The following is a 72,089-nucleotide window of genomic DNA, read 5'->3' on the forward strand; positions in this document are numbered from 1 at the left end:
TTATTATTTGCAACATACTGTGAAAATTGTGTCCTGGCTCAATCCCCAAGTTTCACTGTAGTTGTGTCTGTTTGTAGGATTTAGCCTTTCATTGAAAAAATCAAAGTACTGGATTATTTAACAAGGTCTAGCTGTGGCCTTTGATACATAAAGATCCTACAGATTAAAACTGTTCTGTTTTCCTTAGCAAGGAATTAGGGGATGAAAAGAAGAGTGTCAGTAAAGTAAACGTTCATGGACAAAGGGACCTGATATTTTAGTGCTGGTGCTAGGCAAAACTGCTGATGGTAAGCAGAGAAGTAAAGAACAGACTAAGCAGAACCTTGCCTGCCTCACTGTTGCTTTTAGCAATCTCTGTATTTCTAGCAATATGCCCCTCACTCAGCAAAATACACCAAAGCATGAATAATTGCTTTACTGAAATGAAGCTATAGACAAGCCATTAGAGGATATGAATATAAAATAAATACTTCTGAAAGAAGTTGCTTTTGGTTTTTCCTTGAGATTTAGGCGATTATGCTCTTGGTCATTTGTATCCTTCTGGTTCCAACTATAACTACTTGGATAGCCAAGAAGTACAAGTGATAAATAAAGCCCATACCTTCTGATGAGCTTCCCAGCAGGAGAGGATGGGACAACTCTGGGGCTTATGTTTGTACATCTGCTTAAGTGCTTTTACAGTTTCAATATAAGGTATGAAGTACTTTTACAGGAGTCAATGTGAAATAGGGAAGCAATAGGCAAGTGACAGGCTGATGAAAGCAACAGGAGGAAATGTGCTGAAATGAAGTTATCTTGCAGTACAAGAATACGTTTGTGGGGGCATTCCATTTAGGTATGTGTGAAAGAAGTCACTCAAAGACAAATACATATCACTAGTACAGATAAAAAATGAGATATCTGGCTTTATAGAAAATAAATTCTGATCTTGGGTTAAAAAGCAAAGCCTTTGCTTCTGCTCTTAGCAGCCTGATTCAACTCATCCACTTGACGGAAGTTTCAGCCATCCATTGAGATTTGAGGAACCAAAATTACTACCCACCCTTTTGTACTGAAATTATTCTACTCAAATAATTGGCCCTGTGATCCAGGATACAAAAGACACTGTACCCAATAGCCAGTTGATGTAGGTCCATTGAGATTTCTGACTGCATTTTTCCTTAGGTCAGTATTTCCTTAAAGTGATTTTCTTAATTTATTAATTAACATATTTTTTATTATTTTCCTCCTTGTGATCTTTATCCTATTGCCGTGTATGCATGTGTTGGTGTATATACTGTGTTTGGTAGCAGTTTTGCTCTCTGCTGGGACACACACTTGTTACTTGGCAGATGAATGCTGGCATGCAGAATGATTTCCCTGAACTTTTCAGGAGTCCAATTAGCATACAACAGTGCTACAGGGGGTTCCACTCTAGCGAACCCTCTGAGCTACTCTTCACCAATGTGCAAATGTGCAGACAGATTGGCATAATTACAGTTTTGTATAAATATTTTTTGTTTGTGGAGGATTAATGCAGGAGATGCTATTATTGTATGCAAAGGGTTGCCTTTCCAATGGAAAAATATAAATGTTTATGAAGGTGTGTTGTATGGGTTTGGTAAATATTTGCCAGGAGATTAATATGCATAATTCCCAGTGCGCAGTGCAGCGAATATTCTGAGATACTAATCAATCATGGTGACAGTAGGGGAGTAATGACACTTCACTTGCTATTGTAAAGCAAGTTGTAAAGGCAAGCCCTATTCACAGAAAGATCAGCAGATCCTTCTAAAAATACTGAAAACATAGAAATTATAGCATATAGAAATACACTGAAAATATAGAAATTTGTAATAATCATGAGCAAGATTGTGGTATAAAGTGGCACAGCTCTATTAGATGATTGCATCTCACCTTCCATTTTAATCTGCATGATTTAGAGAATAGTCCTTTATTCTTGCATTTTAGTTACATAATTTGTGTTGTAATACATGGTCAGATGATCTGTGAAATTCTTAGTGAGATCTGGTTTTCTCTTGTACTATCTTTAAATCAGAAACGGAAATCAATGCACTGTAGTCTGGCTGTGTTTTGTGCTGATGGCAGTATAAAAAACGTTTTTTGTGATGGCAATTGCGCTCCAATGAGCTAAGTATTGCAGTAATTTCACAACTATAAGGTGCACTGGATTATAAGGCGCACCATTTTTTGCAGCAAGCATCCACACACAACAAAGTAACCAATAAGAAATGGAATCGCGCAAGCCCCGTTGAGCCGTGCAGCACCACCCCCAGCCCCGCTGAGCCACGTGGCCCCACTCCGGCCCCCCCAGCCCCGCTGAGCTGCGTGGCCCTGCCCCGGCTGAGTTGCATGCCATGGCCCTGCCCCGACCCCCTGAGCCACACGGCCCCCTCCCTGCCCCTCCCCCAGCCCCATTGAACCACGCGGCCCTGCCCTGATCCTGCCAAGCCAAGCAGCCCCGCCCCGGACGAGCCACACAGCCCCGTGTAGCTCAGCTCGCTGCTTGCACTTCTGGGTTGGCAAATTTCCAGACATTGTCCATATATAAGGCGCACCAGATTATAAGGCGCAATTCCAGGTTCAGACCAAAATTTTAGGCTTTAAGGTGCGCCTTATAGTCGTAAAATTAATATTTGTCTTGTTCTCTGTATCCTGTTTGTTCATCTTGGTGGTTTATCTTTCCAGTACCTAAAGCTGGCCCACTAGAAGTCTGAAGAAGGACTTTTTACAAGGGTATGTGGTGACAGGACTAGGGTGAATGGTTTTAAACTGAAAGGTTTAGATAAGATATTAGGAAGAAATTCTTCACCCAGAGGGTGTGAGATACTGGAACAGGTTTCACAAAGAAGTTGTGAATGCTCCATCTCGTTGTACAAGGTGAGGTTGAATGAGGACCTCGCTATGGTGGGAGGAGTTGGATTTAGATAATCTTTAAGGTCTCTTCCAACCCAAAACTTTCTTTGAGTCTATGATCAAGTCTCTGTCAATTACTTCATTCAGCCTCTGCACTATTTTTTTCCGCCTAGGGAAACAAAGTTCAAGATATTCCATAGAAGAAATGCGTTTCTACATTTGTTTGTAAATCTCTTTCAGCCTCACACTGTTAAATCTGAAACCACCTAGTCCATGTTGATTCAGTTTGACATAGGGCTGTCAGTCCCAGAGTACAGTTTGCTTATTTCTCTCACAATAACGAATGTAGAGGAAGAGAGCTTCCTCTTGCTTACTGTAAGACAAAAGCTTGAGTATGACCTCAGCCTTTATTGGAAAACAAAGAATCAATGCAGGAGTGAGAAAAAAAACAGTTAATACTTCAACTGTCAGATAAATCATACAATCATATATTCATAGTAGGTCTTGAGTTGGAAGGGACATTAAGGATCACCCAGTTCCAACCCAGACTCAGACTGAAAATTTAGTCATCAGGACTAAACCCAACAAGCCATCAGAGTTTAAATTTCCTTATCATGGACAAAAATAGAATTTCTTTAACACCATTGAATAAATGTTCAAGATCTCATGATCTTCAAAGCCGAGTTTGTGACTTGCATTAAAACAGCCTGTGTCTGGATAGAAGGAACAGGTAGTGAGTTAAAAAATATGATTCAACATAAATTTGCCTGGTACCTTCTGTGATTAAATTGAGGAATTTAATTTCCAGAATCTACTGGTTCATATCTTAACAGAACTAAAACAATATAAAATTGTTCAGCAAAATTAAGGAAGAAAAGCAAATACAGTAGTTTAGATTAACTGACATAAAATTACTTTTGTTGAATAATGTTCATGGTTTTCATTGCCTTTATTACACCTCAATAAATGTACAGTAATTTCACAACCATAAGGTGCACCGGACTATAAGGTGCACTTATTTTTTGAAGCGAGGCTCCGCCCCCAGCTCACCCCACACAGTTGCTGGCCAAGGACCCGCCTCAACCCGACAGCCATTGGCCCCTGGGCCCGCCTCCACCCGGCAGGGGCGGTGCCGCAAGCCACCGGGCCCCCCTGGACCCGGCAGCCATGGGCCCCCGGGACTGCCTGGACCCAGCAAGGGGGGTGCCGCAGGCCCCCTAGCCCGCCTTCATCTGGCAGCCATGGGCTCCCGGGACTGCCTGGACCTGGGAAGGCGGGTGCTGCGAGCCCCCTGGGCGGCATTCACCCAGCAGCCATGGGCCCCTGGGACTGCCTGGACCCGACAGGGGCGGTGCCGCGGGCCCTCTGGCCCACCTCCACCAGGCAGGGGCGGTGCTGCGGGCCTCCAGGCCCGCCCCCGGCCGGCTGCTGTGGCACTTCCGGCTTCCCCCACGGCTCACAGCTCACACTTCTGGTTTGGCAAATTTCACAACTTTGTACATCAGATAAGGCACACCGGACTATAAGGCGCACTTCCGGGTTCGAGGGAAAATTTTAGTCAAAAGGGTGCGCCTTATAGTCATGAAATTACTGTAGATAAAGTAGGTACTTATGCTAAATAACTCAAATAAAGTCTATTCAGTTTCAGCTCAAAGATAAATTACAAGAACTGTAGAGATGGTCTATCAATTTAAAAAAAAAAAACAAAAATACAACAAAGACATACACATAGATCCTTTCTTTGGAAGCTTCATATCTTTTCTTTATGGAAAATATATGTCATCAGCAGAAGAGTGAAGGGGTTGGATTTTTTATTTTGGAGAGACCATAAAGAAGAAAACTCTTTCTTTGTTCAAGACAATCACTATATCTCCTAGGTTTACCAAAGACAAAATCCTTAAGCTCTTAAAGTCAATGGGCTTTGCTCTCATGACTAACCAAATCTGACAGCTAACTGACTCTGACACAGCAAATTTATTGTTAGGTTTAAAGATCCAATAGCAACTTCTCCTGTCCCACAGTAAGCAAAACTAATGCATCAGAGGTTCAACATCTGCTGTGTGGAACTAATGGCATCCATCATGGTAACACGTAAAACTTCACATTTTGCCTGATTATGACCCCAAAAGACAGCACAATTTCAAAGAAGCAGTATGCCACATCCTTACAATGGGTAAAATTATATCTTTCCTCAAAAGTGCATGGGGCTACACTGGATTGGATAATCTGAGAGAAATGAACTTTGACTTTAAACACAGTTCCCAGAGACTACTTTCTTAGGGATATTTTTTTGGTTGTTACTGCATTCTGAGGCATTTTGTTTCTATGTTTGGGTTTTTCCCCATGGTGGAGTTAGGCCATTCATCTGATTAGAATTTTAGTCTCTAGTCTTCAATTTCATACTGAAGAGCCTACAAAGAGCTATCAGATCATTGTATATTCTGTTTATATTTCAGTTGGCTAGAGAAATGACAATGAAAAAGGAAGCTCATCGGATTTGTTGTAGGGGTTTTTCACATTGTTTTTTATTTCACTGCATTCCTGTAACATTGATGCTCATTAGCACTGCAATCCTATGCGTGCACAGAGATCATACATAATTCATCAGCACTATGAAAGACCACAGGTTGGGTGCCTTGCTTCAAAACCTTTAATGGTCATTTCAGAGTACTATATTAATCTACAACTGATGACCTGATATTCTTTTTGACTTTTCAATAACTGCTTAAAACATAGTCCAAGTCAAAAGACAATGATGTCTTCAGCTATTTATCATAATTTGTGAACCTCTAACCAATATACCATGAACAAGGTTCTCTCTAATGAACAGGTGCTAATTAATTAGCTCCTGATATCTTTATTCCTTTCTATATAATTTCGGTCAATTCTAGGAGAAAGAGCAAAACACTTTGGGTAAAGAGTCCCAGTATGGTAAGCTCAGTCCAGATGCAAGCTTTGCAGATCAAACTAAAATGTGTATCAAGAAGACTGGTGTAGTAATCATTAATTAAGATTATGATGGGGGCAGAGACACAAGAGAAGGTCTGATTTTAAGCACACAAGATTTTTTTCCCAAAGCACCCAATTTTAAAGTTTTCAGAAGTTGCAAGATCTTCAGAATTGTTGAGTTTCTACAGATCCTGTAAAATTCAGCTTGAGACCTTTAGAACTTGGCCTTAAATACAATATAAAGTCCTCTTAACACTTGAAGCTAAAATAATTTGCATATTACACAACTACAAATCTCTTTCCCCCAACCTTTTAGGATATATTTCCTTCTGCTACTTAAGTTTTCTAGTACAGCAAAAACTTCTGTGAAAATTGGAATTTCTTGTTTCATGACCACATCCCCAAAAATCTAAATTAAGTGATTATGCAGCAATCCCTAATCTGAACAGCACCATTCAATGACGACAATTAATTCCTTGTAATCTCTGAATTATAAACTTTCAATTTCTTAAAATTTTTGCATCATTACAATTATTCACACAATATTGCTCTCAGTAGTCACTTTAGACTCAAGTTTTTCAAAGCAATTAAAAAAAAACAGAGTTCTAAAGCCACAAGTTGGGGGAAAAAATAAAGAAAAGCAATGTGTCACACAAAAGAGTACTAAACCAGTTCATTACCAAGGTAGGAATAAAACTGAGGTAGAGGTCCCACATGCTCAAATATTAGATTATCCCTCTCTCTTCCATATATATATGGCAGAAAAACAGCTTTTTAAAAGTCTTGAGTGTCCTGTTATCTAATTATGTAAGTCCCTGCTTTGCTGCCATTGACACCAGGAATAATCCTATTAGAAAGAAGAGAGTTTATCGAGCAGTTGTGAGGGCATACGAAATCCTTGTGAAGGGCATTGGTAAACCTGTTCTGTCATCCTCTTTTAACCCTGGTTCTCCAAAAGAGAAAGAGATCATTTCATGTTTAGAAGAGGAATCATGAAACCAGCAAAAAGACTTCTTTACTTGATATAGGTACTTGTTGTTTAGTACTGAAAAGGTCCTTCAAGATTGATAGAATGGTTTTCTTGCTTGGCAATGTAGGAAATAAGTAGCAAGCAACAAAATTGGCAATCCTCATAATGGCTTTATTTTTAAAAAAAGTAAAGGAAGGAAGGGAGGGAGGAAGGAAGGGAGGGAGGGAGGAAGGAAGGAAGGAAGGAAGGAAGGAAGGAAGGAAGGAAGGAAGGAAGGAAGGAAGGAAGGAAGGAAGGAAGGAAGGAAGGAAGGAAGGAAGGAAGGAAGGAAAAGAAAGAAAGAAAAAGAAAGAAAGAAAGGAAAGAAAGAAAGAAAGAAAGAAAGAAAGAAAGAAAGAAAGAAAGAAAGAAAGAAAGAAAGAAAGAAAGAAAGAAAGAAAGAAAGAAAGAAAGAAAGAAAGAAAAAGAAAGAAAGAAAGAAAGAAAGAAAGTATAATAAGTCAGTGCAAATATGGATCAATTTCAGCAAAATATATGGACTGGCATAAATGTGACCCTGGTAAGAGGTCAATATACAAGTAAAAAGCTTTTGATTCAGGACTAGTTTTAGCTGGAACAATAGAAAGAAATGCTTAAAATGGAACATTTTCCAAAATGGAGGACATTCTTTTACAGGGAAGTAATTCACCTTCCTCTTAAATACCAAGTCTCAGGTTAAGACAGAATGCCTGATCTAAATAGAGATAGATTAGTGTCAAACATGTCCTCAGATTCTTACAAGTGTAAAGTACTTTAAATTAAAAACCTCATTTGCTGCTATGAGCAAAGAAGTTTCATTCGCATTTTCTTCTTTCATTTTCAGCTCAAATAAGCTGTTGAGGTCTCAGGAAGTGAGAAAATGAAAGAGGTGTTAAATCCATTAAAATTAACTCAGCTAATGCATGTTGGACAGCCTCAGATTATTAAGAAGCATTACTGTATTGCCTGTTCCCTCTTAACTGAAGAGAATTCATAAAACCTAGGTTAAGAGCATTCTCCATCTTTCCCCTTTCTTCTGTTTGAATGTCACTCTATAAACACCATAAATGCAATAAGACAGCATGCAGAAAAATTGGGTGAGGTCAAAATAAACAGAAAAGGCAGGTAACATGAGTCTTTTCTATATCCTTATAGGAAAATAATAAGTCAGTCCTTTTTAAAGTACATTTTTGTACATTGAATCTGTTTTGTCCTTTACTGAAGATGCAAAATGTGGAAAAAAAAATTATGCTTCTTTCATTTTCGGTCTCTTTGATATAGGTTGCTGCATCTAGATGATCTATCAGTGACAAGTATGAGCTTATGTTGATGTGCTTTGCACTTGGAAAAACTGTAAAGAAGGGAGTTATTGTGAATAATAAGAGCAGATACATGGACACATCTGCTCAAAGTGAAGAAGTGAAAAATGAAACAAATAATAAAGAAAGAGAGGAGGAAACAGTAGAGAATAAAGTGTAATCAAACATCTTGGGTAACAGGGCCCTGGTCATGTCACCTTTAAAATGTGTGGAATGGAATGGAATGGAATGGAATGGAATGGAATGGAATGGAATGGAATGGAATGGAATGGAATGGAATGGAATGGAATGGAATAGAGATAAAAGAAGTACTAAAATGACTAGAAGTATTAGAATTTACATATATAAAATTTCATGTGATTTGACCAAACTCCCTTAAAATTGCTTAGTGCTTTTGTGCAACCAGTAAAGAAATTGGAGAAAAGACTACATAATTAAAAACTGAAGTTTTCCTGTATGATGTTCCCTTACTCCTGAAGTGAAAGACTTTCCCATATGCCCAAGTCAATAGACCATATTTCATTTCTGGGTTGCTGGATGTTCTCCATCCTTTCGACCCTCCAGTCTACCTTTAAGAGGAGTCCACTGAAGTCAAAGTGCAATGTACTCTTTGCTTTCCTTCCATTGTCCATTTGTCTGCTGAAATAGAAAGGGACAATGGTCTTCCAAATTCCAAAAAAGTCAGTCAGTTGAAAAGGACACAAGCAGGTTATAACTAGTCTTTTAGTCCCCTTTATCAACACACAGCTCTAGCTAAAGTAAATCCCAAAAGCCATTCTGCAAATGGTATGTTTTTGGTAAAATTTCTTTCTCTTCCTCTTCAGGTTCACTAGCACAAGTGTGTTCAAAATGTCTTATTTTGTATTTCTTATTCTTTTCTCATCATATTCTCTGATCACTTCCTCTAAGCCTTGAGCAATAGATCTGCAGCGTACAGGCAGGCACATCTGAATATACAGGCCTTTGTAGAGTGAATACACATACTACTTTCTGAGTTTTCCCAGTTACTTCTTTCAAGAAAAAAAATAAAGGAAAGCACATGATATCACAATCTATAAGTCACATCTTTTTAGTCACAATTATTACAAGGTCTTTGATAGCACTTTGACATTTATGTGGTGTGTTATACACAACAATCAGAGTCTCTGTGCCTCTCTCTTTGGAATACATTGTGAAGCATAGAATAATCCTTAGCTTGGCCTTTTTTAAAATACTTTTTTATTTCTTTCTCAAAACTCTAGATATCATCACAGAAAAACAGTTCTGCCTTAGACAAAGTCACTCCCTTCTTTGCCAACCTCTATTTTCACTGCAAAATTTATAAAAATGTATGGTTGATTAATGATTAAATAAAGGTTTCATGTTTTGCACAGTGTCCTCAGTGTTAACTTGGTTTATCACAATGCTTTTCATTCCACTGGAAAAAAAGACCAACCTATGTGAGTAGACTTTCTAAACTGTTAACCCTGCAGTCCATCATACCTTATGGAACAATAATCCCAAAAAAATGGCAAATGATGAAATGCAGACAATTATTTTTATTGTTCATTTTGACAGTATAGACTTGTCCCTGCAGCACTAACTTCGTACTTTTAAAATATACTGACAGTCATAGTCTTGGCCTGATATTCATTAATTATCCAAAAATTATCAGGACTACTAAGAGTATCTTTGAAAAATCCCTGACTTTTCCTTAAAGTGCTGAGGAAGCTTCTTCTGGGAGGAAGATAACTGTGTAAGTAGTCTTTTGTAGCAAGAAAATCTTGGAAAGATTGCCCAGAACATATTTTGTCTCTTTATTTTTATACAGTATAGCTTTAAGGAGATTTCTTCAAGACCCATCTCTACCAGTGACTCTTTGTGGTGTCTGGTAAAGCTGTTTTATCTTTATTGTTTCTTAATGAGTAAAGCTAGTCAGCATATGAAGGTTTTTTTTTTTTTTCACTCACAGAAGTTGTGATAAGAGTGATCACTTACTATTATTTCTGTTTTGGCCAAAACTTTTAGGCAGCTATTTTAACTTTCTTTCAAAATTAAGTATTTTTCAGATTAAAAATTCTAAGCAAAGGCATTTTAAATTGGAAAATAAATTATGGGTTTTCACTTGCATGTGAAAGGCTTTTATTTATAAGCCATGTCATTACTTCCTGCAGTGATATTCATTCAGTTGTAAGACTCCTTCACTTCAAGGAGAAAAAAAAAAAAAAAAAAACTTTTGAGGTTATCTCATTCTACTTCTCCATTTGAGACTAAGTTCTCTGCAGTACAGGTTTTTCTCTACCTTTTGGTATTGCTGCACTAAACACATTAACATTAAAATCCGGTTTTGAAATTCCTGGTACATTGCTAACAAAAATAACTCTTACAGTGTCCACTACGAAGCTAGAAAACTGCAAGGACATCTGAACTGGAATCACTAGCTAAGCACTCAAAGCATATTAAGCCTGATTTGAAGCCTTAGCACGCCATTTTTAAAAATCATGTAACTAGAGTATGAATGGCATCCTTCCTAAATGCCTGTGAGGTTTTGATTTTGTAGTCTTTGTTTCATTTTAAATAAAAAAACCCAAAATGTAATGATCATTAGAGAACTCAAAAGCAAGTGTGACATGCAGAATGAACATGTTCACTTATGTATTAGGAATTATAAGCTTTTTTTTACCTTTTTTTTTCTCTTGTGGCTACATTTTGCTGTATTTTGTCTTTAACAAATGTGATTACGAAAATCCTTTCCAGAATGACTTAAAGGTCATACACATGGTATAGAGACAATGAACGGGGCAAGCCAGGCAGTTTGCCCATCAGGGCCAAGGACAAGCCGAAGATGAGCTCTTTGTCTAGGGTGTTGCACTCCTCCCACCCCAAATAGGGTCCATGTGGGGCTCATTGTGGGCCAATTACTAAGCCACTCATCGCTTTTAATGACAGAGACAACAGCTCCAGTACCAAGAAGCCCTTTAAATTTTTTGCCATCTATAATGAATGCTGAGCTGCTGTAATAGAGCATCTCCAGAAAACCTGTGACTGACATGCGCTACTAAAGTTATTTGTGTCACGTTTACCCTTGCCACTAGGGGTTTTGTTGGCAAAGGGAATAAGTTGTGATATACATTGACCTGCAGGTATAAAGCAGGGTGGCACAGAAGTCCATAGCATAATTTGTATTTTGCCCTCATAATCCAAATCAATAACACCAAGTAGTACAAAACATCCCAATTTAGTGGCAGAGGAATGCCTATTAGCAAAGCATGGATGTTATTACCAAGGGATCCCCACACTCCAGTAGGAACTAAATCTTGGCTCTAACAGTGATCTAAATATTGTCAAATATCCTTATCCAGAGATGATAATTACTTATGAATTAAGTTTTATTTTTCTAGAATTTTTTTCTTCACAACCTAGAGTAAGATTCATCATACATTTAAAGAATATTTTACTTTTTTATCAGGTCACTTCTGAATTTTTAAAACTGTAGAAAAGAACAACTTTGTATATTTAAATGAATTATTATTGAAAAATAATTTTACAAGTGTAGCTAGTTCTCATGGTTTGAGCCAAAGGCAGAATAATAGGGAAAGCAAACAATGCACATGCAAGCAAAGCAAGAAAAGGAATTAATTCACTGCTCCCCAGGGGCAGGTAGGTGTCCAGCCACCTCCAGGACAGCAGGACCTGGTCATGTGTAACAGTGATGTGGGAAGAGAAATGCCATTACTCCAAACACCCCATCCTTCTTTCTTTCTTTCTTTCCCGGCATGATTTCATTCGGTATGAAATATCCCTTTGGTAACCATTTGGTAACCCTAACCCTAGGCAGAGCAGGAAAAGGTGCATGGGGATGAGGCTGGTGCCAAGGAGAAAAGTGTGGAGGGAGCAACGTTGCGGCAGCACTGAACTCCCTTGGATCACCCATCCCAGCTGTGTTTCCTCCTCATCTCTTAGGCACACCATTTCCTCACCACCATGGCACTACAAAAAGCAAAAAACCTTGGCTCTCTGTAACACCTGTTCAGCAGTTAAGAAACCCCTCCATATTACCAACACTCTTTCCAGTTCACATCCAAAACACGACCCCATACCAGTCTCTGTGAAGAAAATTACCACAACCAAAAGAAGTACACCCAAAAATCCAGTCCATATCCTATAGATAGTACATACTTTTGACTCTACTGTAGAGGAAGTTCCAAATTAAGACAGCTTGACACAGGATAACGACCAGATAACCATGCTACTGTTTAGATGGGAAAGATCTTTAATCTCCCTTGCTGGCCACAAAATTTAACATAAACATTTTAACATTTGACAACAGAATGAAGACCTATAGGCAATAAACAAAACACAGCTGCAAGGAGCATCAGCTGCCAAAAAGAATCTGTGCAGGGCAGATGAAGAGGACTTCACTGGAAACCATTTATCATATTTTTAATTTATATTTAATCACTTCTCCCCCACATTAAGGTAATTTTTATATTTTTAAAAGCAGCAGAATATTGTGTTTTACATGATAGTCAGGAAAAATAAAATTTGTCCTGCCCATATTATTGGCTAATTCCAGTCATTTAATAATTTCATCCTTGTCAGAGTAAGTGTACAAAATTCACTTTACCACTTACAAGCAACCATTAACACATTATGAAACTTGGCTTGAAACCTAAATAAATAAAAAAACCTGCTGTTTTTATAGAGAAAGGGATGTTACTATTAGTCAATCAAATGAATGATACCAATGCACACTGGTAGGCAATAAAATCCAGAGTATTCTACTGTTGGATCATTTCTCACATATTACTGCCCAACTCACATGCTCAAGAGTCTGACAATGATGAGAAAGGTTGTGAGATAAACTCAATTTCTTTTGTTAAGGCTCAGCATGAAGACGATTTTTTAAAATTCTAATTCACTTGGAGGTGCTTCTAAAGAAACTTGACTGTAGTTAAAATCCAAAGTGAAAATTATACCAATGGCTTATAGACTTACAGTCTGTGACAAAATTACTTGGGAATAGAAATGGATTTCTATACCCTGAGAATTATTTTCCCATTCTTCCTCATAATTAACCTGAAGTGGATCAATTCCTAGTGAAAAAGCAGACAAAAACCCTGTTCCAGTTACTACTCTGACAGGCCCTGACATACTGTAGAGGAGCTCCAATTCCTCAGATATCAGCTTCTTAATGACAAAAATGTTTCTTAATCAACTGCCTTTGCAATTGAACTGAAGGGGACAATAAAATCTTTTCGGAACATTTCCATCTATTTGTATCTGAAACTGTCATGTGGTTGTCTTCAAACTTCCACCCTTAGATTGCTGAACTGTGCCCTATATACAACCAGATTTTATCTGGACTCATTCAAAAGGAATTTACTTTAAAAACTAGCCTGGGCAGCTGACTAGAAAATCAGATCCAGGCTGAAAAATAATACAAACAAACTAAGGTTTTGGGAAACTTCACTAAGATTCTACCAAAAGATAGAAAACATTTTCTTCCAATTCTGACTAAATTTGACCTGATCAGAGGTTCAGAGGTCAGTCAGTTCAGTCCAGGTCAAAGTATTAGTAATATTAAAAAAAAAAAATTTAAGAATATATTAATGAAGGGGAAAAATCCCTAGAATCAGGAAAATCAAACAAAAAACCAAACAGAATTGTTGCATCTCAAGTAGATACACAAATATGTTGGCCTCTTCTCAGCAAGGATTTAAAGGAACCTGCTGCTTTTACATTATGAAAATATGAGCTCACTGTTTAAATTACCTCTGGTGATCTCAGCCAACAGTGAATAAAATGTGGTAATTATATCATATTGATATGCACACTCCAAGAGAAAGAGTTATTTTCAAAGGTTAATTATTTACCTAACCCCTCTCTCTTCATCTTTCCTATTCACACAGCTCAGTCTCTGCGAGAACCACATGGAATAAAGCTTATTTTCTTTATTAGTAAAGTCACACCATCAAAGAATACATTCTGCATTCTATAAAAAGTTACTAAAGATGACTATTGAACATGGAATGTATTCAAAATAATGCAGGTGGGAACAGTATTTGAATTTGCACATAGCCTGGTAGTATTAGATATTTAAACAGACTACTAACACAAGGTATTGAAATTATCTAAGCTTTTAACCTATTAGATACTGCATCTGTGAATGCATGCACTTTTCTGAAACTAGTCTGAAAGAGTATTTACAAAAGTGATGATAGGAAAGCTGCTTTCTAGGAAACTGGAATTCAGAATTTAAGACAACTATCAGAATTTTGTTTCCACAAATGAAGGTTTAGTATTCACTACTTTTAGTCAAGGGTTTTGACCCAGTACTCAGTACTTGGTCTTATGAATCAACGCTCTTGTGAGGGTTTTTTTTCTTGGCATTTTAGATGATAAGATCATAGAATAGTTTGGGTTGGAAAAAACCTTTAAAGGTCATCTAGTCTAACAACCCTAGCATGAGCAGAGATGTATTTCACTAGACCAAGTTGCTTGCAGCACTATCCAACCTGACCTTAGATTTAAGACTAATCTAGAGCTTCACATGAAGTGGAGCTGGAAAGGTGCTGAGAGAAACCTACAAGCTAGGGTTTCTGCTTGACTTCACTGAGGACTTGCTGCGGGTTTGCTGTACTGTTTGTACACTGGTTTCCAGACCAAGATGGGTGTTCCATCCTTGCCCACTGCTGTACTGTGGGTCTGGGCTCCAGTTGGCAATGCTACTATCCCTGCCTGCCTTGTCACACTTAGCTTGTCTCCCTTTAACTTATCTACTGCTTAGTGCAGCTCCATTAATGTTTTGAGGTTTATCCCAAGGCCAAGGATAGACCTCAAGTAATGTTTTCAGATACTTTTTGTAGCACTCTTCATGGATCTCATTCCCTCCTTTGGAAGATCTTTTGTGCCACCACTCTGTTTAGAGCAGGCAGCTTTTCTTCAGTCTCTCAAGATTGCCCTCAGGTAGGCAGCTACAGCATGAGGTTTCAATAACAGCTGCTGGACCATACTGGGATACAAAAAGATAGTTGGGACATATTGATCCACTTCCTGGATCATTAGGGCATACTAACCACGGCTGAAAATGTTGGCTTTCTGCAAAGAGGTACAGACCAGAAAGAAACCAACCACTGGGCCTTCTCAAAGCCTGCTGAAGTTGACAGACTCACTGAAGGAAGACAAAATCTCCTTTGTCCTTTGTTTCTCCTGGTTTCTCATTAAGTCCTAAAAAAGTAGAACAGTAATAGAAGGGTCACATAGGGTACTCAGCTGAGCTTAAACAAGGAATCAAGAGAAATCCAGAGGGGATTTGTGCTTTGTGATTTGTGAGTTTCCCTGAGGTGTCCAGTGACAGATGGAAGGTTTACAGTTATCAGGGTAGGGCAGACCTTGTGTCCTGAATATCGATCCCCATCGCTTGAGAATTAAGTGTGCTATAAATCTACAGCTTCTCTGCCTACTTGCATGCTCAGCAAAAGTACACATTGAGGAGAGGAAGCATGAGCAGGAAAGATGGAACTTAGAAAGGAATTAAAAGATCTCTGAAAACAATTTCAAGCAGGTTCCCTATCCTCCCCTCTAAACATTTTAAGTGTATTAATACAGTAATTAACAGTAGAGAAAGAGAAGAATATTCCCCAGGCATATATGACAAACCATTCACATTACTGAAGAGGAAGAAAAGGTTCTGTAGCATGCATTTAAACATCCTTCCTTTTGCTGCTCTCTGTTCACTCACAATTTAATTCTTTACTTTGTTTTTTTCTTTCCCCAGCCTCCAACCTATCTAAATAAGGTGCCCTTCAGAATTATATTTATTTTACTGAGAAGCATTTATAGATGTTAGTATTAGATTCCATTTGCAAATGGTTTCAGTCAGAAGTTTTATTTCAGTGTGGGGAACTCCTGTGTATTTCTTTTTCTGAAGGAAGTATTTGGTAAGAGGCAAGATGCGTGTGAAATTAATAGACTTGAGTTGTCTATGATGTGTTGCAATCTATGCTACAGTATGCATCCTTTGCATTTGCTCTGAGCTCTTCCAATCAAATAACTGTGTGAGAATATCGTGATAGCTGTGTCCACAGGAAAATAATCCACATTTAAGGCCTACTGGGAGATTTTTGTTACTGAATAAGCAAAATGCTTAATCTTGGTATTCACACCAAAGTAGAAATTCATTTAGCAATGTAATTTTGTTACAAAAAAATGAGAAATTTGCTTTGAAAAGTGAATTTTACTAAAGAAATTTCTCAGAAAACTCAGGTTTTAAAAAGGGAAATATAACTAAAGTCTGTGACAGAAATTACCAGACACCTGATGCAATGATTTGACTTGACTATATGCCAGGTGTCCACTGAAGCCATTCAGTCACTAACCTGCACAGCAGGATGAGGTAGGCAAACTATCAAATGAAAACTCATGGGTTGAGATGAGGGCAGGGAGAGATCACTCACCAATTACTGTCACAGGCTAAACAGATTTGACTTCTTGAAATAAATGATATTAATTTCCAAACAAATTAGAATAGAATAATGAGAAATAAATCCCAATCTTAAAAATACTTTTCCCCCTGCCCTTTTCCTTCTCAGACTCAACTTCACTCCTGTTTGTCTGCCTCCTCCCCATCAGCAGTGTTAGGGGTACAGGGTATGGGGTTATGCTCAGTTCATTGCACGTTGTATCTGCCCCTGCTTCTTTCTCATGGAGAAAACTACTTTCTTAGCTTAAACATGAGGTTCTTCCCATGGGAACAGGCTTCTGTCAACTTCTTCAGCATTAGTCCTTCTCATGGACGGCAGTTCTTCACGAGCTGCTACACTATGGGCCCCTTCTATATCATGCAGTCCTTCAGGAACATATTTCCCCAGTGTTCCCCCATATTTCCCTTGGGTTCCCCAAGGGGTCACATGTCCTGCCAGAAATTCTGCTCCACTGTGGGCTTCCCACAGAGTCACAGGTTCCTTTGGGCACACCTGCCAGCTCCACTGTGGACCCCATGGGCTGCAAGGGCACAGCTGCCTCACCACGGTCTTCACCACAGGCTGAAGAGAGATCCCTGCTCTGGGAACTGAAGTGTCTCCTCCCCTTCCTTCTTCACCAGCCTTGTCCCTCAAGATGTTTCAGATGAACAGCTGGTGGAAGCGCTCCTTACTCTGCCCCCCGAGTCCCAAAGTGCTGGGTTGACACAGGCTATTATCATTCAGGCTAAACACTACTGCAGGTTAGGGTCCATTCACAAGATTTTCTCCTACAATGCAACACCACGTTTTTGCAGGGGCACACATGTACATCAGGAAAGCAATGCTGGCACAGTTAAAAAGTGTTCTAGGGACAGCAACTTTTTACAGTTTCTTGTGTTATTCTTTTACAAAGAAAAAGTTCAGCCTTAGGCTTAATTGTAATTTGTAATAATTTTAATAGTTGTAATAATAGCTGTTATTTCACCTACTGAATCTGTATCACAGCTTCTTTCCATTATTAAATTTTACTGGAAATCTCAGCCAGTAAGATAAAATTCACAAGCCAGAGGGACAAAAACAAACAGTGTCTCTCACCTCTCTCTTACTTCCTTTCAAACACAGACTTCTTTTTAGAGATGTAAAAGTATTTTCTCATAATTTTTAAGTGGTTGAATTCCTGGCAATACTAAAGCTATTTACTAAAGCAAACATTTAATCTGCATGATTCTTTAAAATTATTATTTCATTAAAAATACTAAAAATGTAAGTCAGATTTTCTTTTCTAAACTGTTCAAAACAATCCAAAATCCAAAAAGATTTCTGTGGGGCAGAGGGTAGGGGAATAAAAGAAAGGAACACTCATTTTGATTAGCAAATAGAAAGAGCTGTTATGCATTTAATAAGCATGACAAGTAGGACAAGGAAAGATACTCCAAAATTTTATAATATAACATCATATGATATAATTAAATATTAAGATACTGATAAATTTAATATTGAAGAAAATTGAGATGTCCAGTTACTACAGTCTCCCACTCATGGAGTAAAATTTTATCACCTTCTATAGAAACTTGAAGAGTACACAGATCTGATTCTGCTTTGCAAAACACCCCATATTTAATGGGTAAAATACTAGGAAAATGCTTTGTATTCTTTCAAAATACAGAGTGGTCTTTTTTTGACATAAAAACCATGCTGTTTTCCAGATTATTTCCAAGATCCCATTTCTGTTTTATTCAAATGGTTCTTCCTATAATCAGAATCAAAGCTTAATCATTGCTTTTCTAATGCAGTAAGAGTTTTTCCAGGACAATATTTGGAGAGAAAATAAAAATAAAAATGCAGTTATTTTTATTTTTAGGACAAGAGAGACTGAATTAAAATATTCATTATTTTATTTATTTATGTATTTATTTACTATGACAGCGCTTAATATATTCATTGGTTGGTTGTCTGAAAATCCTCCCAGACTATTTACTTTTAAAAGGCATTTCTTCTTACTGATTTCCTTCAGTCAGGTATAAGACAGATTTTATGATTCCTAATAATATACACACTAAGGAAATTTGGGCAATAAAAGGGTTTATTATCTTATACTATGAGGAATGAGACTAAAAGGATCTCAATTCAATCATAAGGGTATTCCCAATACAACACCCACGGTAAATCCAGAGAAGAAATAAAAGATTAATTCTTAGAGAAAAACGGCAGTTTGGCAGCAGCATGTTACTGTCAGATTGTTATTTTTGCAATAACATTTTTTGTTATGCTTCTGCACACAGGCTTGCATTTGCACAAAGTTGCTGCATTGCAAATGGATTCCCTGATCTTCTTACTCTATACTTACCAAAAGTTTCCTCTCATACAAGATTAATACCAGCAATAACAAAACAGCAACAATAATAATAATAACAATAATTCATTAAATTTCTCTTACCTCTTTCATATAGAAAGTTCCCAAGATACCTTTCAACACCAGTGTGGAATGATTTAGAAAATGAATATATATTTCTGCACAGAAACACAGAATAATTTAGCTTGGAAGGGGCCTCTGGAGATCACTTAGTCCAAGTTCCTTCCCACAACAGATCTAGAAAATCAAGTCCTTGTCCAACCAAATCTTAAAGATCTCCAAAGTCAGAGACTATACAACATTTCTGCGAAAAATTTCCTTAGCCTTCTAGCTTTCCTCACCACAGCAGCTGCTTTGCTCCCTAGACACTTGTAAGTCTAAGGGGCTGGATAGGATTCACCCAAGTGTTACTGAAGATGCTGGTGGAAGAGTTCACCAAGCCACGCTCCATGCTCACAAGGGGAAGGGAAGGGGCAGGTACTGATCTTGTCGTTCTCATTGCCAGTGACGGACCTTGAGCAAACAGCATGAAGCTGAGCTGGAGGAGGTTTTGGTTGGATATCAAGAAGTGGTTTTTCATCCAGAAGGTGGTTGAGCACAGAAACAGGCTGCCCAGTGAAGTGGTCACAGCACCAAGCCTGAGAGAGTTCAAGTGTTTGGGCAATGCTCTTCAGCACATGGTGTGATTCTTGGGGTATCCTGTGCAGGACCAGGAGTTGGACTCAGTGATCCTTAAGGGTCCCTTCCAACTCAGTATATTCTATGATTTCTCATCAATCCAGAGAGGTCCCAGACATGTGCAGGTTAGCCAATGTGATGTGCATCTACAAGAAGAGTTGGAAGGAGGATATAGAATGTCACAGGCCTGACAGCATGCCCTTGGTGCCAGAGAAGGTTATGGAACAGAATATCTTGAGTGTACATGGATGTACAGGACATCCAGGGGATCAGGCCCAGCCAGCATGGGTTTTGGAAAGGCAGGTGCTTAACCAAACTGATTTCCTTTTATGAACAGGTTACCTGACTAGTGGATGAAGGGAAGGCTGTGGACGTTTCCACCAGGACTTCAGCAAAGCCTTTGACACTGTCTCCCATAGCATACTCCTGGAGAAGTTGGCAGCCCAAAGCTTGGACAAATGCACTCTTCACTGGGTTAAAAACTGTCTGGGTGGTCAGGTCCAGGGAGTGGTGGTGAATGGAGTTACAGTAGTTTCACGAATACAAGCCGCACGGATTATAAGCCGCACCCCCGGTGCCTCGACAATGTTGCTGTCTTTGTCAATAGATAAGCCGCACCCCGAATATTAGCCGCACTTTCGTTCGTCGCGAGAATCCGTGCGCAGCTTTCACAAATTGGCCAATTAGTAAGAGGATCGCGGCATAGCGGGCTTTACTGGCTCGGGGCGGGGCCAGGCAGGCTCGGCCCGCTCATGGTTGCCGACGGGGCCGGGTGGCCCAGCTCAGCGCCACGGCTCGGCGGGGCTGGCCGGGTGGTGCTACCGCCGCCGCCGGGCTCGCTGGCCCCCCTCTCCCGTCAGCACCGCCCCGCTGCCGCGTTCGCTCGCCCGGCTGGCAGGGCTGCCGCCGCCGGGCTCGCCGTCCGCCCCGCTGCCGCTTTCGCTCGCCCCGCGCCGCGCCTCGCGAGCGCCGCGCCCGCCCCGCGGCGCTTTCGCGGCTCGCGGCGGCGCTTTCGCGGCTCGCGGTTCGCGGCTCGCGGTTCGCGGCTCGCGGCTCGCGGCTCGCGGCTCGCGGCTCGCGGTTCGCGGCGGCGCTTTTGCGGCTCGCGGCTCACGGCTCGCGGCTCGCGGCTCGCGGTTCGCGGCTCGCGGCTCGCGGCTCGCGGCTCGCGGCTCGCGGCTCGCGGCTCGCGGTTCGCGGCTCGCGGCTCGCGGCTCGCGGCTCGCGGCTCGCGGCTCGCGGCGGCGCTTTCGCGGTTCGCGGCTCGCGGCGGCGCTTTCGCGGCTCGCGGTTTGCGGCTCGCGGCGGCGCTTTCGCGAGCGCTGCTTTCGCTCGCCCCGCCGGCAGGGCTGCCGCCGCCGCCACCAGGCTCGCCGGCCGCCCCCTCCCGTCTGCACCGCCGCCGTGTTTCCTCGCCCTGGCCGGCACTGCAGGCCCCCGCACCGCCGGGCTCCCCCACGCTGCTGGCCCCGATTATGCTGGGCGTCCCCCGCTGCCAGGCAGCCCCACCCGCCGGCCTTCCTGCTTCTGCCATGCTCCCCTGCGCTGCTAGCCCCAGTTCTCCCGGGCTCCCCCGCCCTGCTGGCTCAGGCTCTGCCGCCCGCCCCCGACACTGCTGGCCCCGCCTCTGCCAGGCTTTCCCACCTCTGCCGGGGCCGGCCGGGCTCCAGCTTGGCTTGGGGCTGCCGCGGGCTCTCACTTCCGTGTTGGCAGCTTTTAGAATTTTGTTAATAGATTAGCCGCCCCGGAATATTAGCCGCACTTCCGGGTTTCCACCAAAATTTTGGTCAAATTGGTGCGGCTTGTATTCGTGAAATTACTGTACATCCAGCTGGTAGTGTCACAGGAGAGGCTCCCCAGGGCTCAGTGTTAGAGTCAGTCTTGTTTTTTGTACCAGGTCAAGTAAGTCAGGAACACATAAACCATTAGGTAGGTGGCAAGGAACAGTAAATATGAGAGTGTACTCCTGATCTTTATTCCCCCCACAACTCACTTCCATTCCTATTTCTTATCCAGCTCAATTACACCATTTTCCAAGTAGCTGAAGTGAGTTTCCAAACAGTAGAAATCAATAGTGAAAATGAAAATAAGGCAAGAGTCATCCAAACTACCCCATGCATTTGGATGCAGGAAGGCAAGAGAACTGCACAGAGCTCTCAGTCTTGTCAATAATCCATTTGTCACCATCAGAATATGGAAAAATTGAAGACGAGAAATTGGGAACAAAATTAATCATCAGAGTTAATGTGAACACCTCCTTCTTTGACATGGAGGGGAAAGCAGTGGCTCCTCTATTTTCATGCCTTCTACCATTACATAGATAGAGGAGGAAGTGCAAGATCATAGGTGAAGGACAGCAGGGATGGACGAAGCAAGAAAACACCTTCCAACATACATACATTCACAGAAGAAATAGACAGTATGGATAGAAAGAGGAGTGGAGCAAAGACACAGATGAACACTGCCATTGATGGGGCAGCATCTGGCAGAGTGAAGATACAACCAGGAATATCACTCTGGTTCTGGAACAAGAGCAGGGAGAGAGAATAGCAGAAAAGCAAAAAAGTACTGCTTTCCTTTTCACACACAGCTGTGGAGAGCTACCAGAGGATGTTAAGAACCAAAAGAAGGGCTGCTCCTGTGACCCGTGTTGTCATGAGTGGAGAATTAGCATTGGAGAGTTACACACAGTAAAATACATGCCAGTAATCATCTGCATGCTGTAGTCTTTGTCAAGACATCATTGCACAGAGAAAATTACACATTCTGAGCTAAGAAGTCCCACATCTAGCGTCTTTTTTTCCCCCCACTATTCCATCAGGAGAAGAGTCAGAAAACTGTCCTTGGTCTAATGCAAGGCTTCCGCTTCAACATACTTGAGAGAAATGCCGCTGACTTTCTGGTCTCAATGTTTCTTCAGTATTGCAAAGTTTTGGGGCTTTTTTATATAGAAGGCACAAATGATTCATCCTGTCTATAGCTTAGAGGTACCTCTTTGCTTATTGCTAGAATTGCTAAGTCAGCAAGAGGACTTACTGTGGGATAGGCCTGTGAAATAAAACAAGACAGATAGACCTCAGTCACAAAATGTACTTCACTCTAAGTGGCCCGGCAAACCTCCAGGAGTCTTAGTCTACATTGGGGAATATGTAAATCTGATAAATAGCTAGAGGTAAAAGCATAATTAAAAGATTCAAAGCTAAAGGTCACAGATATTCAGCCATTGAATTCCTGCTGGTTTGGGAGATTACTGACATCATATATAACATTTCAGAAGTGTTTCTGTGGTAGAAGATTAGTGGAGGAACTATTTTTCTTTTTTTGAAATTATTTAGTTGCACAAAAAGTGCAATTTTGTTTCTTTAGGTGGTACTGCAGCTGCCACTCTCAGGAGCACTATATTCCAGAGTAGCAGTAGCTAGCTTAGGTTCTCAATAAGGAATATATTTGATCTTTAATGACATTTTTCTTTCCTCATCAAGACTCTGATCTTGATTCAACAGTTCTTTTAAGGCTTCTCACTTCCTGGAACAAACAGAGTGGGGCTGTGTACAAAAGCCTTCAGTTCAGCTTGCAGCTTTTTCTTACAGTGTCTGCAGATCTGACAAAGGTGACAATTCAGTAAATAAAAATTTAATTTTACTTTACACTCATAACTCGGTGTACTGGATTTTGATGTGTTTGCTGCAACAAAAATTTCTGCATCATTTGAGTTTTAAACTACATTTAAGGATATGTAAGACATATTTTAGGAAGACAGTGGGAGCTGAAACAAATTATTTCTGGGCATTATAGACCTCCTTAGATTTACTTTTTTTTACATTATATATTTAAAAGCACATACCATCATGCTATAGATGCAGCTGTACTGTCCATTATATATATATGTCCTTTGATGATGCTCAAGTTGTCTTTGGTAAGCAGTACCCATTGCTGAGATAATCTTTTCAGGAACATAGAGATTTCATTTTTTGTCCACTGCTCATTGACAGACAAAACTGGTCACAATAAGATATAGGTTTAAGCTTGAGACAGCCTTTAAAGAAGGCATTATTAATGGTAATATGCTCACCAACACCACTCGTACAATGTAAGGAAACAAATTTTTAATGCATTTCCTGTAAAAAGAATCCTGTATCGTTAGTACTTTGTCATGGAGAATAGGAAGGATAATATTGTTGAAAGGGACCAGTATGAATTGTCACTTATGTGATTGATACCCAAGGGATTACTGGATAACTGGATAACTGGATAACTGGCAATGTAAGGACAATCTTTAGCTGTCTTGAGGGCCTCAACATTTCAGCACATTCTAAGGATGGATGGGTAGTCCTTTTACCATTCCATGGGCATCTCTGCGATTTCAAAATTTCAAGATATCTTGTATATCTGTGATAATTAAATGTTCAACTTGTGTTTTGTTGCACTACTCACCTGGGAAAATATGATTTGCCTGGATCAGGTGTAGGTTGACAAGTGCATTGCTTTCAAATCAGACAGGATCAAGGGATTTTATTCTGATTTTGCAATGGCTACAGGAAGCCAGATGACACATTATTTAGGTTGACTTTTATCTGGCACTATGAAGGTTAAAAAATGGATTTATTACAGTCTAGGTTTCCTAGGAAAAAAATTCTTAACTGAGGAAGTCATGTTGCAGAATTGCTTTTAGTGATTGTACAATTTAGCAAATTCTAGCTTTCTTTTGCCTTGTGTTGAACAGGATTTGATCCTCGTTTCCACACAAAGAAGCTGAATAAATTACCTTCAAATACATTTGTTATTATGCAATAGTTTCTTTTCAATCCTCTCTGCTAGAGTAGCTATGTTTTACATGAATATTAATTAACTGAGCCCAAGAGAGTAAGAAAAGAAGGGTGCAAAATTGCCTATATATACTAGTGATTACAATACCAAGAATTATGGTTCAAGACTTTGTTTCAGATTAAATTTAGTTATTCAATGTGAAGTGAAAACTTTTCAGTACTCTCTGGAAATTTCCAACCAGTTCTCACTTAGTTTAGTATTTCTGCTCTCTATATTATAATGGTATGCTGTAAGATTAAAAAGCATACATTGTTTTTTTTAAAAAAAATTTAAAAAAACCTTGTCTACATTGTTTTTGTGGACATCACGAATTGTTAAAAAGTTATTTTTCTCTCATGCTACTATTGTGTATACAGCAGAAGTCTCTACGCTCACTTAGGCTGTGTACAGATGCATCATCATAAAACCCAGTCAAAGGAGGGCATCATGGAAACTATTCCAGTTTAGTCAGAAGGAAATACTTAAATGTGTGTCAATTCCTACTTCTCTAGGTGGTTTTAAGGACTATGAGATAAAAATCATAACCTTCTTCAACTGAATTAAGTTTCTACAATAAATCTTTAATATGAAAATACTTTCCCTCTTCAGCATTCATATATCCACTCCCTGAAGAAAGTTTAAGTGATGAGGAAGAGAAGAAAGGTTGAAAGTATCTTAATCCACTAAACCACCACACCATGATTTGCTACTCACAGGATACCATCAGCCTGTGGCATTTGCCTGCTTTCAAACTTCCAGCTAAGGTAATCCACAACTCCCTCCTGAGCTGTCCTCTCTTTCTGCCTTAGAACCTATGGGCTTTTTCCTAATCTGAAATTAATTCTCCAGATTGCAACCTCTGACACTCTAGAACTGGATTTTCTTCCCACAGCAAAACAAAAATAAGTGTAAAAACATGTTATGACAAAGAGCTAGGAGGTTTGCTCACATATATTACCTCTCTCTGCTGCTAGATGAAATCAGCTCCTGCTGCCTCAGAAACCCCTACACAACACGCTCCCTGCTGGAGTGCATGGACGGATACTTCATTTGCTCAGTGCACTGCTGTAAACCCAAGACTTCTGCCTGGTTTTTAGTAAGCCTTCTAGCAGGTAATTCAGAACTGCAGAAATCATTGTAATAATTTAATTTGCACAGGAGCCTGATAATTATGGAAGCAACTCCTTCCCCCAACACTGTGTCCTGAAGATAATAAATGCAGGCCTGCTCTATTCAAAGCTCCTTGAGCTAGATCAGTTTTGGACTTCTACAGCAACAGAATTCCAAGTTTGTAACACTTCAGATAGTGCACGTAAGTTTGTGGTTCCTGATTTCGGTGACAAATAAGCACAGAAGTTGGATCACAATTCTAGATATTGTTGCTTAACTATTAGCAACTCTATTGTATTTAAGTTCTCAAACTCTGTGTTTCAGGCTAACTTCAATAAAGATATAAAAATAAAATGTAATTGGAACACAATAATGTTCTGGTATTCAACTATTGTGGAGGTCACAGTAGACTGAAATTGAACACTTTCTGAATGAAAAAGAAAAAGAAAAATACATCAAATAATGGCATTACCTGCTCCACTATAGTGCTCATTTGAGGAAAAAATAAAAGAGGATCTGTGGAAAAAAGCAACACAGAGAAAGAGATAGATATGCATAAAGCCATACAGCAAAGCAGACTCCAATTTCCTGAATGCTTGGCCATGATCACAGTGTTGTTAAACATCAGAGATATCACAGGTCAAGTGTGGACTAACATACTGCACCAGGGTATACACACCCTGTGACAGAAGATTCTGGGGAGGGAGCTGTTATTCCACTGTCCATGCACCTGGAATTGTGTGCTGTATTAGGCAGTGTTAACTGTGAGGTAAGTGCAGCAAGCCCTATTGTGGTAAATACCCAAGACATCCTGGGCCAAACACTCTAACTAGATATCCAATACCATTTCCCAGCAACCAGATTAAGGTTATAATGTATTTGTGACCTGCAAATGCTTTGAGACCTTTCTGTTGCTTATTTTTAAAAGATAAAATTGTTGTACTTTTGTTGGGATTTATGTGACAGGGCAACATTTGAAGGTAGTGTGAGGTCTCTAAAAATGTGTTTATACAACACACACATCTCAGGCTATAATTGCTCTTTCCTCTGAAATCATTACTTTTAATCCCTCAGCTTTGAATCCATTGTTGGTTTCCTTCCAGGATTGCATTCTTCCATTATAGAGTGGTAATAATAAAGCTTGGTATTTATAGAGCACTTTATATTCTCAAATGCCTGTGCAAGCATTCATTATTTCATCACTATAGATTTAAAATAATTCAGTCCTATTTTAGAAGAGCCAAATGGAAGGCATTGAAACACTGGGGACTTCAATCTCAAAACAAGTAGTGACAGAAATGGCAAAAATCAGAGACCTCTGACTTCTGGGATCATGGTACCTACTAATACATAGCACTTATCAAAATAGTTACTAAAATTAATCAAAAGGAAAAAACCAAAGCAGTAAGCAACTTAGAAACGTCAACTTGTGTCATAGATTAAACCATCCCTTTATTACTGAGAGCTCAGTGCAATAATGGAGTTGGAAATTTTGTGAAATTTATTTTAAAAGGATAAAAATGAAAATACAAGTTGCAATTCTGAAAACCACTCATACAATGCTGGTTTGAGGCACATTTTTGAGAAATTATTTCATGAAATAGTTTCATTGTTTTTTTCCCCAGGATTAGGACATTTAAAATTAATCCATTTATTTTGTCACTTTGTCTTCCACTCTTTTTTTCCCCTTTTAAATGAAACATGCCTTTACATTGGATCAAACCACTAGACTGATTTTTATCCAGTGAGTAACATGAAGTTGTAATAGTCAATGCATGAAGAATTGGAAAAATATAAAATACATCCAGCTAATTTTGCAATGTTTTCCAAGAAAGATGTACTTCTTCAGAGGTTATTTCCAATAGCAGATTTTAATGAAATAAAACCAATCTGTTGACATTTCTTTGTCTTGGGTAATTGAACTGTTGAATTGCACAACACTCAGAAAATTAGGCAGTTAATATTCAAAGTTAAATACTCCTCCATTTGTCCGTTCCTCCTCATTAGAAGACAAGGAGACACTAGAAGGTGGTTAACCCTCTAAAAGCCAAAAATCTTTACAAAAGCTGCCAACAATTATAAACAACCAACTTACCATGTCATAACAAATTACCTTTTCTCTGCTGACTCTTCCTAATTGATTCCTCACACACCCCCTACTCTTCTGCAATTGCCAAGTAATTTCACATTTGCAGTGAGCTGGAAGCAGATAGATAAAATGATCTAGCTGAAGTGCTGAATCCTTCAGAACAGCAGCATGTTTTCATGTAAACAACTGTGCTAGAAGGACCCTGAGCAAATCCTTTCCCATCATGGGGTTTTGTGTGCTGAGCTCAGAGCCAATTTTGGCACAGTGGGAGAAGTTCCCTGACTGTTCCAGTGGAAGGCTCACAAGGGCTGACTCATGGGAGCTGATTTCAGGCAGAAGCTCTTGAACTTGGTCCCTGCCTGAGTTACTGCTCCCACCATAGCCAAGCCTATTTCTGACCTTGGATTCTCTGGTCTGGGTCCCCAACCATCCAGGCTTTTCAACTGGATGTCATTTGTGATCAGAAACTTGCCTGATGCCCTGCTCTGGAACATCCTTTCTGTTTGTAAAGTAACTAGTACTCACTCTACCTCTCAATTTTTGGGTACAGAACGTTATGAAGTTTAAAAACACATAGAGCAAAGTGTGATCCAGAAGGAGTTCCAACTGATTTAACAATGTGATCCATATAGTCAGCAGCTTTGATTTTTCATTTTATCCCTGGAAACATATTTAATAAAATGGCAGATAGTACAATTCACCATATCACTGCCAAAAATATTTTGATTTCAACATGTTTATGTTCAATTAATCTTTAGCATTCCCTATACTTTATACACCTAAGACAGGTGGGTTTATTCCTATCCTCTATTAGATGATTAAAGTAATAAAATGGAACATAATAAACATTCATGTTTATTGCTGAACATGGAATCGTTACTTTCCATACACTAGAATGAACAAATATCCACTTGATGAATATTTCTAATGGTTATCAGAAAGCAGTTGTGCATATAGGTGACTTGAATAGCAGTTCAGACTGGAAAACAGGTTTGAGGGAACTGTGTTTGAGAGCTTTGTACCCCCCCACCCCACCCTGCCCATCTGAAAATAAACTCAAGTTTCAGAACATCTGCTGTGAAATCTGTGAAGGAAATCCTTCAGTGGCAAGATGTATTATTAGAAGCATCTGGAATTTTCATGTTAATGTTTGAGGAATCCATTCAGTGCAGGTAGCTCAGTTTGCAGCTGCAGTGTGAGCTGCAGGATGAGCTCTGAGCAGCAGGAGCCCGAGGCAAGGGGCCAGGAACTGCTGAGCCTTTGATAACCACGGGGACCCGTGGCACAGCCAGGTGAGGGGCACACTCAGGCACAGCAGGAGCCAGTAACCACAGACTCTTGTGGGCTTCAACTACGAGAGTGTAAAAGCCCAGGGATTCCTTTGTTCAGAGTCCTTTCTGAGACACCTGGCTCGAGCTGTTACCCTGGTGTCACACCAAGATTAAATTATTCTAAGGATCCAGAGGTACTCTGTTATGAGAAACAGAGTTGAGCTGGTGAGGAAACCCTGACTGTGTGAGTGTGGGGTTTGTAGGAGGTCAACTGGGGCACATGTCAGGTCCCTGGAGCCACACACTGTGCAGGGGTTTCAGTCCCAGCAATGAAAGTCTCTGATTGTGGAAGCATGACTGACAGAGGGGCTCATGGATGGTAAGACCAGAAAGTTTCCTGAACACAGTTCTGCATTTACAACATTCACGGAAACATCTGATTCTCTTTCTCTGGTTATTTTAACTTTGAAGATAATTCCAAGCAAAATGAGCATTCTAATAAGAGGGAATGTGGACAGCTTCAAAGTTAAAGCCTCCATCTTCTGGTTTGAAAGCCTCTATGGGGTTCCAACTCACAGACCTTGTTCGGATGTTAGTCTGAGCTTAGCTTCTGATGGAGGGCAGTGGACTGCGCAGCTTCTATGCTATTTGACGTGCATCTGGGATTTTCTGCAAGAATAAAGGGATTGAAAACTGAAATTAGTTTTCTACCCCGGAGAAATTTGTTGGTAAAGAAAATAGCTGTCTCCATGTCTGTGCCCCTGAGTTTCTCAAAAGATTCCTGCATGACTTGTCATTGGCATAAAGACTTTCTGAGAACTCAGTACACTGTGATCTCTTGCATATGTAGCTGAATTTTCAGGCTTGAAATTATCTAATGTGGAGACAATGCGAGGGTCAAGCAGGCTTTTTTTAGGCAATAACTGATTGATTACCTCTATAGAAACTAGTACCACATACAAATACTATGGTTACTGGGCTTGAGGAGCTTTCGTTGCTGCAGTCTGCTCCCCTACAGCTGAGACTAGTGCTTGTCATGACAGAGGACAAATCAGTATCTGTCTATGTAAATACTCCTTGTCAATCATCCTTCATTTCTGGTTCTTCTGGAGCCAATGAGTTCACAAAAATATCTGGTCAGACACTCACCTCAGCAGGGATAGCAGTGCATTTAGCGCTAGCATTATCAGCTATATATTAATGCCTAGCTATTGAGCCTCAATTGGAAGTCAGTGTATAATAGCTGTAGAGGTGGATTGAGATCTGCTGAACTCACTCTCAGCCGTAAATGGCTTGAAGAGCACTTCCTGTATGTCACACTTGCAAGCCATTACCAGCTCTACCATTTTGGCTTTGAATTGAATCATACTGGGAATGTTCACACGGCTGATAGCTACCACAAGAGGGATGATTCCTCAGGCCTGGCCAAAAGCTGAAGCCTTGATCCTGTCCCTTTGCATTCATATATCTTAAAAAACAAGTTCAGTTTCATGATGTGAGCTCTTGCCCAACGCTATACACTGCCTAAATGTGTTTTATTTTGATTCAAGTAAGTTTGAAAATATGTGAACACCAGATTTCTTGGCTGCTAACACTATCTCAGAATCTGAATAAGTTGTCTGTTTAGATAAATTCTTGGAGAGAGCATTGAGACCAAGTTGTTTTCAACCCATGAGATTTTCAATAAACTGAATAGCTTTGTGTGGCATATCATGACGTAGCTTTCAGTGTTTGTGGCTTTTCCAAGTGGGAGATTATTCTGGAGGGTGTGTTTCTTCTCCTGGGAAAAGAGAAGGAATTCTTCTAGCTATGGGATGGGAAATGTCATATTGTCTTCCAGTAAAACATGGAAGCCTTCTGCTCTTAAGTAAGTGTTTGCCAGGGGATTCTGAAGACTACAATCGCCTATAAGTAAATTGTTATATAGGTCACATTACAAACTACTCTAGACTATCCTAGAAAAATCTATTATGCTCACAAATCCTTAAATAAATATGTCCAAGGAAGAACAACTCAAATAATTTACACTTTGTTTTTAACTAAATTTGCTATTGTTTACACAAAACAAGACCCCAAATTATTATTAACATGTTCACTCTCAAAATTTTTTTTCATGGACACAATTCTAATGCTCTTTCTTAATCACAAAAAAACTCCACACCAGGATCCTTTGTTGATGTTGTCCAGAACTTACTGTTTCAAGTAAGACTCTTAAAAAATTATTTTATATTTAGGCTTTAATATCTATTCACCATATCAGGATGAGCACTAACCATGCATGTGAACATTTGAAAGGCACTAAGGACATAATTTTGACCCGTACACTTAAATCAAACACACTAACAGAGTACACACAATCTATTTTGTGATGTCCTCTCTAATTATGCATTTTCTTCACTGAGGTACAAGTAAGAGAAAATAGCTGAAATAATCCTGCAGAATTCATAGGCCTGCAGATTAAGGCCTTAAATAGTTATATAATTCCATAAGTTTCTTGTAATCTAACTTTTTTCCTCATGTTTACCTCTGCCAAGGAAGTGCCAAAGAACATAAAAAATATTGAAATCAAACTTAGTTCTATGCCCTTTGTACTAAAATGTGATTTTCTACTGAACAAGCAAGAATAAAGGAATCAAATTCTTAGGAAAAGCTTCTTTCATTTCTCCATCTGGAAAGAAAGAAGACAATATCCCATAATGTATGTCTTCCTAAGTGGTTTCTAAGGCAAGTCAGTTTATTGAAAATACTTGAGTAGTTATAGCATAGTTCTATCATTTTTGAGGAAAGATTTTATACTGGCCCATGTAACATAAATGAAGGCCTAAGAGAAGTTTTATACTGATTTCTGTTTGAGGTTCTCATTGGACATCATTTAATTAAACAGATCCCAGTCTACAAAAACCTGATTTTACTTTACTGGTCCAAATGATGCGAAATTATCTATAGAAGTTGGAAAGCTTCTTAAACTGAGCTCTGAGGATTTCCTAAATAAATAAACAGAGACAATACTTTTAAACCATGCAGAGTTATTGATGTTCAAAGCCTTGCTGTATTATACCTTTACTGGTATTTATTAGTGATTCAATTTTCATTCCCTGTAATCTGAAATGTAAATGGCAAACTGTCATCTCTGCAAACATCAGTGACAGACTCCAAAGTCCCTGTCCCCAAATTATTCAGACTATACTTAGGTTTTGCTTTGTGTAAATTGAGTTCAGAGATGGAACAAAATGAAGCAACAGCTACAGTGTGTTCCCTCATATTGTGGTAAAGATTATGCTACTCAGTATTTGCAATTAGATAGCGGCCTTCAGCTTTAATAACTCTCCTTCCTTCTTAATTATTTTTGATCAGCATGATCTTCCCAGTCATGTATGAGGCAATTTTTTTGATATGAGAAAGGTGTTCTCTGGCATCAGCAACTCTATGACTGATGCAAATGCTAATAAAATAAAATAAAATAAAGGCAAGCCTGCTAATTGTGAATGATTTGCTTTCTCATCCCAACTGATGTAGGAATAATTTTGATGAAGGATTCAAAGTCAGGAAACGTCAAGTGAGTTCACTCCAGATTAATTTCCCTTTCCAAAAGCAAAGAGTTGCTGTTGGATATGGAGCTGAATTTTATCTGCCCCATTCATAGTGGGACAAGTAGGCCATATATTTGTCAGACACTTAATTTAATCAATGCAATTAAATTATGTTTCCATGCAAAACCACCTGTGACCTTCCATCTGCTAACAAAATTCACCCATCACTGCACATATGCACGTAGTCCTAAATAAATAAATAAATAAATAAAAGTATTGTAATTCTGGAGGTATAAAGGAAATAAGGTTTCTGACTATTGCAACTGGACGCATCTGCTCATACTGTCTTTCCAGAGAGCTGGTAAACAGGAACTTGCTGCCTGGGTTGCCTTTAAAGAAAGACTTGAGAAGCATCCGTTCAGAGAAAATTCAAACTGCCTAGGTGAGCTGGTGGAAGCCAAAGTGATGGAAGCCAAGTGATGAAAGTGATGTATTTCAGTTTGTGCTGTGCAGGAGAAGAAAGATATTAAATGTGGCTTCAGGAATATAACTCTCCTTTTTATCCAGTGAAACTTTACAAAATACTAAGCAAAACAAAATCTTATATTGTCTCTCTTCAGGAAAAAATGTTGAATGTAATCAGAGTGATGGTTTCTGTGCCATCCCTACCTGCCAACAGAGACCAGGAGAATAATTTCTTGTTAAACCAAAGGATACACTAATTGATACCAGTCTGTACCAGATAGGCGAAGTAGGGGACTGACAGTCTGATCTCTCTTTAGCTCAGAGTGAAACTGGATTCTCAAGAGTCTTCTCAGATTTCTCTTTCACTCTGAAAAGCTGTCCTTACTAATAATTAAAAATTTAAAATTTAAGGCCATTAAAAAGACAGAACTTAATCTCTGAAAAAAAAAAAAATCAAGATTTCAGAGACATTTCCTGTTCCAGTCAAATGAAAGTGAAAATAGGAAGAATTTGGATGGACTACAAAGTGATGCATATTTCATACTGACAATCGTCAAAGCAAAATATTGCTATTTGTAATGTCAGCAAAAGATAGGGCAGTTTTAGTAGACATTTCTGATCAGTCAGCTAAATTATAATGCTCTCTACTATTAGTGTTTTCCTATATAAAATTTTGATTTAATTAAAAATATTCCCTAATTTACTTACCTGCTTATATTAACATCATTCTTCCAAGAATCTCAAGGTAATATAATAATTTGGTAAGTACTCTGTTGTGAGGGGTTTTGTGTTTGTTTTGGGATTTTTTTTTTGAAGATTGCAATGTAAGAAAGTAACTAAAATCTCATAGAAAAGTCTGTGACCAAGATTAGGAGAAAATCTGAGTTCCCTGTAAGCCAGTCCTGGTAGACTCAGCCAGTGATTATAATTCAGAAACAGAAAATAAAATGAGTACTGGATCTCAAACAAAATTCTTTTCCTCAGTATTAAATACAAGGATCCTCTGGGTGCAGACAGAATGGGCTTTTTACTACTGAAAGAGAATTATGCTAGACTAGTTTCTTTCCAAGAAGGTGCATGCAGAATTCTGCCAGTTAAAGTCTTTTCTCATTTCCAAGTTGATGTCATAGTTTCTATTTTTTCTTCAACAAATAAGTAAGATGCTCCATTTTCACTTCCTATTGTATATGTCCTCAGGCATATGATTGCCTCTTTCAGACGGAGAACGTGGAAGTTCTTTCAAAAGTACATGTAACTCACAAGCTGAAATAAAAAGGTAAAAAGAAATCTCCACACATTGCAACACAGAATTTTAAAAACATCCGCTTCTCGTGATAAAAGAAATGGAGCTTTAAAATGGAATGAGGCACTGAAACTGAGTGTTCTCTCTCTCTCTCTCTCTCTCTCTCTCTCATCCCTCCCCCTTTTTGTTGTTTGGTTGTTTGGGGGTTTCTTGGGTGTTTTTTTGTTGCTGGGGGTTTTTTTTTCTGAGGTTTTTTTCCATACTTAGAAAGATCCCATTAATAAAAAATAGAGAAGAAAAAGAGATTATCTTGATGAATGAGAAAAGATAAAATAACAATGTTTAAAACACATTTTTAGTGACAAATAGCAAGATGAAGTATTGCATCAACTTTTTGATTTTTTCAATACTTTCTATTTCTAGGTTTTTTGTTGGATAAAAAAATAGCTTTCATTTGTGAGATAAAAAGGAAAAATTAATCTTGAGCTGTATTCCCCTGCAGCTTATATATTTTCATACACTGGTGTAATTTGGAACTACAGTCTAATCATAATTCAGTTCCTGTCTTTAGTAAAAGCATGTGCCTCTAATTTGCAATCAATTTCTGTGCTTGACACATGAAAATAATGAATGTCCTCATGTACAGCTGGAGACAAAGGGAGAAAGGAGTGTGCAGCACTTTGTAGGCTGGAATGTCTGGATATTTCTTTCTCCTAGGCTTTGGAGCCTGGGCATCCAAATCATGCTAATATTGCGCTATAATTATTGTGTGAATAAAGATTCTCTGATAAAAGTTTTCCTTTATCTCCTTTGAACAGACATCTTGAATAATTGCATAAACATGAATGAGACTTTAATGGCACCAGTTGATCATGTGGGGTCAGACATTGTGTAAGGAATGAAATGTCATGCAGTTTGCAAAAGCAGGTATCTGTGGACATATTAATCTCTACACGTGAGTCATAGCTGCTATTGTTTTTCTCATTCTTGTCTTTTACTGAACAAAATCTTGTAAAAGAAACAATATCTGGAAACAATCATTATCAAAAATAAATATGTTGTTTTATATCACATTCTTTTCCAGATGTCTCATGCCTGATTTTCATAGCTGTAAAACTCATTTCCCAGTATATAGAGATTTTGCTGAAGGTTTTCTGTGCTAAGCCACTGAATTGAAAATGACTATGTTACAGTGCATCATAGAGTAGTCATCTTAAGTTTGTGCTCCACTCCTTTATTTTAATGGAATGGGATGTGCTTATGTATTTACTATGGTTTTTTAATATTTATTTTATTGTGGTAATGGCTGTGATCTCCAGACATGACCAGGATCCCCTTTCTGCTAAACAAATTATAAACAGAATCATGAGCCTTCCCTTAAAAAGGTTTTAGACAAGTATATCAAGTTAGAAGGAAACAGATGAACAGAGCTCAATGCAATTGAAACAATCCTCTACTAGAAATGTCTACCAACAGAATACCCTCTGTAGTTCTAGGAAGAGAGGATCTGCTTTCTCACTAGCAGCTGTGAAGGCCTAAACACCTGTTGAAGAGGGGGAAGGCGAAGATGGTATTTCTTGATCATTTTACCTGTCACTAATGAAATCACTCCTAAGTTGGAACATGGAACCTGATTGACAGGAGCACCAGATTAAAACAATGAAAATGAGAAGTGCTGCAAGAAACTGGCGCAGCAAACACACTTGAATAAAGAACTCTGCAGCTATCTCCACTAAAATCTGGTCAGCTCACTACAGCTGGCATTTCTGAACTTGTGGCTTTAGGATTTCCTCCAGTCACCAAAATAATACAACAATAGTTGTCATTTAATGCTACATATCAAGAATTTTCTGTAGTCAAAGAATTGGTCAATAGCAAGGGTATATCAAAAGGAGTACTTTACAGCTAGTACAAATCATGACCGTTTAGACTTCCACAAAGAAGATTTTAAACTCTAATGAATACTTTTTTAAAAAATGTTTTGTAAGAAGACTCCTTAGGCCTTTCAAAATTATTTTTCCTACTGTGATATAAATAATCTTGTAGTTCTTGTAGTTACTCCCCCTAAGAAATATGTACAGGTTAATTATACAAAAGCTTACAGATGCATTTTTTTTTCTTGATAAGCGTGGTTACTAGCTGGGGCTGAATTCCATGGGAAATAATTAATAGTCATAGAAGTCACTTCCAACAAAATCTTGATGAAAGAGAGGTGGCATAAGTGCTCATAAAGGTGATGCATTGTAATATTAATCAAGAAAATAGATGTCATATAAAAGCAAAAGGTCAGCTACTGTGAAATCTAGGGAAAAAGACTGCATCATAGAATCATAGAATATCCTAAGTTGGAACAGGTTCACAAGAGATCATTGATGTGCCTGAGACCTTTGTTCAAATGCTTCTCAAACTCTGTCAGTTTTGGTATTATAACCATATCCCTGGGAAGCCTGATCTAGTGTCCAACCACATGAAGAACCATGTCCTACCATGTAATTTAAATCTCCCCTCTCACAGCTTCATGCCATTCCCTCACATCCTGTCACTGGTCATCACAGAGAAGGGGTGGGTGCCAGTCCCGCCACTTCCCCTCGTGAGTCTTTTCCAGGATGAACAAGTGAATTCAGCTGCTCCTCACTTGGTTTCTCCTCCAGACTTAACCATCTTTTTAGCTCTCTTTTTCATGTTTTCTAATAGTTTAATATCCTTCTTATATGCAGTGCCCAAAGGAGCACATAGAACTTGAGATAAAGGTGCATCAGAACAGAGTAGAGCAGGACAATCCCCTCCATCAACTCATAATGCAGTGCCTGATGCACCCCAGGTTATAATTTTCACTTTTGGCTGTCATGTAAATGCTGACTCATATTCAAGCTGCCATTGACCAAGATATAGGCATGCTGCTTTCAGCATGGAGTCAATTTTCTTCACAGTGGCTGGTTTGGGATTGTGTTTAGCATTTGTGCTAAGCACAAATTGATAGTAGAGAGATAATAGAGATAATAGAGATAGTTGATAGTAGAGATGTTTTTGTTATTGCTGAGCAGGGCTTACACAGAGCCAAGGCCTTTTCTGCATTTCATACTGCCATGCTGGTGAGGAAGCTGGGGTTCCCTGGGAGGTTGAGAGTAGACAGAGCCAGGACAGGTGATCCAAATTGACCAAAGGGAAGTAATTCTCTGTATAGAAAGTGGGGGGAAGAGGAAGAAAGGGGGGAACATTTGAAATCTTTTCTTGGCTTGTCTTCCCAAGTCACTGTTCCCTGTGATGGGGAGATGGTTGAACACCTGCCAGGCATGGGAAGCAGTGAATGAATTCCTTTTCGTATCTTTGTATGTAGTATTGCTTTCCCTATTAAACTGTTTTTATCTCAGCTCATGGGTTTTCTAACTTCTCTCCTTCCAGTTATCTCCCCAGTTGCTCTGCTGGGGGAGTGAGTGAGTGGCTGCTTGGGGCTGGCTGCTGTCTGGGATTGAACCACAAGGATATAGGAGGTAAACATTTAAGACAATTTAACTGTACATTACCTTTCAAGTAAGAGGTTCATTAAAGTATTTACAAAAAGCATGATTGGTATCACTACAATTAGCCAGAATTTACATCTTTTTTCTTTCAAAATACAAGAAATTCTGTCAATATCTATGACAATATTAACAATTTAGGGCAGGAAGTGAGACCCAAAGAGAACTTTCAGTGTGATTTAATACTCAAAATCACAGATTTGCAGCCATTGCTGTCTAACTATCCAGAGGATAGGAGAAATGTTGTAGGAAAAGCCATTTCTTCCATCTCTTTCAGATAACTTACTATATTTGAACACTGGGAAGATATCTTCAATACTAGCTAGGCAATGGTTCAAGACTAAAAAAATGAAACCTTAGTTTTATCAGCTTATTCTGTCAGCTATGTCAGCTGTGTTTCTTAGTCACAACGTCTAGAAATTTACAGACCTCGTTTTGAGGAATAAACATTGAAAAAACCAATTTCATCATGGCTTCATACATTGCCTCCTCTGTTCTCCTCTACCTCAGACTTTCCATTCTCCACATGCCTATTCTGAATCATCCCCTCTGTGAATGAATCTGCATTTTGTTTGGTGCCTCTACACTCTTCCTGTTTACCCCACTGTCTCATATTTCATTGGACTAATCTCCTATCTGTTATCTCATGTCCCTTCACAACAAAACCCATTTCATTATCAAGACATTTGCATCCATCTTCTTCTTGGCATACCTACTCCAAGCAATTTCCACCTCATGCATTCTCTGTCAGTCATGAATGTTGAAGGTGACATCAATACTCGAAATGGAAATGTTTGCGATGCTTCAGCAATGCCAGCCAATGGGGTACTATTGGTGAAAATCCCTCATTGTTCTTCAGTATTAACTTTCAATCTCAAAAAATGCTTGAAACATATTAGCAGATTTTTTTCTTTATCTCCCAGTGTTTCTCTATTTATTTACTTATTTACTGGCATCAAGTAATTTCACCTAACCTTCAGGGATTTTTGTTTGCTATCATTTCAGGGGTGGGGAAAGAAAGACAAATTTAAAACTGTATGTGTTGTCCTTATTGTGCTGTAACAAGATTGGCATGGTACCAGTGATGTTTGAATTTCTCTCTTAGGAAGACTAAGATAGTTCAAGCAGCTGCACTGAAATTGCATTGAAAATGGATACTTTGCAAATTCTCCCCATAAATGAAAGTTTAAATTACAAAAAGCCGTATGACCGGTTATCTCTTAGTAAAGTGCTTTACAATTTGCATATAAACTTCATTTATTTTTCTAATTACACAGAGTAAAATGCATTCATTTTGCTTTTGATTACAAGCAGTCGTGCCAAACACCTGTGACTACCACAAATTCTAATTTGTTATTTATTTACTTCAAAGCAATCTTATCATCTAAATGATTCAAAGCATCAAAGACCTTAATTATTGATAGTCAGTTTGAAGGGTTACACTTTCCATGTCCTTGGGCTGAAGGCACTTCTCAGTTTTCTTCTCCTCAAGTACACACTTGGCTGAGTAAAAGGACATATGATTCTACTAAGATGTGTGTTGGAAATTGCATTCTTATTTAATTGTAACTAGATTTAGACAATACCAAACAGCCAAGACTGACAACTACAATCTGGAATCTCCTAAAGGAACAAAAATAACAACAACAACAAAATTAGTCTTCTTTTTACCTTGAAAAAAAGTTGTGTGCATATCACATGTATTGTGCAAGTTTGATCTGTCTCTGCAGCACTAAAGTTTTGTGAATACCTTTTCTTTATTCCAGACAGAAATAAACCAAATTTACACTATTGCAATAAACATGCACATGGTGTGTCCTGTCATGAAAATTTTTAAATATTTTCTTACAATTTAATTAGAATATTTAAGCAGGGTAAAAACCTCTTAAACAAGTCAGAAGGCAAATGATGAAAAAGCCCTCAATACAAACAAGACACTTAGGTAATAAGTATGTTTTAGGGTGCTTATTCCTAGCTCATGCACGTGCTTGGGTATCACAGTGCAAACCTTCAGACACAGATTTCAGGTTGCCTCTGTCTGCCAGCCATGTATTTTCCATAGTCTTGTACCATCATAGATACTATACTCTCATAGTGCCTTGAACATGTGGTATATTAGGTCAGTTTCTAGGACGTGAGAGTACTCAGAGCTTCAGATAATTCAGATAATTTTTAATCACTCCATTCTCCATTAACCTCTACAATATTTTACCTTTAACACTTAAGGCCTTCAAATATAAGAAGGGTCATTCTACTCCTAAAGCCTTCATAAAACTGAAGCCTACAGAATGCATAGTTTGACGTCTAAGTTCCTCACCTGTATACTTTTACTTTTAAACAAATACCTTAAGCTTTAATTCATCTGGATTTCCCAGGGTACAAGGAAACAGGACACAATTTTCACTGTTCTTGAAATATATTCATACAGCGTCCTGCAATCTGTCTGCCAGTACTTCCTTACCCTGGTCTCATTCCTTTTAGAGTGAGCTGGCACCTAATTGTTTGACTGCTAAAACCCAAGTTGCCTTGTTTGGTTGCGTGTCATACTGTACACACCACATTCGGTCTGGTGTTGCATGATGTAAAAGACCTGTGGAGAACCCTGTTCCATAGGAATCAAGGTGTGAATTAAGGAAGAAATGCACAGTAGTCAATACAATGCAAATGCATGAATACAGTACATATGGATATACACATGAACCCATGATGCAGGTTAAACCTGTGGCTGTATAAACCATATCAGTTCCACCGGCTGAGGAGTGAAGCGAGGTTGTGGATGGATTATGTGTGTCCCAGCCATGTTGTGGTACATCTTCAGATTCTGGTCTCCTGTAAGTGCAATAATGATGTTTTAATAAACTGTTTACATATTCCTCAAATTGCTTGTTGAGCCCTGAATTCAAGATTCACCTGCTGTAATATGTGACAGTGGAAACTTTTTCACATCTAGAGTTCTATGGTTTTTGCTTTCCTGTCTTTTTACTCATGATATCACTATCTTCTACAAAAGAACAACCAAATCATCCATTCTGCTCTTGGGAAATTCAAGAAAAGTCTCAATAATTGCATTGCAGTAAATAATATGCAATATCTTAAGTATCATAATACTGTTTGCATATTTTCAGTTAGTATGTTTTGATTTTATTTTTTAAGTAATCAAAACCAAAAGCAATACATTTGATATTATAAAGCTAGGAGTAATACCAATTACTAACATCTTGCACATCTGTGAAGCTATTAAACAATAATCTTCCTGGAAATGCAAAAATCTTTTAAGTGCATAATCTGTGCATGCTCCCAGTATTAATAGGAAGAGACTAAAAATGAGTCAGAAACTGTAATGCACTTAATTACGTATTCTACTTACTCTTGACCTTCTAGGCAGCACAATCTCAGGATGGTTACATTTGATATATCCTACAATGGCAGAGAATATGGCAACCACAATTTTGTGGTAATCCTACAGAAAAATATAGATGCTTATATTAAACCATGGTTTTTAAAGTTTGAATAACTCATAAATAGTGAAACACAGCAGCACACAAATTGTGAGGTCAAGATGCAAATTGTGTAACAAAGTTGTGCTTGCACTTGTTAGGGCTTAATGAGAAGCAATACATGAAATAGGGGAGAAAATACTCAAATCTTCAAGCTAAGTTCAGACTGAATAGAGGCCTATATGAGACAGGATAATTAACATATTAATGTAAGATTCTAAATTAAAATTTTTGTTTGGCCTACAAACATGATTTTGCAATTCTTTTATAAATCTATAAAAAAGAGCTTTCCAAGAGTATATAAATACATATGTATATATATGTATGTAATTGTGTATGTGTATATGTATAAAAAATGTCTTATAAGGAATAATCTCTCCTACGTATTGAAATACACAAATCTGCAAGCTTCAGCTGAGTAAAAGAAAATTGACTACTCAGGTTTCCTGACTGGAGTTAACATGCACAAGCAAAGAGCATGCATAATGAAAAGCATATTAGATTCTTAAATTATTTCTATCTTAACAACCTAATGTGTTATTGTTAACTGAGGGAAATAAAATTATTTAACTCCACTGCTTCCAACTTCCTCAAATCACTACTTAATTGTGTTTTCTAGGTAATTGGTAAAATGATAGTTCCAGTCTCTCTCTTTCTTTCTCCCATTTTCCCATCTATGAATTTTCAAATACTGCATAGGTACTGATTTGACTGAAATTAAACATCTGATGCAAAGCTCCCTGAAGTCAGTGTAAAGGTATCCACCAATTTTAGTGACACTTGAATCAAACTAAGTAAGCTGCTTAAAATCTCTACAGCTGATCCCTGCAAGCAAAAGAAATTTCTCGTTGGCCAGTGGTCAAGATTTCCATCCAATATGAAAGTAGTTTTCTTAATTGACCTCTACAGTCTTTGCTACCTGACTTTTTAAATTATTAGTATTATTTCACTATGAGACTAGCTAGTTTTAAGTCTTTATGTATTGCCAACATTACTTAAAGGGCTTTCATTTATGGTAGCGCTCAGCATGGCCAGGAGGAATTGTTCTATATGAATACAAACTCCAGTACACCACTTTCCTCTGTTGCAAAATTTACCATGAAATTGAGTCTACTTGCTTCTACTGAATCATCATCATACCATCAGTGACCTTCCTCTTAGATCAGCATGCTCCAAATCTACTTTACAATACCTCTTTGAAGAGAGATATGGATTGTCTAAGAAAATGCAAACTAGTACACTGGCACTTGGACACTTTGCATTAATTCAGAGTGCAGGGCAAAAAAATATTCTGTACTTAGTTTGCTTTCAGGGAACTAAAGAATAGTTTGCAGTCAAAGACATGACATCATGGTCTCCTTTACTGGTCCAGCTGTGAAAGAGAGAGGAGTGTGTTTGGGGAGAGGTCTCAAGTGAAGCAGCACCCATTTTCCTAGTGAGACTCGGTCTGTCTTATTGTAGTATTATCCTACTAAAAAACAAACAAAAAAAAACCAACCAAACAAACCAACACATAAATAAAGTAAAACAAAACAAACACACAAAAAAACCAACAAAAAAGGTAGTTTTGTTTCTAATGATTATATAGCAGTAATTTTTGGACCACAGAGAGTGCAGCACAAGCCATGCTTAGTGTCACTGGATCAAGGTTCCTCTAGAGGCAGGTGTCAGAGCACATGTGATTCTACATTCACCCAATCACTTGTGAAAACACTTTAAGATACAGCAGCTTTCAGAAAAAAAAGCTCTCTCAGGAGACAGCCCTCCAAGCAGAACAGTCAATGTATCAGTGTCAATTTGCATCCTTTTCCTGTTGCAATAGAAAAAAAAAAAAGAGAGAAAGAGTTCACTGTCAGTACATAAACTGAGTGAAAGAGGCCTATCTTTAGCCTGCAGTAACAGCCCACAGTTATTCCATTTCATCTTGTAAAGGGCATGAGTGGTAAAATAGTTCTGAAGGGAGCTGTGAATGGCAGAGAAATGGTTTGCCACTAGTGTTGTGTTTTCAGTGGCTTGCACATGATCTGCCACAAGTCTACCCACAGTCATTCCACAATCAATGAAATTCTTTATTTATGCTCAGAGCTGTCACTTGCTACTGGTAAATTCTTATTGCCTCAGAACACACACAACATGTACATGATGTGGCACTCAATTAATTACACATATCAATCACAACACAGCATGAAGATCTCTTTGTCAGCTCCATTGCTCTCTGCCCTAGGTAGAGCCCTTTCATTAAAGCTCTTTACTGTATCTTTGCTCATTCTGCATATCCTTTGGGCTGGTTTTGTAGTCAAAAACAAAAACAGCAAGAGGAGAACCTACACATTTCATGGTCCAATATATGGCCTGAAATGTGAACATTTTTCAGGTTCTTTTAGTTCCCAGAAGTTTTTACCAAATACTTGAAAACAATAAGGGCTTTCAGCATTCTGGTTTAGCATGAGCACAAGTTCCTTTCCTCATTCCTTACCTTCTGACCTCCAGTCTTTGTTTATGGGCTCAGCAGGGAAGACAGCAACTTGTAGGTTTACCCGATCACAAGTGGAAAAGGAGGAAATTTTGATTGAGGAATGAGGAAATAAGGAAAATTTGCTCTCCAAGAGCATCTCTGTCAGCCTCTGTGAGGATTTCTGTCTCTACCATCATGCAATAATTTTCAGCCCAATTATTTTCACAAAAACTTTTGTGGAAACTATTCCACTCTTGCTCTTCACAGTTTCTGGTTTGAAAATTGCAGAGGATTAACATCAGTGCTTTGTTGTGTTAAAACAGCCATGAAATGCTCCTCAGGATATGAAGTATCATGTGGGCAGCTGGGCACAGAGTAATGTCGAGATGTAACTCGCACAACATGATACAGTTCAAACTCAGAAATTAGGTTTTAATTTGCTGCAAAATTTAACACTATTAAACAGGGATTAACACTGAGGCAATTAAAGTGCAATTGGAAAAGCTCTTGCCTATGAGGTGGGAAGGGATGAATTAACTTTAGGCAAACACCAGGAAGCTTTGAGAGCATAAATTAAATGGAGCATGGGAGAGAACATACAGGTGCAAAATCCTTTCCTGCATTGGTAAACCATCTTGAGTACACTAGCCTCAGGGAAATATTTTGAAATTCATTCCACACAAATACAGCAATATTGAAATTCTGCTACACAAGAGTCGAAAGCAAAGGACCAATGTTTTGATATTTCTACTAAAGCTGGGTCTTGAGAGATTCTCCTCCTAAAAGACCATTTACAAGAAATACCAACACAATAATCTTCAAAAGTTTGGATTTTTACCTGAAGGACTACTTTCAATATCTTACCCATACATACCTATATTCATCTGCACTATTCTTGTGAGAAAGTATTTAAATATTTTTGTTCAGCTACCATTATTTAAACCTTCTGTGTCTTGCTCGTTATTATCAACCTTATGTGTTCCCTTGCCTTTCTTTGCACTTTTGGCCCTCTATTTTCTGCCAGGTTCTATTCCTTGCCACAATTCTTAATGTTTTGCACAAACAACAGATTTTTCTTCTCCTTCTTTTTGTATCATGCTCTTACTCATTTCCTAATTTTTAAATGGAGGTCATGATTCTATACCAAAGCAAGAGAAGGCCTGCATCGTTGGACTGCAATTTCTTTACTACAGATTTATTTAATGTATTAAATTTTTATCTATTGGAAGATTATTCCATATGGTTATGGCAACTATTCTAAATGTTCTTGAAGGTAATCAGGTCTACCCTTCTCTGGTGGAGCTTTCATATGCTATCCCATCAGCAAGCAATCTACTTGTAATCATATTTGCAAATCTGTGTGAGGAAAAAAAGAGAGAGAGAGATCCAGAGGAATGTTACTGGCAAATATTAGGCCTCTAAAAGCATAGAGAAATCATGTTAGGCTAGCTCTGTAGTCAGAGGAAAGAGAGACCTCCACACAGCTCTGTCAAATGTCTGAATTTACAAAGTCAATGCCCAAGAGCACTATTAGCTGACTCAACTGAGCAAACAATCAACTTAGCAATGTCTTAAAACTGGACCGGGCACACCTCATTTTTATATTCTTTCTTCTGTCTCCTTTGGCCTAAAAATATGACTGAATTTTATTTGTTTTATCTTAAGGGGCATTACTGACTTCTTTGCTAGCATAGCACCCAACACTGCTTCTTCCAAGATAATTTGCATAGCTGGTCTAGTTCTTCCACAGTCATATTTACTGTGGGGTCCAAATACATTACAGAAAGTGGCAAAGGAGAATACAAGGAAGAAAACAAGGTCTTGCTGCAAAATAAAAACATGAAAAATTTAAAGTACTCTTCAGAAGTGTGTTTTTACTGAGGGTCACTGAAAGGAGGATGAGTAAGGAGAGAAACAGCTCATGGTCCATATACTCTGCATTATTGAAGGGATAGAATCTCAATAAAAGAACAAAATGTAGTGAACTGGCAACCAAGACCAAGTCCCCACTGCAAATGAAAGAAGTGTAGAAGTAGTTTGCCTTGTGCAAGGGAGTTTCAGGGCCAGGAGATAATTTTCTTCCCCTAAGTGCCCTGCTGCCTGTGCTCAAGGCTAGCTCAATTACCTGGAATCGCTGCTTAAACTCAGTTCAGACTGTCATGAAGAAGGAGCTGTTTAAGAGCCAAAAGAAGCCTCTGCAGGCTCATGGTAATGGTTTGCCTAGGAGCTTCATTTGTGATGGGACTCCTGTCCTTGGTTCCTGCCTGTTTGTATTCAAAACCAGTATCCTCAGCAGCTTCTGAGCTTTGTTTCTGTCTATGTCAGAAATCACATCACTCGGTTTATTTGATGGGGGAAATTGCTGTTAATCAATTAGTTCAATTCTACCAGTGCTGTAGAGCAAATTGAACCCTTTGTTTTTCATTGTTCATGTGGTGAGAGTGCAGGTTAAAGGAGATGGAAAGTGTTTGCACTAATGAAAATGAAATACACTTCAGCCTGGTCTCCTCTCTAATAACTTTTCTATTCCTGTTGAATCTACTCCCACTTCTTCCTGCAAAATAAGCTAAAATACAGCAGCAAATCCTGAAAAATAATAAATTTATTTTATGGAATTCTTTTTCTTCCGTGGCTGAAAGAGTTTGAATGAATCTAATCGATGAAAAAGGGATTTCTCAGGCTAACATGAGAGCAACAGCCAGGCGCAGTGATACAGAATTCACTTAAAGGCACCCTACAAAGACCACACTTTGTTTTGCTTTAATTTGTTCAGGCTGCAGTGTTTCCCTGAAAAACACCCAGGAATTGATTTTTTTACTAAGTTTTCACAAATTAAAAATGCTGGAATAACATTTTATGATTACTTTTCATAATTAAAATATTTTTCAAATAGTGCTGTGAGCAGCATCACAGAAAACAGATCAGTCAACAGCCACACTGCATTTGCAGCCCTTCCCTCAGGGCAGCACTTGCCCAAGTCCCAATTCAAATGTAAAAGACCACTCTCCATAATTCTGGTGGTGGAAACAACAGAAGTAATAATTTCATAAGCAGACTCTGAAGATGTAGCATGAAGTAGATTAGGAAATGCCCTGACTGCCTTATATCCTGTGCCTGGCATGCCCTACAGTGACAGCATTTCTGGCTTGAGCCCAGGGAGCATTTCACAGAGTGTGTAGACCCAGAATGATCTTTGTGATTTAAATCCCTTGCTGTCACTTTCAAGTCACGGAGGGCTTGTTTGGATAGGCCAGTGGATTCCTCTAAATGAAGTTTTCAATGAGAATGGCAGATGCATGTGTAGCAGAGGGAGAATTATTGTGCTCTAGTTTCACAGGAAACATGTTTCAGTGACACACAAATGTTTCAAAATATTTTCATCTCTTAGTAGGATGAATACTAGCAATTTCAAAAGTGTTCACGATTGAAAAGTTTTTTCAGATATTTTGGGGCAAAGAAGAAAGCTTACTCCAGCACTGTCTCCAAATACATAATTTTCATCACAACAATTTTAAAAGACACAAAGTTTCCTTCCTTTTCTTAACAAAAGTAATTTTAAACTGAAAAAAAATTATTGAAAAAAATTGTTGAAACGAAATGAAGTAATAGTGAAACTAGTTTTGAAAACCCTTCTAAAACAACCTATGAGTTAAAGTGTCTTTGATACCAGTCTTTGTCTCCATAAAATCTTGCTTCCATAAATCAACATTTATAGTGAAAAAAGTTTTCATAACAGTTTGACCAGCTATATTCCCTACTACTATATTCAAAATGTGGTCAATTGCCATGCAATTTATTTTTACATCCCACTCTTAACCTATTTGAACTTGCCTTTGTTTTCACAATCCTAATCATCAGTTTTATAGAATAAGTTTCCCTTTTTTTCTGTGAGACATATGCAGCACAATTTCTAGCATCCCAGCTTTAGACTGAAACAGACATCCATATACACACAGATGTAAATTCTCTAGCACTTTCTAAAAGGAAATTTTCTCTTTCTTTCTTTCTTTCTTTCTTTCTTTCTTTCTTTCTTTCTTTCTTTCTTTCTTTCTTTCTTTCTTTCTTTCTTTCTTTCTTTCTTTCTTTTTCTTTCTTTCCTTCCTTCCTTCCTTCCTTCCTTCCTTCCTTCCTTCCTTCCTTCCTTCCTTCCTTCCTTTCTCGCTTTCTCTCTTTCTTTCTCTCTCTCTTTCTCTCTCTCTCTCTTTCTTTTCCCCTTCCTCCCTTCCTTCCTTCTTTCCTTCTTATGAGGTAGAACTATAAAAATTCAAAGCTACAGTTGCTCTTTCCCCTGAGGATTTTTTTCCTATATCATTTAACTTTTCTTGGCATCTTTCTTCCTTCCTTTTTATACAACAAATTTCCCCTAAGCAATGAGAACTTGTATTTGCATCTTTGACAGCCATGGGGAGACTGACGGATGGAAGCAATGCTCTCTTTGAATAATGCAAGATGTTGTGACACTGACAGTAATAAGGAGTCCTAAATAATAGGTCCTTCTTGATACAATTTAAAAATATGCAGCCTATTGTCTCAGCCACCAGCAAACCAGCTCATAATACTGCCTCAAGAGTAAGCCTGAGTTCTATTCATCTCAGTGACAGCTGACAACAGGAAACTTAATCTCTCTTGAAAATATTTCCCAATCACTTTTTGTTGTAATTAAATCAAGTACACAAGTATAGAAAAATAGTTCTCACTTTTATGACATTTCAGAGCAAGCAGTGGGCTTAAATTTTACTCATCGCTGCCCTGAGGGAAGTTGGTTCCAATTAGAGTTGTCTGCATCACCTAATCCCAGCCAAGACCCTGTTTTCTTTTGTGTTTTCATTATTTTTTCCAGTGGTGTCCACACATATTAACAAACAGAAAAGAACTTGTGATACAATGGTAAATCTTATAGGCTTAAAACCCCCATAGGCATAAAACTATCTGAATCCTATAACACTGACACCACTGGCTGAAGATCTCATCCTTAGGATTTAATTTCTGTCTTAGTGTCTATAATTTTATCTGGTACATTATTTGCCACATTAAAAGAAATCAGAAGTGACTTAGAAGTTCTTCCAAAGGTGAAAAATTGGTTAGGTTCAGTTGTACTTTTAATTATGTTTATAAAATGATATAACTTATACTATTAGAGAGGCTTTATTAACTTTTATAGATTTTGAACTACAGTTTCAATGATATAATTTTGTAATTAGTGGTTCATAGTCTTTCATTAATGGAATTTCTTAACAATGGTGTCAGAATTAGAAAGAAAGAGGGAAAGATACAAGAAGGGCAAGATATATTAGAATGTAGTTAATTTTGTATGGAGGCTTACACCCTCTAACAGCCAATGAAATTTTCATATATGCTAAAAATTAATTGCGTTCAAGTTCAGAGTTGTATGAAAGATTTAGCATGCAATAAAAGTTTAAAACAATAGCAAAACCATCTACAGTTATCACAAGAAAAATGTGATCTAATCAAGAAAAAAATAATGCAAGCTACCCAGAGTACTTTTCGGAGTTACAGCCAGGGAGAATACAGTACTTTTACATGTCTTTGGTTTGGTGTGGTCCTGGCATAACTGAGACAGCATGTTCAGTATGCCTCTACACCACAGATTGAAGCATGTTATAGACTCCCAATGTTAAGCATTTTATGTTACTGTGCAACCATAGCACAATTAAATTCTACTAAGCTGTAGAACAGCTGATTAAAGTCTGCTTCCATATTTTTCTATTGCATTTTCATTGACAGTGCAATCAGATTTTAAGTTATAGCTGTTTTTTTATTCCTGCCTTTGTCTGATGCTGTTGAGAATAACTGCATGCCACCTGCACTAAACAAACCCTTCCCCAGCCATAGCCATCATTTCTGTGGACATATCACATCAGCCTTATTAGCTGATGTATAAAGACAGATACAGCAATAGAAAAGTCATCTTAATATTATCACCCTTTGCAAAGAACCAGTATTACGATCAGCAAATTCTATACTGTGGCATCAGGACCTTTCTCCATTGCAACTGCTTCCCTGATGTATTGGAGCCTGCACTAGGTTGAGATAAGCAAAGTAAATACAGACAGTTAGCTAAAGCCGTTGTGCATTTTCAAAGATGTAAAAAAAATATCCAAGTTTCCTTTTATTTCTAAGAAAGCAGTGTAGATGAAAATACCAAGGGTATATTTCTCCTTCCATAGGAAACCAAACATCTATTTGAGACACTAAAGTTTTATCTTTTGTTCAGTTTATGATAGAACTGAAGACACAGGCCTTACTTCAAACCTTAAGTTTGCCAAAATGTCTGAACCTGAACCATATTCACTTTAAAATTATGACTACACATCACTGTTTATACTATATAATGTTGTGAATATATGTAGGAAAAAATATTTAAAGTAATATGATAGAAAAAGGCAAATTAAAGCAAAATAAAATTCCATGCAATTGTATTAATGGGGAGTATCTGTCCATGGTGCAGGAGTTTGCATGGCTTCACCTGAAATTGTAGAGAAGAAAGGTTCAGAAATAAACTTACACCTGTCTTCTACCATCTCTGCAGTGCTTGTGTGTTGGCATTCTCTTAGGAGGTGACTGGACTTCTGACTTCTATTAGACACCTCTGTTGTGCCTGGAGATACCAACTCAGACAAACTCTACATGGATCTTAAAAGAGTATCAATACTTAGTGGATATCAAAGCCACTTTTGGCACTGCACGATAGCCTCATTCCAAGGCCAAGGGATGTCTCACGTGACACAATGCTCTTGCATTCAGCAGTGTGGGAGATAAGTGACCCTGTATGTGTCAGGACACTCCAACTTTCCTTTTTTCAGACAATATCACAATAAAATCTGCTATTCAGGTCTAAGGGATTTGCACAATTCTCTTAGGAGATAGTTACACCACATAATACATCATAGTTGGACTTGTGGAAAAGGACCTGCAGTGTCTCCTATTGATCCAAGTTATTTCATAAACATGTGGAAAGTAGTTACTTATTCCATCTGCCTGTGAAGGCATAACAAAATCAGTACTGAAAACAATAAGAAAGAAAAGAAAAACAAATTTTAAAATCTATAAAAATTGTGACTCTGACAGGATGAAAAGAAATTACTAAATTTATAAAACCTTGCCTTTTAAGAAAAACTTTTTTTTTTTGCATTTAAAAAAACAGAGGAAAGACAAATTTGCAAATCTGTCTCTGATTTTCCTATGTTTATTTAATTTTAATACTCACATAACACTCAAAGTGATCCTGACAGATACATGATAATGGATCTGCTTTGAAACTCATCCAGAGAAGAAAAACCTGTTCAGGGAATCCAGGGCTCTAGCTCAAAGGGGAAAATGTCTAGATCAGCCTGGAACCAGTTAATACAATTACACTTGTATAGTTCTTTACTTGGAATGTTTACTAAGTGTTGTGAGGCAATAAATGAACAAGAACTGGCTAGGCACAACTTTAAATCCATCTCCTGCCTGCCTGTGAGTTGGAGTGTAACATGATTTTTCCCTTCTGAGGAGAGTGGAGATTAGTGACTGTAGATTCCTAACTTTAAAGGAATACTGGTTTGATCTAAAATTTCAATTTAAAATTGTGACAGCTGACTGTGACTGAAACCTTCTTTTGATTCATCCACTGAGGATTTTTCTTTTCTGTTTTTAAAGTATCTCCCAGTTCTCCGTAAGGTTTATTCATCCCACTACCAGAGGAAAGAATGTTATAGCCTTTCCATTTGGGTTTTTTTTCCAGTTAGAACCACTGAAGGTAATGCTGTAGGTGTTTGAAAAGCATCGTGTCTTTACACCTTGGAGATACTACACTATTGTCCTATTACAGAATTTCCTGAAGAAGTAGTAAACAACAACAACAAACTCTTAAGTTTTTGGGCAAAAGATATGATATTCTGTATTTCTTTTTTTTTTTTTCCTGACAGAAGTCACATTCACTGATCAAAAAATTCTTGTTTTGTAATTCATGGTTCTAACTATGCTTCAGTCACAACTGATAGGAGCTTACCCAAAAGCCATGAGAAGCACTTGTCCCCTCAGTCTTTCTGAGGCTATTGGAATGTCCAGATTACATTTGCATGTAAACTTCACCATCTTACTGACAACACAATCCTCCTCATCTGGTAGGGCAGCCAAAACTCATTGCTTGTCACTCCACATCAAAAGAAAAGCAATGTGGAATTAAATGTGGCTGCTGAGCTGGTTAGCACCGTGAGAGTGAAGACATTTTCCCTTTGAAAGCTTCAATGGAAAAGACAGAAGGAATTTAATCAGCTTTTCAATATATACTTCTGAAGTAATAGGACAGCTTTCTGACTAGGATAATTTTATTTATAAAGTCAGTGCAGTTTGCTGTGTTTATTTAGAGTAAAACATTTTTGCTCAGCTCAAGTAATGAACTTCCTCAGGGATTCTGCAAGAAGTGTTTACTATCCATGGTACAGCAGGCAGGCTGGAATTGGAGCAAAGCTCTTTGGAGGAATCACCAGGTCTGCTTTGAATGCTGCTAAGTGCCCAGCAGCGTGCCATGCAATTTTTTCACTACATGTTTGGAGCTTGAAGTCTGAGATGAACAGATAGACTAATAGTTGGCTACAGAATATCAATTTGTAGAACAATTTGCACACCAGGAATAGGGGTTTTTTACCCAAGTAGAATTCTAAAAAATCACCTTTCTCATACTATGTCGTTTTCCGTATTTCAAGTTCTCAGGATTTTTTGATGTCCTATAACTCAAGGAGACTGAAACACCTTGAGAGCAACCTGGAAAGAACCTGTTTGATGAAGCTTAGAGTAGGTAACTCTTCTGGTGTGGAAGTTTTTATAAAGAATAGAAAGGAGATTTGTTTGTGTTATCTAGTTCCTGGCCAGCCAAAATGGTTGAATATAGGGCTAGCTTTACACATCTTTTAAGACTATTGATAAAATGGTCATACAAAAGCCATATAGCACAGAAAAAAATAAACAATACAGATTTAATCTAAAATATATTAAATTCACAGAGCAGAAAGGCTGTTATGTCATATCCAGCCATCATGCAGGAAGGACCCAGGTTTTTCATGGTTTTTATGCCCTTATTTCCTACTTTGTTTTGATTTGAACTGTGAATTTGTATACTGCATGAAAAGGATGATAAAGCCAGTATGCTATGCAAGATATTAAAATAACAGAAAATCAAGTTTCAGTCAAGCCATCTTCTCCTGTTCCATAAGAACTCTGTGTTTAAGGAAAAACAAGGAAAGGAAAAAAAAATCTAAACAGAAATAATGCTAAGGTTATGGGAAAAAATAGTGGAAAAAAATTTAAAATATTTTCATTATATATCCAATTAAAATTTCTGCTTCTCTTAAAAAAAATACAATTGGATTGCAGGTTAAAGGATTAAAAATAAACATAAGGGAATTTGAAACAGTCTTTGCTCAAAACATTCAAACATGCTGAAACTGTCAATTTTTCATTTATGTTATGATGAAACCAATAAAACTTATTTCAAAAATAAGAAAACTTCATATATTCTGGAACCTATACTTTTAGAGGAAAAATCAACCAAAAATTTATTTTTTATTCTATGTGGTGTTAAAGAGCTTAGGAAAAAATGGAGACAGAATTTAAAAAAACAAACAAAAAAATACCCCAAAAACAAGAACAAAAAAGCAAACAAAAAACCCCACAACTACCCTTATCAGACCAATTTTAACTTTTTACTTAGACTTCCTTTTCTTTCTCCATCTCTTCCTCAACTTCTGTAGAACCAAATATCTTACATTCATACTGATAGGCCAAACAAATTCACTTACATTTCCAGGCCAATTACAACAGTAAGGCAAGTCAATTATGAACAATAATAATGTTATTTATTCAAACAAGTTATTTACTTCAAATAAGTCACATAGCGATACAGTTCTTTTGTGTACTCAAGTGTAATACCAGTATAGAAACATGAGACCAAAATTTTTTGGCTCAAGGCTGAAGTTGCAGGAAACCATTGCCCTAGGTTATAGACATTGAAAACAACCTGTAAATAACTGCACTGGAGAGTGATGAGAGAGAATTTTTTTGTTTGTTTGTTTTTTGGTTTTTTGTTTTGTTTTGTTTTGTTTTTGTGAGCAAGATTCTCATTATTGTATACAATACTTTATATAGTTTTAGGCAAAACCACATTTCCAAAGGAGATGCCTCAAGTTTTTCACTGGAAAAGGAGTTATGTTTCCACCAAAAGTTTATGGTACTTGTTGTGCCTAATAGTAGACATCAGGCTATTTATCTCAAGTTTCTTTACTTTCCAAAACAGAAGCCACAGTGAAAGCTGGATTCTTAGGGTCAAAGTAGGGTATCTGTTCAATTTATCTTTTGTCCAAAACTGATGTGCAGTTTTTGAAGCCATTACAAAAAATCACTTATAAGGGAAGTTTCTAGCCATTTCCATTCAAGACTGTTATTCCCATAGACCCACTAGTTGCTGCTTTTCTTTGTTAGTGCTCTCTCATCACATAACCATTTTTCTACCATTTTATATTTACAGTTCACTAGTGATCAACACTCCCTGCCTGAGCTAAATCAAGACATCTGGTGAAGCACCCACATCCTTCAGCACCTGCAGGAAAGAAGCAATGTGCTATGAAGTCCCACATTTTTTCTCAGCAGAACAAAAAACAGATCCTCAGCTCAGTTTTAAATCTTAGACTTCTAGATCAAGAAAAGCTCTAACAGTGTTATAATACACAAATAAGATCTGACCATTTAAGCTTTTCATTGGTTTAAATAAAGACACTAAGCCAAGCTGCGGTTCTGAGCATGCTGCAGGGGTCAGACCTGCTTGCACAGGCAGGAGGAGATACTTGCTTTCTTTGTCTAGCAGGAGAATATCTGAGAAGTGTCACTGAGCATCCCAATATCACCGTGCCCATGCAATCTGACAGCATCAGCACCTGACTCCTGATACACAAAAATATCTACATAACTCTGACCACTGGCACAGGCTTTTGTCTGTGAAAGATGTGCAGATTTTTCTTCAGATGTATCTTGATAATGCCTCAGAGTAGAGCTACATTTTTCTTTTTATCTATAAATTTGTAAAGGCATGGGTAAAAAAAGAGATAAACCCTGCTACTTTAGCGGATGTGACTTCTGCCAGAGAATAAGGATTCCTCTCTTGGGAAGTATTTTCAAAGGAGATTTTCAAAAAATAAGACAACTTTGTCTGAGAAAAGTAAAACTTCAAGCAGTGCAGGATAGACTGGAGTATGCACAGGTAGGGTGGTAATCCTTCCTTTATAAAGCTCTATGCTATTTATTTTACTGATTCTGTAGCTATCTTTCTGCTCCCTGTTTATAGAAATACCCATTATTTCATTCACTGCTTGAGTAAGAGGAAAGCTGAATCAATCAGTCAAACAAGTAATCTAAGTGTTGATTAAATCTGGTTCTCAGTGTACATTTCAGCCAAGAAAACCCATTTTTTATTGAAAGAAAAAAAGAAGAGAAGAGAAGAGAAGAGAAGAGAAGAGAAGAGAAGAGAAGAGAAGAGAAGAGAAGAGAAGAGAAGAGAAGAGAAGAGAAGAGAAGAGAAGAGAAGAGAAGAGAAGAGAAGAGAAGAGAAGAGAAGAGAAGAGAAGAGAAGAGAAAGAAGAGAAGAGTTTACATAACAGCTTCGAAACCAACAGTATCTGATCATTTTACAAGCTGCAGAAAGCATGACTCAAAACAGCAACAAAATGCAAAAAATAATCTAACCGTCCCAGGGGAACTGCTACTAAGATTACCCTATATATGGTCACTATCTATACAATGATTTTCTAGATGTCTGAAAGAAATTTCATCTCCTGTATTTATCAGAAAATAAAAGCAGCTATATTAGCCATAACACTATTATCTATTGGTCTGCTGTGAGTACAGCAAAAATAGGATCATCCTGATCTAAGTTTGACTCTTGAGTGATGAATTCTGAATTGGTTTAGATACATCTAATATATAATGAATGGTTTCATAGTAGTGCATCAAGTCAAGGCTCACTACCCAAATTGAGGAAAAAACTTTTCAGAAGAGTAGATTAAAAAATGTTACTGAATTACTAAGGACAGCAATACTTAACTTATTATTGTTTTGAATCATTATTATTTTTTTGAGTTTCCTGCAGCTTGTAGAGTGATCAGATGCTTTTGGTTTTAAAGCTGTTATATAAACTATTTATTTATCTTTTTTTTTTTTTTTCTTAAAAAGATGCATTGAGATATACATCAGTCCTTCGGCATAAATGCAGATCAAAGTTCAAGGGTTTTTCTCTCTAATATTTGTTCCTCTCTATTCCTTATACTGTATTCAGGGGATTTTTAAAGCACTGGAAAAGGGACGAGAAAGAGACACAAGAAAGTGTTAGGTGAGAGGTTGTGTAGGAATGAACACAAATCCTTCTGAATTTCATTTTCCCAAATTTTGCTCTTCATAGAGCAACTTGTTCTTTGCAGCAACTAATACTTTAAAACCATGCAGATATCAACATTACCTGAGTGAAATGAGCTTATTTCAGCTTAATTATGTTTAAAAAATTACAGTGAGTTTATTGGAATAAAGCATAAAGATTACTTTAGTCTCAAACTGCTTGAATTTTGATGAGACACCATTATTTGCAGCAGACATTATTAATTTTTTTAATACATTCTTCTATATAAAAATGAATAAAATATGAGAATAAAAAGGTAAATTTTGTCATTCAAGTATGGCATAGTAGAGAAATATATTATATAGAAAGGTCATCGTTTAATTTTAAAGGTTGTGAATGAAATCTTTTCCAGCACTTTGCTTCATTTACAAAAATAGTTTCAGAATTACAAGGATTTCATAATGTCAGACCTTAATTTATAAAACCTCTGATGCATTTTAAAAGTTATATCCCCATGTAAAAATATATAATGTTATATAGAGGTATAAAAGGGATAATTATATGGTAATATTGTTTTTAGACTGTCTTCATATGTTCTCTAGTTAATAGAGACTATTTTTAAAGGTTTTTAAGTACAAAAATGATAGGGATAGACTGAAATTTTTAGGGACACAATACTAGCTATATTATTCTCACAATATATTCTTTGAAACAGACATAATTACAAAAACTGATCTAGACAAAGATAAAAGAAAATACCTGCTAAGGACTGAGCATCTTCAGACTAGGTGTGAAATTATGATTAATTAGTAACATACATGTAAGAACTTTTCAACATGTTAAAAACTATGTAGTGAAATAGAATAAAAGTGATACTAACAGCCTTTTTAAACATTTCACTGCAACTCATTATGAATGTCCATCTGAAATTAACAGAAAGTTACATAACAGAAGACACAGGATAGGCTGGGGATGGTGATTTTCCTTACTGATTCTTCAGGTAAAGTGTGTTTTATTAATTCCTTTTGAGAAAGTTGTTCATTACACAAAAAGCAGAAGGGGAGTTGAAGCACTTTGTGCTAACAATACAGAGTCTGCTATTAGATTTCAATTGTGTGGCCTTTCTGGGGAAATTTGGTTTTTTGTGCTGAATTTCCAAGGAAAAAATACTCTGATTTGGGCTGCATATTACTGGTGCTTCCAAAATAATAGTCGTAATAATGGCTGAGTTATCTGCAGTAGATTATTATCAGTGATGAAATGTATTGGAGAAGAGGGCGTTAAACAAGGCTATTCAAAGCCATAGTAAGCAATACATTTAATAAACAACATCAAGCAAAACAAGATCTGTTATTCTAGACATTAGGTTGATGAATTTATCCTATCTAGTATGTAATCTTACAAATATTTAAACGAAGTGTGAGACAGTCAACATTACATTTTCCCTATGTAAAGAGAATCCATATGCTTTGAATCAAAAGTTATTCAGCTTTTAGGGCTAAAAAAAATTTTAAAACTTGAAAAAACTGCAGTAAGTCTTAAAAAAACCTCTCAAATCCTCACTTTTTTTCCTGAAATTGTAGTTTTCAACTACAAACAGCATGAACTGTCCTGGAAATGCAACAGTTCTCATGAAAACTTTGGTGAGTGTAAGGAGAGCAATATTAAATAGATTTCATTGAGAACTCAAAGATCGGTGACCTTTTCAACACTGCTATATTTCAGCTCAGAAAGGCTTGGTAAATAGAAATTTTCTCCAAACAAATCTCTCATATTTAGTTTTTTCCAAAAGCTGCTTGAGATATTTTAACAATAAAAATACTTCAATGAACTTTGAAACCACTTCTGATTTTAAACAAGACTGTCTTAATTGGGTGGAGTTTTTTATGCTAAAATTTAAGGACAGTCTTCAAAATTCATGCAGAATTGATTCTGAGCTTTTCACCAGTAGAATTCTATTTAATGCTATAAAGATCTTATGGATAGTTCTATTTTGGGGAAAAAGCTATTCTCAGTTCCAGGAAAATATTAAATTGCCTATTCCTGCCTGCAAATTCACCTAAGTGGGAGCTCCATGGCTCCCAGATCAGTAATCAGTTCCCTTTTACATCATACTGTCATATGGCCTGATGGGTCCTTGCAGGTCTCAGGTAAATCTCTCTTGCATCATACAGCAGCACAGGGCAATTCGTGCTGCGCTCATATGCCTGCATTGGAAACTTTTCCAGTTTGCCCTTAAAACTTAACAGGTAACAATACTGCAAAACTCCTCCTGGCAACAGGACAGACTTTGGGTTTGAAATGTAGAAACTTAGCTTTATTCTTTCCTGTTTCAGATACAATCTGGATATTCAAATTTTTCTCTCGGCATGTTTTTTCCATACACTACCTCCCTGAATTTGACCTGCACCAGCCATTCCAAACTTGAACATTAAAATTATATTTCTTCAGTGTACTCCTGTATTAACCTGCTCTTTCAATATGACAGTCTGTGCATGTTCGTGATAAATGGAGATTGGAATTTGCAAGTTCATCCTTTGTAGTTAGATTTGCAGCAAGTGAAGGGCAAGCGTATCTGGCCTCTGTCACCTAATGTGTAAAAAAAACATCAAATGTGTCCTATTTGGAAACACTCCTGTGTTAACAAACATTGAGATCTGCGTGTAGAACTGTACATTTAGCATTTTTAGGGGTTTTAATGCCACTGGGAAGCTCTGGTGGCTGCTGGCCTCTGTCTATCTATTCTTACCACCTTATGTACAGTAGTATTACATCTTAGAATGGGCTAGAAACTCATCTGAGCTTTTTAGACCATGGCAATTTGGCTAAGTAAGAATAAGTTCAGTTATTAATACCAAGAACATGCTTCTCTATCATGTTTAATATCAGTGCTGGGGAATCAGACATATAATACAGTATTTGGATTCACATTTAAGCCTCAAGATCTAGGAAGATATCCTTAGTCAAATTTTTAGAAACCTACGTTTTTCTTTACCGCAGATTAGGGAAATGATAGAAGCCAGTTCAGCAACTGAGATAGTCACACTGCAATGAATTACAAGAATAGGAAGTTTTGTAACAAACACTGTCTTTAAATGAAACATAGTTTTAATTGAAAAAATTAATGGCTGTCAAAGCCAGACATAGAGTGTGTGCGAAGGTGGACAAAGAAAGTAGGTGAGGGAGAGGGAGCAAAATAAAAAGTAGAAAAAAATTCTTTGTGAAATAAACAAACACCTTCACATAGTCAAATGCACTGTCTGAAGTTTTTGTTTTTCTTGCTCCACTGCACTGATGTATTTTGACAGGATATTTTGTTCTGCCTCTAGGGCTTTTAGAGAAAAGGAACTCATGGGCTATTACTGTTCCAGTGAAGAGTTTTGACTGAAATGTTTTGGCTCATTTCCTTGAGCTATGCATTAGCCAGATGGTTTGATGCATGTACCATGCCACCCTGTTTGATCCTGCTGTTGGACTTTAGCTCCTGTTCCACTGTTAAAGGAAAGGATTATTATGAACATTCTCATTAATATTCACACTGAAGAGTGATCTGACTGCCACTTCACTCATACTGCAGGTTTAGTGAGGGTGCCTTTTCAAAACAGAAAAAATCTTTACCTCTACTAATGCAAACCAGTCTCGGAGAGGATTTTGAGCAGAAAATTAGATTCCAGTATTGAGGCTTCCCTCTTCTTTGACAGAGATTTACTATGTCAAAACTTCTTCTTCATTACAAAATAAGAAAAACAGAGGGAGGAGAAATATATTTTACAAGGTTTTGTGATAAAATGTTTGCATAAAAATTGATATAATTGTGAACTTATTAACAGCATGACTAAATTTGATGCGGTACTTAAAATCCCTGCTCATGGGTAGGACCTATTATGTGATATATATATATATAGAGATAGATAGATACATATACGTATATCACATAAAGCAGAAATTTCTTTTGGATGGGTATCCAAACAAGAGCTAAAATGTGCAGAGGAAACTGGAACTCTCTTTCATCCATCCAGTCCTAACAGGCCTGTCCAATCCTGGATTTTGAGACTAAATTTTCTTCTGTCTCTAATACGAAAAAAAAAATGTAATATGGAATGATATAGAGAATAAAATGAAAAAATTACTTTTTTTCTGGTAATGAGGGCATGGATCAGTTTGGATTGTAATTAGAGGAAAACAGCAGACAGAAGATTCTTCCTGGGGGAAAGTTATAGATCCAAGTAAGCCTTGCTTCAAAAGGCCATGCTTCAAGCCTTAGATATTTTGGGATATGTCTAGAGTTTGAGTCAGCTAGACTGTGTCACACACAGGTTAGTAAAAACACAGTATATTGTTCTGAAAATGTTTTTCTTGACATTATACCAAATTTTTCCCGTAGTTCCCACCCATTGCTCTTTGATGATTATCTCTTCAATTGACAGTTAATTGACAGTGATACATTAGTTATAAATGGCAAATACAATTTTTAAAGAACTGGGTCCCAAAGTAAGATAAGAAGGGAGAAAGAGGCTCTACGAGGTTCAGCTCTACAGACATGCAGCCAGCACAAAGCCAGGAGCAAAGCCTCACTGAGCATGCAGCAATGAGAGGTGAGTTCAATGTCAATGGCTCATTCAGTCTCTTTGCTGCTCTGCCAATGCTTCCAGCAAGTGCCCAATTAGCAGTGACAGCGGTGATGGTGTTTATGAGAAACTAGCCTGAGATTGTCATTTCTTTAAATTTGAAACTGCAGAGAAGTCACAGGGTGGTAAAGCTTTTAAGTTCTTATTGACATGCACCAGAAACTGACCTCAAACTGGTAACTTAGAGGTGAAAGTCTATTTGCTAAGTCAGTTTTTCTCCCATAGAGTGAATTTGTAAAGCAAATTTCCATTCCATTCCAGTTTCCTTTATTTCTTTTGAGCACGGCAGTTCTATCCCCTCCTCTCATGAAGGAAAACTGGTCTGTGGAGTCACAGCTTGTCTATGTGAACAAGTTGGTTAGTGCATCCAACACTGAAAAGTGAACAGTAGGAGGAATGCGACAAAAATGGAAGTTTAAAGTCATTAATTAAAAACACTGTAGATTGTCGTAGGAGGCTTTGCCAAGAGGTATTAGTGAATGTGGTGTTTCAGTAATGACATTTAAAAATTCAAAAAAGAGATATGAAAGAGGGAGGAGGAAAAGAAAAATATGTAATACTTTGGAAAGTCTGGAACAAACACAAAAAATTAGAAATTTCTGAAATGTTCCGCTAAGATACAGTCTACTAATTTGTTGGCTTGGCTTCTCTTGTCTGCACACACTGATGGGCTATTCAGAAAATAACAGTGTGCATTAATTTTAAGCATATGGGCTAAACTGCAAGCATAGTTCTTGGTTGTCAAACATATTACAGTGCTCCTGAGTCCATTTCAACTCTGAATCCCAATGCCTTAGAATTTAAAAAAGTAATCTGATTCCTGTGTAGAGTCTGAACGGGTGGAGGATTTTGCTTTACTTTGGCTTGAGAGTTCGGGGATTGGCTGCCTATTGGACAGCTTGTTGCTTTGAACATCTGGGCAAATTATTGCTATATGCATCTCCTTTTTCTATTTGCTTTTCTATTGTTTCTGCTATTGTCTATTGTAATAGAATGAATCCAGGATTAGGCTATTTTTGATCTGACCTGGTAAACCCTTTTTCTCTCAGGCCGTGTAGAGAGCTGGTTCCTTTTTTTTTTTTAATTAAAGGAATACAGAATTCTCATCTGTCATTATGGATGCTTCACCACCTTTTTCCACAGGTGAAAAAGACAAAGCAGATTGCAAACTGTCAGGGAACAGGACTTGCATAGTGTGCCTGAATTGTGGACCCAAGGTTATTCTTTGTTCTTGTTCTCTTCTTCCTAGCTTAGTTGTATGGCAGACAGCTACTTAGACACCTACAGTGTTATTCCTTTCCAGCTCTTGATCTCTTGATAATAAAGGCAAGTTGAGAGGTGATTTGACTGAGCTCCTGCCAGCCGAAGTTGGTATAATGGTGTCTTTCCAAGATAACATGAATCAGAGCAACCCACAAAAATTATCTGGCATGTTCTGGGACTAAGGTGGCCCTATATATTAGGTCATCATGAAGTTATTATAAAAGCATTTCTGACAGCTCTCTCACTGTTCAAAATTCTGAGTTGAACTTAAGAAAGCTTAGCAAAGCTAGACACTTGAATCTTGCTTTTGGAGACCCATGAAACCTTGAATTAAACACTGATAATATCACCAGTCCCTATCTTTCTTTTTCTTTTTATTAATAAAGAAGGGCTGGAAAAGAAAGGATAATAGAGGTAAGATAGCTACTGTATGCTTGTATGCTTCACTTATCTGTACCTGGGCAGTTGGAGCTCTTCTCTCTGAGGCAGTGAGGCAGTGATTCCCACAAAATGTTTGCTCTGTTGTTTTACTGAGTTCAATTTGAAAGGCCTAGCTGTTTTTACCTCCTTTCAGAGACTCAGTCTCACATCCTATTTGACCCCAATGCAAAAGAAAATATTTCCTAATATTCATCTTTAGTTGCCTCCTTCCACTAATTCACTTTGTTATATTTTCAAATACTAGAAAAAAATCCCTCTCTTATGTACAAACACTTTCAAGACTATTAAAAAATTCCAAGTTATTTCCTTTAGTGTGTCTTTATATTCACAATTAAAAATTTGTTCTTCTCCACAAAAAGAATTGGTGTCTTTATATTTAACCACATGTAGGAAAATTATTACTGGGATCTTTCTTTTGCCATAACAGTTTGAAATTCAATAATCATATTCAAAACAAAATTCTTCTTCCAACTTCTAAGTACATATGTATCTTCAGATATACTCATCTAATTAATTGTGGAAGTTTGAACAATCCCATGCTTTCATTAGCTAAAAGCCCATCTTAACTCATTAAATATAATTGAAGAGGAAAAAGAGAAACCCACTACAGTTGTGTGTATTTGTCCTAATTACAGTGATTTCACAAATTTAAACCCCTGTTTTGATTATTTGATTTTAAATGGGGTTTTTTTTGTTGCTTTAATAGTCTTCCAGGGAAGCTCTGGAATCATTTCTCTGTCCTTGTTGAAAAGAATTATTAAAATTGATTTGATGTAATATTGTTTTCCTTGATACTCAGTCGTGAGAGAAATTGTGCTGGGATTTGGATTTTGATTTGCATTCAGAGAAGCTGGAATGCAAATGTGATTTCGCTTTCTGCTTATGTTCAAGATGGGCAACAAGTGAACAACCCAGCGCAGACTGCAGAAAAGAAAGCATTAGGAGACCTTCAATAACAAAATAGTCTGTAAAGGAGGCATCCTTTGCATAGTTCCTATGATTATGAGCTTTTTCATCTTGTATTCATTAGAGATGGTAGATCCTGCAGTGAACTGCCTACACCAGCATGTAAATATCTAAAGTAATGCAATGCAGACTTCTGAAATAAGTTAGACAGGAGCCAACAAGTGCCTATTTCTTTTCCCTGCAATGGAAGATTACTTATTGGGGTTTTATGCTGGAAATTACATGAAAATAGATGACATCAGCTGTGCTCCCACAGCCTGAAGTTTGGAGTCTGGTGTTAAACCAGATGGTTAAATAATTTGTAAAGTAACATCCAACATTTTTTTTCTTGAAAGCAAGACAACAATTACTGTATGTATTATGTATGTGCCAGTAGAAAACCAGTATGTCACCCTTTAGGAGAATTGCCAGGGCACTGTTTTCTGCAATCTGAAAAGAATGTGCTGAGTTCATGACAGAGAGGATTTTCTTAGTTGGTTGGGTTTTTTTTCTGTATTTTGTTTGGTTATTGGTTTACGTGAAGCATAATTTCATTTGCTCATCTGCTCATTTTCATTGTTTCACCTGTTCTGAAGACCTGACTGCATAACGAAAGCAGCCATGAATTTCAGTAGAGGATTACATGCAATGGCCAGTGACTCCTGCAGTGAGAGCTTTGCATATCTTGCCTATCTCTTGTGTTCTCACTAGCTGCCAGGCTGCCCATGACGAAGTTGATAGGAAGGCTGTGCTTAGAGATTTTGAACCTGCTCATATGAAGCCAGCTACCATTAAACTAATATCTTACTTAACTGTCATCAGTTCCATGGGACACTGAAGTCTCTGGGTGTAGCCAGAGCTGTGCTTGCATCTTCCCTTGCTAAATGGAAGCTGTACCTAGACTTACAGGCAACTTTAGAACACCTCCTAAAATATCATATGGGATGAGAAACAGGAGATTTTCCTCCAACCTCCCTACAGTCTTTTTAAACCACAAAGTAACCAGTCTGGTAACTTACCATCTATGTTCTTCCGCTTCACTGCACCTCTTAGTCTCAGTTCCTCAAGTCCTGAAAAGCTCATTACTGTCCACTGTTGAATCACTGGACTGCTCTTTAAATAGGCTTCATTACTGGTGGAGAAAGTCAAGATGACATAGCAAGCGTGACATTCCTGGGATGAAAGTTTTAGATGTCCTTCAAGCCTTTACAGAAAATTCAAGCCTTGGACTGGAGTTTCTAAATCTTGGGTTAGTACTGAAAGTACCCTATATTGTTATCATATGGGCAAGAGCTGGAGCTTTAAGTTTTTCCTTAAAACTTCTGTGGACAAGAAGAAAAGTTTCAGGCTTCTCCTTGAAGGCAAGGACAGAGAAGACAGTGATTAAAAATAAAAACAAAACCAAAAAAAATGTAGTTGAAGGCAATAGTGTGACTAATGGGAACTGAACATCTGTAAAGGGGGAGATCAGTATGGGCAAGAGAAATATGGGACTTCCAGCTTTGGAGTCATGAAAGAGTCAAACAAGCAGAAGAGAAAATCCACAAAGATACCCAATGTCTTAAAAGCTAATTAAGAGAAACTTCTCAGGATCCCAGGGTGCTCTCCTTTTATTAACTTATGTTTTAGATCTATTGTATTTTTTTTATTTTAATAAGATTGTGAAAATAAACCTCCAAATATCGCCTTAGACTTTATTTCTTTAAATCTCTTGTGCTGTCCAACATTACCGGCCAAAAGCACTCTTGAAATTCGTGGCAAAATCTCCCAACCTTGGTCAACTCTCCTCAACCAAACTCAGATAGTCACCACTTTCAGCAAGGTTTTAGTTGAACCTTGCAAGAGGCCACAGTTGTCACTAGAAAAACCTTGCCATCTAGGAGACAGTAAATGGCTGTGCTGCATCATGAACACCACAGGAATTGGACTCTGGGAGCCATAAAAACAAACACGCATGGAGCAGACCTGTAATTCTCTAATTTTGAAGGACAACCTTACCAAAAATATATTTCTCCCACTATGTGTTCCCCACTCTCTAAAATACACAATAATGTATCTGGTATGGTCTCCCTCCCACTTCTAACCTTCCCCACATTTACTCTGTTGTCTCTTATTTTTCAAGTGGACATTTGGAAAGCTGGGGCAAGTGGAAAGTGCTCTCTGCTTATACAACTGCTATAACAGCAGCAACTGTAGAAGAATTCAAGTCATAACTTACCTCATTTCATTGCCTTTCAATAACAAGCATGAAAAGCAACCACATTTTCTCTTCATTTTTCACGACAGTAAGGCAGAAAAGAAGAGGCCCATGTCCCCCTGTTCAGTGATTTTCTTCTCTGTATCACTGCTAACCCCTGCACATGCTGGCTCTTTGCTATGGTTATAGATGGTGTTACACTTTGCCTAATCCTTTAGATTTCCCAGGTGAGAAAAGTAAAATTTTGTAAATTATATCAAGAAAAGACAGTAAAAAAATGTGTTTTGTCTTCTGTAACCAGTCTGTTGAAGATAATGTTTGATGCACAACCCCTTTTTCTGTGTTCCACCATGCCTCAGAATTTCTGATTCCCTAATATAAATGAAGTTTTCAAAGGGCATGTGCAGATCATAAGAATTTTAGAGGAACTCTTCTAGTGAAAAATCCTTACTCTAGGAAGAACCTCAGCCATCCATGGCTTTAGAGATAATTTATAGATGTCCAAATGACCAATTTATGCAAATGTTATAAATGGACATTTGAATTTAAAATTTGTCCCCTTTGAAGGGGCCAAAACCTTTCCAATTGTTCCATCTCATCTCAAAGAAATGGACTTCAAAGATTCGAGGTATGGCACTTACTGCCTGATAGACCATTGCAACTGAAATAAATTTTTAAAGTTTTATAAATCTAAACCAATAGTATGATTCCATTAACAAAATGGACTCAAGAAATGGTTACCATTAGTCATTATTACTGTCCTGAAAGAGAGGAAGACTAATTATGAATGGATTTGTTTGTGACTTTGTTTATGAACTTCTGTCTCTAAAAGAATAATTGTGAACTCAAAGTAGTTGTAGTAGTTCATTCCTGAAATGCACCACTTGTAAGAAAAAGCCAGTCCAGAATTCCAACTAAGGACAAATTGTTCCTCGGAATTAAAAATCAAGTTAATAGGCTCACAGTGATTTGTCTTGGATTATTGATTAATATTACATTTGGTTTTGCTTCCCTTGGTGAAATCAATCCCATTGCTGAAAGCAGACAGCTTACGCCTTGTCACTTCAGCGTAATGAAATCAGCTATTAGACTGCACACGCCGACCTGATTTGGATTTATTGATGGCTCAATCAGTGCCCACTGTACTCGAGAGGGCAGTGACACCTGCAGGAAGGCAGTGGCCATACAAGCAGCTTTCTGGCAAGGTACCACTGAGCATGGGAATTCTTATTAACGTGATGGCCTTTAAAAAAAACCAGTAGAAACAAAGCGTCCTTGTTGCCTTCTAACCTGCAGCCTATTTTGAGGTGTATGAACATGCAGCAGTAGGAGCTGATTTTGCTTTCCTGCATCTGAGCCACAAAACCTCTCAGCTGTTTTGAGATGGGTGTTTAAGATTGTGTTACTTTTTACTGCAATAGAGAGAGTGTCTTTTGCCAGAGTCATCAGTGAGAAAACAGAATGAGGAATGGAAAACATTATAAAAGCCATGGTGGCAGCTGTGTGAAGTGCAGGGTGCAGCCGCCAGGAGTGGCTCCAGCTGCTACTGCATTGACAGAACAGGAAATAATCCAAGTGGATACAAAAAAGGGGATATAATTTTGGAAGAGGCATGAATTTCAGTGACAGATTTCCAAGTTAAAGACTGAAAATCATGAGCTTATTAAAATTTTCTCAAATTTAGGGAGATTCTAATGAAAGAGTATAATTTATTATTGCATCACTGGTGATTTAGTAAACTATTTTTATATGTGTCATGCACTATTGTGCATGGTCCTGCAAAGGCATGTGAAAATGGTATAAAAGATAAACTGCATACTGCATAGGATGTAGCTGACCAAAACTGAGGGCTTTTTAAATTTGGATTTAAGTATTAACAGTCTGGAAATCCTATTATTCCCTATTATTATTCCCTGTTCATTATTATTGTTGTTTTTGTTGTTGTAATTTAATTCCTATTATTATTATTCTTGGTTTTGTTATTATTTTATCCTAGATTTTTTTTTAATAGACTCAAAATACTGATCTAGTCAGATTCCATGACTTTTCCCAGTTCACTTTGTATATGCTTTATCATATAGAAGTTAGGGGAAATATTTAAAAGCATAAGATGTTATCCACCATGGCTGAATAAGTCCTGAGTAGTTTGTCCTATAGATTTAGGGTGAAGCCAGCTGCAGTCATCACTCAGAAAAAAAAAAAAAAGAAAAGAAAAGAAAAAAGTCATAGATTTCATTTTGAAGTAATTAAATGTTGGTTTGCTCTTTCTTTTCTACCTATCTCTTTACCACTTTCCACTAAGTCAGGAATTGGTGATCACAAATATATCATGGATCACTGACCCCCTCAGTGTGTAGATAAAAGCATGTGCATATTCAATAATATTTTGAGTATTTTTGACCTACAACCCAATAATGGTTTTAGCTTTTTAACTTTCTTCTTCTTGTACTCTCACATGCCAAGCACACTCTAGCTTCTGCCAGATTCCTCCTTGCTGCAAGAAATATATTTCTGAGCTCTTTGCCTTTAGCAGCAGCTGGTTTCTGGTTTCTAGATCTATTGCAAGCTACAGATAACTGGACATTTTGATTTAGTTGTCTCCTTGTAGCTGTGGAGTCACATGTTCCTGCACTACTCCAAAAGACAAGAACTAGCTTAAGAGGATGAAAATAAAGGTGAAAAAAAAAAGTTCGAAAATTTAGCTGGAGATATCATTTTCAGTAATGCAAATTCAGTTACATTATTCAGCATTGTTACATTCATAAAGTCATACTTACACTAATGTTTCCAAGATCAGAATGTGATTTCAAAGTTTATCCATTTTCTATACATATTTATTTTATAAATGATTTGGTGCAGGGGACTTTCGCAGGCAGAAAAATAGCTGAAATAAAAGGAGGAGGAAAATACAAAATTTCACAGAGAACTGCTTACAGGTAAGGAATCTGGACTGTATGAAAACCTGGACCAAAGCTTCAGCCATCCCTTCAGGGGAGTTAGAGGCTTTCCACACTGCAGAAAGGTACAGAGTACTACACACAGCTACAGTTTGCCACTGAGCATGGTGCCAAATCTTTCCCTGAGGTAACTTGTGCAGTTCCAGGGGATTTACTCTAATGGTGAAATGGTCCCCTAGCACATGGAAAGCAGCTTACAGAGACAAGCAGCAAAGCAGAGTGAGAAAATAACCCTTCAGCTACCAAACTATCAAGTGGGACTTAGTAGGATCATTTTTCATGAAGACACTTTGCCTCTTGTAAGATGGCATTTCTCCTCCTTCCACACTGCCTCAGTGTTACTCAGCAACCCTAACACCCACACAAGCAGTGATGCCAGGAGTACCTCATGGTCAGAGTGAATTTGGGCCAGTTCCTACTTCTGACTTTGGTCAGCTGGGTTCCCAGTGCAGGTGGGAGCAGGCAGCAAGGACACCTGGACTACACACAACACTGAACTGCAAGTAGCATTGTCTCATCTTCAGTGTTTGTCCTCCTTAGGCATCCTGAGAGCACCTGCTGCTCAGAGCCATGGTGGTTTCAGTTCCCCAGATTCAGGAGCTGCATGGATGTCTGACCCAGCTCATCCTGTGCTGTGCTAACAAGTCCTAGGTGACTCTCAAGTTAGTTGATTTTTTTGACCAGGGTACCTGACAGTATGAACGACTGCCTGGCTTCCCAGGTGAGTGAGGGTTTTTAATATATATATTTTTTCAAAGCTCTTGCAGTGACAGGAACTATTCCAATTTCACATCATCTTATCGTGGCCATCTTGAATATTTTTTTAACTCTGATTCTCTGAATGAAGGGATGCATTATTGTAAAGCAGTACCAGTAAGCAAGCAGTGGAAAGTGAAGGTTCTGATGAATTCAGAATAAATAGTTATAGCATTGTTGCAAATGAGTTTATCTGCTTGTCATATAAGTTCAGCTGATTTTCAGGATACATTCAGCTAAATTTTTGAGATATGGGGTGCATTTATTGATTTTTATTTTAAATTATATAAAATTGGTACTGCAACAGCCATTATTTCTTAACATCTCAGCAGGACATGCTGATGCCTGCAGTACTGTTGTAGTAGATCAAACACTGAACAGGTAATTAGTTGTGCTCCTTATTTAGCCGCACAAGAGTCTGGGAAGGGGGAGTCACAAGTTAGAGCATTTTGAAATTGATAAGAATGATCTCCCAATATCATACACATTAACCAAGACTTAAACTAGACATCATACTACTTTGCTTCTCCCACAAAGATATAACTAATAAGAACTACAGCCACATAAACAAAGATTGTGGGTACAACTCTTTTGCCAGTTGTCTAAAGTAAAATAAAACGTGAACAAGGAGGGAAATGGTTGCTGGCATAATTTTGGTTTATTTTCCTTTGCTTTCCTATGAAGAGGTTGGGGTCACTGTAAGCCCAGGATATTCATTATATTTTTTCCCTTGAGTAGTTCTGAAAAGGGCACAGAATGTCAGTAATCATCCCCTTTATGTCTTAGTGGCAAGTTTATGATTGAAGGATTACCTTGCTAATACATGTTTAAATGAGGCTTTGGCAATGTTAGTGGTATTTAAAAGAGCTCTGGCATTTGAAACAGTCGACAACAAAAGATTTTGCTGATAAACAGAACCAGGGTCATGTTATTGTGGCTCTGAGACTGAAGGCTTTAACATCAGCTCTGTTCTGACACTTAGAGTTTTTAATTCATAGCAAAAATGGTTGGTATCAAATGCTCACAGAACATCACAGAAGCTGAAAACGATGGGAAAAAAATATTGTCAAATGAAAAAACATATAAAAATAGCTGATACATGGCATCTGAAATTATTTATTATTATTATTATTATTATATATCAAAGATTAAACTGGACTTTTTGCTATAGGAATTGTTTTAAGCTACCAGGAAGGAAAACAGAATCTAAACAGTACAGGATCTGGTTATTTTCATTTGCATGTTTTACATTTCTTCTAGGTGTGTCAAACATTTAGCTCAATTAATAAGTCACAGGCAGGATACTACAACTCATGCCTCCTAGCACTGGAAAGGTCTTGCTAACTCAGTTGGATTCCTTTAGATTGGCAGGTTGGGTTTTTTTTGCTTGCACAAAGGAAGCAAAAATGCGTTTCTTAAGGGATTTTAAATCATGTCCTTTCAGACTACGAAAATTTAGTCCATTATTTGTGAAGTCCTTTTCAGGTTCTCAGCTGAAATGCAAAATTTAACAGATGGACATCATTCTCTGATGTTTCATGGTGAGGATGTGGGTGATTTACCGACAACATGACTTCTTTGGAAAAGCTATTTTTGAAATTAACTGACAAATCAAGCCTTTCACCTATTGCTTTTCTTACCTCTTTTTCCATCATAGCTGAAAATCCCACTTCTGCCTTAAATTGTCTTTTTCTTAGTTTTTACTACATGGTTTATTTAGTAAATTAAAGAGAGTAACTGCAAAAATCTGCATTTCTTTCCATCGCTACTAAAACAGTCTGGGATAAAATTCATCGAGTCAGAAACCTGAATCAGCCTCCTCTCTTGGATTCTTCCACTACTCAACTCTTGGATTCTAAGCTGTCCACCAGCACTCCAATGCGTATACAACACCTTGAAGAGAACAAAAGTCAGGACCAGAGCCAGACATGTTGCTAGTTGTAAGCAGTGGGGGAGTTCTGTTTTGGTTTTTTGGTTTTATGGAATCCAGAATTCATTGACTACAGCACAAAAGAAGCACAATAAAATTTTGTATAAACAAAGGAGGTCCAATACTTGATAATTTCTCTTTTGACTTTATCAAATTTTCATCAAAATTGCTTTTCTATTCTGGGTGAAAATCCTGTAGTCAGACAGCTGACTGGAACTGAGAAAGTGACTACGTGACCAAATGCCATTAGAATATGGATAATGGGTTTCGGATTTCAAAATCTTGCTAGATCCTTGAGGTTTCTGGAAGGAAGAGGTTACGAAGGAGTCATTCAGCATTTTCTATTGGATTGTCAATTAGTTTCCATTTGACAGACTTGACAGTAGTTCCTGAAAAAAAGTGCAAACTTGGCAGTGCAATAGGTGAGGTATCTATTTTTAATAGCTTTTGATTTACAAGCAGAATGTCACTCAAATACTCTTTTGGACAAGATTTTACTTGTCAGTAACTGTTTTTTAGAATGATTTTGTATCTTAAAGGAGATTTAATATGGTCAAAGGGTTAGTTTTTCTCATTTGACAAGCTTGGGGGTTGGGGGGAAGGGGAAACATCCACATAGTTTTTTTCTTTACTACAACTTCAAAATTAGCACTTATCAGCCTGAGGTCCATACACCCCATTGAGGCGCTCAGCCTGTACTGGCAAGGTTCATGCACTTAAATTTTGTTTTAACATATGAAGTACACTTCTACTTTAAGAAACCAGTCTGTGACTGTTTCCACATTAGGAGGGTTTCAAAGGTAAATGGAATTAATTGCTTCTGGAGATATCTATCTCTTTTCACTAACTATGGAGGAAATCTAGATGGCTAAACTGAACTAATCTGATTCATCTGTTGCTTTAAAGAGTATGTCTATGGTGGTATTAGTCACGGCAGCCCCACACCTCCAGGTTAAGAAAGACATGAAAGGAGATGCCTGTGGTCATGCAGAACACCTACAGAGATAAGAGCTGAATTC

Source organism: Catharus ustulatus, chromosome 6 (genome assembly GCF_009819885.2).
Source record: "Catharus ustulatus isolate bCatUst1 chromosome 6, bCatUst1.pri.v2, whole genome shotgun sequence".
NCBI classification, from domain to species: Eukaryota; Metazoa; Chordata; class Aves; order Passeriformes; family Turdidae; genus Catharus; species Catharus ustulatus.